Source organism: Phocoena sinus, chromosome 3 (assembly GCF_008692025.1).
Source record: "Phocoena sinus isolate mPhoSin1 chromosome 3, mPhoSin1.pri, whole genome shotgun sequence".
In the NCBI taxonomy this organism is placed as follows: domain Eukaryota; kingdom Metazoa; phylum Chordata; class Mammalia; order Artiodactyla; family Phocoenidae; genus Phocoena; species Phocoena sinus.
This window is the reverse complement of record NC_045765.1, coordinates 13630426-13686258: the sequence shown is the minus strand read 5'-3', so window position 1 is coordinate 13686258 and position 55833 is coordinate 13630426. Positions and strand designations below refer to the sequence as shown.

The 55833-nt window shown below is 49.2% G+C and overlaps 1 protein-coding gene and 1 pseudogene across 1 annotated transcript; both read left to right on the top strand.

Annotated features, from left to right (window-relative positions):
* Positions 1-1889: 1889 nt before the first annotated feature.
* Positions 1890-29150, top strand: LOC116751305 (cytochrome P450 4F22). Its single transcript, XM_032627032.1, has 13 exons — positions 1890-1934; positions 11489-11711; positions 14917-15061; positions 19768-19821; positions 19924-20051; positions 20259-20380; positions 22995-23262; positions 24245-24311; positions 24423-24552; positions 26294-26427; positions 27369-27433; positions 28098-28180; positions 28586-29150. Exons 2-13 carry the CDS (start codon positions 11490-11492, stop codon positions 28779-28781), a joined length of 1614 nt encoding a protein of 537 aa, XP_032482923.1. The 5' UTR covers positions 1890-1934; position 11489; the 3' UTR covers positions 28782-29150.
* A 10379-nt stretch (positions 29151-39529) lies between these two features.
* LOC116751168 lies at positions 39530-49368 on the top strand (annotated as a pseudogene).
* Positions 49369-55833: the final 6465 nt, after the last annotated feature.

Genomic DNA, 55833 nt, shown 5'->3' with positions numbered 1-55833 from the left:
CTGATCCTGGGAGGGGGCACTCTCAGGGAGACTGGCTGTGTTGGGTCTTCGTTGTTGCGCACGGGGTCTCTCTAGTTGCAGCGAGCAGGGGCTACTCTTTGGTGTGGTTCGTGGGCTTCTCACTGCGGTGGCTTCTTCTGTTGTGGAGAACAGGTTTCAGTAGCTGTGGTGCACGGGCTCAGTAGCTGCGGCTTGTGGGCTTAGTTGCTCTGCAGCATGTGGGATCCTCCTGGACCAGGGATCGAACCCGTGTCCCCTGCATTGGCAGGCGGATTCTTAACCACTGTGCCACCAGGGAAGTCCCTCTTGAACTTCTTTATGGTTTACGGCAGTGCTAACTCTGGAACTCATTGAGAGGGGAGTATTATCTTCTCAGAGCTTCAGGCTTCTCTAATTGACCTGGCCCTTGCCTGAACCTGGACAGTCATACCTCTCCTCAAGCCTGCATCCCGTGCCTCGGTTGTCCTAGATGGACCTGCACTAAAAACTTGGGCCTCTGCTCTCCAGTGTTTTTCCTCCACTTTGATGGATATTTTTGGGCATCTGGTATGTGCAAGGTCGTTTGCTTGGTCCTGGGGAGACGGTGGGGAGCTGGGGGCCAGCTGTGAGCCCTCCCAACCTGTCTGCTCACTTGCCCAGATCAGCCACCCACTCACCAACCAGGGAATGGTATCTGCCTCACATTAGGGGGCAGGGCTGACTCTGGGCACATCTGGAGAAGATGGGCTGGCCAAGGAGAACCTCCTAGTTGGAGGGGTCAAGGTGGCTGGCAGGGGATGGGTGGGGTGGGAGGAGCAGAAAAAGTGTCTGTGGTGTATTTTTTTTTTTTTTTTTTTTTGCAGTACGCGGGCCTCTCACTGTTGTGGCCTCTTCCGTTGCGGAGCACAGGCTCCGGACGCACAGGCTCAGCGGCCATGGCTCACGGGCCCAGCCGCTCCGCGGCATGTGGGATCTTCCTGGACCGGGGCACGAACCCGTGTCTCCTGCATCGGCAGGCGGACTCTCAACCACTGCGCCAGCAGGGAAGCCCTGCTTTTTTTTTTTTTTTTTTTTAATATTTATTTATTTAGGCTGCACTGGGTCTTAGCTGTAGTACACAGGATATTAGTTGCTGCATGAGGGATCTTTAGTTGTGGCATGTGGACTTCTTAGTTGTGGCATGCATGCGGGGAGCTAGTTGCCCAACCAGGGATCGAACCCAGGCGCCCTGCATTGTGAGCACAGAGTCTTACCCACTGGACCACCAGGGAAGTCCCTGTGGTGCTTGTTGAAGCTGGAGGTCTTCCTGGAGGGAGAGGCTGGCTGCGGAGCTCCAGGCTGGTGCGTTGGACCCAAGATCCAGAGGGAGCAGAACGGCTGGCTCCCAAGGGCTGGTGGAGTCTGCAGATTTCTGGGGTCCCAGAGGAGGCTCTGGTGGCTCGTGGGGCACCAGGGATGCTGGCTTAGGGACTCCTGTCCCAGCTTGGGAGCAGGCCCTGAACTGGAGGTCCTGAGGGGTGCTGGTGTGGGAGGAGGGTACTAGAGAGTGGTCCAGAGGGGGATTTGGGCGCTAAAGGGAGTCAGGGTGGCAGGAACCCTGATGGTTGGGGCCTCTGGGTATCTTAAGTCTTTGTCTCTTTGCCTGTGTCTTTCTCTGTCTCTGTGTCTTTCTCTCCATCTCTCCACCTGTCACTCTCCAAATCATCCTCTGTTGTCTTTCCCTTTCTGTCCCTCTCCACACCTCCATGTCTCTTGTATCTCGTTTTCTCCATCTCTGGAGGCCGCACCTCAGTCCCCGCCCAGAGGCTGTTGAGATCGCGGGGCGTGACAGGGGCGGGCCTCTCCTTGTGGCCGGCTGGTCTGGGTTAAAGAGCTGGGTCGCCTGACGGCAAGTCAGAGCCGAGGTTTCGGTTCAGGCGGATCTGGTTCGAGGGAGGGAGGCCGAGACCCGCAGGGTGAGCGCGCGTGGGGGGGGGAGGAGCGGACTGTAACCTGAGGGCGGCCTCAGCCCTGCGCTGTAACCCGAGGTGCACCAGCTCCGGGGCTGGAAGCGCGGGTACGAGGGTCTGCGCGCGGCGGGGGGCGGGTGCACTGCCGGCCCCGGGAATCCCCAGGAACCAGGACGGGACTGCCTGTGAGGGACTCGTGTGTGTGTGTGTGTGTGTGTGTGTGTGTGTGTGTGTGTGTGTGTGTGTGTGCGTGTGTCCCCCCGACCGTCGCTGCATATGTGTGAGGTTTCTTCTATGTGCGCCTTGGAGTCCTGGGTGTATCCTTCTCTCTGGGTGTCCATGGTGGGAAGGGCCTCAAGAAGACACCTCTCGGAATCAGGGCATCTTAGACGGATTCAAGCCCAGCCCTGTGACGCCTCCTTAAGGCTGGTTGGGGTCACGGGGATTTCACCACTCCACATTGTCTTAAAGGGGAGGCGGTGCGTCCCACTGACGAACCTTAGGCTTCGTCAGTGCCGCCGCCTTCACAGTCTCACACACATCACAGGCGCAGAGCCTCCAACTGACCCTCTATGAAAAGAGGATGCCTGCCTGGGTCCCCACAGTTGGCTGTGAGGGTCGCGTGAGGTCCTGCAGTTGGTCCCAGCTGATGTTTGTTGGATGTTTGTTTGAAATAATGCTCCCTGGTGTCCCAGGGGCCTGGCCCTTCCCCCTTGGACCAGAGCGGGGCTAGCCAGCAGGGACCATGCAAAGCAACTGAGGCCCACCAGCTGGTAAGTCTCAGGCTGGAGGTGGGAGGGAGACAATGGGGGAGCTGGGATTTGAACAAACCAGCCCCGGCTGACCCCAAAATCCTGGGCACTTTCCGAAGGCTCTGGCCTCTCTGTATAGCCCAGCTTGGGTTTCTGAGCAGTAACATTAGCTCTGGGCTAGCGTGCAGCTGTGACCTTGGTTGGTATCCGCAGAGGGGTTTGGTTGACTCTGGAGACATTCAAGAGTCATCCAGACGGTATGGGACCCCATCTCTTCTCCCTGGAAAGACTTGGGCCTGATTCTCGAAATCCTGGGTGGCTGAGTTACAAGAATGAATGTGATGGTAGTACCAACAGCCGTGAGAGGTACCTTTGATCAAGGACTTACTGTCCTTGATGAAGCACTGAGCTGAGCACATGAAAAAACGCTTAGTTGTCATCTCAGCCCCATGAAGTTTGTAACGTGGTTCCTGTCTTATGGATGAGGAAGTTTAGGCTCCGAGAGGTGCAGACACTCACCTGAGGTCACACAGCTAAGATGCAGAGCTCCAAGGAGTCCTTTCTGAGGCGCACATCCAAGCATGGCCACATTTGATGGAGATGATGGGCAGAGACAGTTGCAGCCCTGGAATGATCTAGATTACTGGTAGTTTTTTGTTTGTTTGTTTTTTGCGGTACGCGGCCCTCTCACTCTTGTGGCCTCTCCCGTTGCGGAGCATAGGCTCCGGACGCGCAGGCCCAGCGGCCATGGCTCATGGGCCCAGCCGCTCCACGGCATGTGGGATCTTCCCGGACCGAGGCACGAACAGCATCCCTTGCATCGGCAGGCGGACTCTCAACCACTGCGCCACCAGGGAAGCCCTTACTGGTAATTTTTAAGCATCTTTTTCTGCCAGGATCTCCTTTGGGCCAAAGAAGCTGCAGGCAAATGCCTAAAATATGCCCAAAGCTGTGGTGAGACTCACCCCTCCACATCCTGTCCTGCCAACCTGGCCCTGCCGTCATAACCGCCCCTGAAACTCTCAGAACCCCAGATACTTGGGTAGGTCCCCTCCTGGCTCATAACGTCTGGGGTCTGGCACTTTGGAAAAATGTGAGTCGACAGCCCTTTGGCATAGAGGCGTTCGAAAAGGTACCATGAGCCAGCTTAGCGGGCAGGCTGTCTGACTACAGGCTGCTAGAGGGAACGGAGAGCAGGGCTGGGATGTAGGGCAGTGGGGCCAGTGTTGGGTGCTTGGCTGTCAGGCCACCATGTGGGGAGTGGAGGTAGTATGTACACTGCCTGTGGCTCAAGAAGAGGCAGATATATTTCTGGTGGGCCAGGTTCCACGTTACTGCATTCGTTCTCAGGAGTCCACACACCTTGTATGACGAGTCCCCGTTTGGTGGCTGGGCTAACTTGACAAACCAGCCCTCCATGGGTGTGGGCCGGCCTCAGAGCCAGTCACTGGCACCTCCATCTTCAGATAATGCCCACCCCAGTAGGGTGGGCGGGGCTACCTCTGCCAGGGCGGGGCTGCTGGGGCCCTTGCCTGGCTTCTGGGATGAGATTGGGGGCTGGTGCTGAGAGGAACAGGCATGCCAGCCTCCCACAGCATCCTGAGAGTGTCAGCTTTGAATTTGTCTCACTTTTATAAATATTGTAATAGAAATAGGAATAATGGCTGAAATTTTTCATGTTATGTGCCAAACCTCATCTCACTGAAGTGTCCCAGACAAACTTAGGAAGTAGGTCCCTTTATTATTAACCCATTTCACAGATTGGAAATGGGGATGCTGCGCCACCAGGGAAGCCCCAGACTTTACTTTTTAGAGCAGTTTTAGGTTTACAGAAAAATTACCCAGAAAGTATGGGGTTCCAACACACCCCCTCAACTCGACTGTTATTAACATCTCTCATTAGTGTGGTGCGTTTGTTACACTTGATGAACCAATATAGAACATTATTTTTATTTTTAACATGCTAGGTTTTCCCCCTATCTTTCACTTATTTATTTATTTATTGGTTGCGTTGGGTCTTCGTTGCTGCACGTGGGCTTTTCTCTAGTTGTGGCGAGCGGGGGCTACTCTTCCTTGCGGTGCGCAGGCTTCTCGTTGCGTTGGCTTCTCTTGTTGCGGAGCGCGGGCTCTAGGGCGCGCTGGGCTTCAGTAGTTCTGGCTCACGGGCTTAGCTGCTCCGTGGCATGTGGGATCTTCCTGGACCAGGGATCAAACCTGTGTCCCCTGCATTGGCAGGCGGATTCTTAACCACTGCATCACCAGAGAAGTCCCTAGAACGTTGTTATTAACTAAAGTCCATAGTTTACATTAGAGTTCATTCTTTGGCTTGTACAATTCACTAATTAATTTTAATAGTTAAAACACTTTTGAATAGTCAATATGTGCTCAGGGTATAGAAAATCAAAAAGTCCCCAAAGATAGAGACAGAAAGATAAGCCTCCCTTCCAATCCTGCCCCCAGTTTTTGCAGGCTCCTTTCAGAGGCAGCCACCGTGATAAATTTCTCATGGGTCCTCAAAACCATTTTTTCTGCATTAAAAAAATTGGGGCAAAATTCATCTAACATAAAATAACTATTTTAAAGTGAACAATTCTGTGGCATTTAGTACATTCACAATGTTGTGCAATCACCACATGTATCTGTTTTCAAAACATTTCCATCACCCTGAAAGGAGACCTCCTCACTCCCCAACTCCTGTTCCCCCCAGCCCCTGGCAACCACGAATCTGCTTTCTGTCTCCCACCTATCCTGGATATTTTATATAAACTGGATTATACAATACATGGCCTTTTGTGTCTGGCTTCTTTCACTCAGCTTCATGTTTTTGAGGTTCATCCGTGTTGTAGCCTGTGTCAGTGCTGCATTCCTTTTCATGGCTGTATAATATTCCATGGTATAGATACACCATATGATATCTATCCATCACCAGTTGATGGACATTTGGGCTGCTTTCACCCTTTGGTGATTGTGAATAGTGTCGCTATGAATATTTGTACACAAGTATCGGTTTGAGTCCCTGTTTTCCATTCTTTTGGGTATACACCTAGGAGTGGAATTCTGGGTCATGGAATGATTCTATATTTAACTTTTTGCGGGACCATCAAATTGTTTCCCACAGCGGCCGCACCTCCTCAAAACTTTTTGTAGCACTTTCTTTGGGGATTTGGACAGAACTGCTCTGTTTGAGGGGAGGAGGAACCCAGCTGTGGAAAGTAGAGGACTTCCTCAATGCACCCATTTGTTGAGCTCCTCCCATGAACATCAGATGGACCTCTTTCTTTTATTCCCATTTTGGGGATGAGAAGACTGTGGCTCCCAGGGGGAGAGCCAGTTGGGGACCCACAGCATGTGTTTTTTCTGCTAGGAGTAGAGCTGGTGTCTGTCCCAGGAAAGACTGCAGCCTGCACCTGTCCTGAGGGATGGTGAGGTGGGCACAGGGTTTCTCTGGCCCTCCCATGCACCCACCCACCTGGAGCAGGGACCCCTTTTTCAGGGCTCACACTTTATCTTGTTCCAATTCCTTCCCATTTCAATCCTTCAGGAAGACATCTCTGTGGTCAGAATATCAGCTGCGATTTTCCTGGGTGGAGGTGGGGGCTTTTGCTGTGACTCCAAGTCCCCCAACTTCCTCTGAGGGTTACTGGAAAGATGAAACGCATGCATGACTGTGAAAGTCACTGCGTACAGCAGGTGCTCAGTAATTCTTTTGAGAGCAAAGGAAGGGAGGTAGATGATTGCTGTGCAAAATGGGCTGTCAGAGCAGAGCTGGGCCTGGAGGACGAGGGGAAGCTGGTGTGGGCAGAGTTGGGGGAGGGGCATGCAAGGTGGAGGGAACAGCATGTGCAGAGGCTCTGAGGTAGGAATGAACTTAGCCTGTGGCTGGAGTGGCCGGAGTTGAGTGAGTGAGGGGGAGAGCGGTGGGAGACAGAGTTGGAGGCGTCAGCAGGGGCAGGCCACACAGGGCAATGGGGTCCATGGAAAGGAGTCTGAATTGCTTTCAGAGTGTAATGGGGGGGCCATAGGAGGAGGGGGAAGGTCATGTCTGATTTAATTTTAGGAAGAGCCCTCTGACTTCTGTGTGGGGAATGGACTGCTGGGGGCCAAGGATGGAACTCGGGACCGATGGGAGGAGGCTACCACAGTGGTGAATTGACATCGATTGGGATGATGGATGGAGAGAAATGAATGGATGTGAAAGAATGTTTAGGCTGGATAACCAGCACCAGCTGGCAACAGATCGAATGGAAGAAGAAGGAGGGAGGTGGGGGTGAGGTGAATCTGATACCCGTGGGGGAATATCCAGGAGGTGGCTGGACCTATCAAGGGGGCCACTGAGACATGGGAGGCACCTCAGAGACGAGTCACGGAGGCCATGGGAGGGCATGAGATCCTCAGGAGGTGTGCACAGAGGGAGAGGAGACCACCCAGGACCAAGCTCTAAGGAATACCAACATTTACAAATTGGGTGAAGAAAGGGAGGGTCCAAAACGGACTGAGAAAGGGGAGCTTTGTGGCTGAGGTGGAAGATGGACAGGGTTCACCTCCCAAAGGGCTTTGGATACCAGGCTGGGGGGAGTGCGGAGCCATGGAGGGAGTTAGAACAGAGGAATGACAGGCCTTTAGAAAGGTGTCTGTAGTGGATGGGGTGGAAGCTAGACTACAGCCAGCTTGCCCAGGGGTTAGATGTGACCCATGTGACCTGTTGGCTGAATATGTTGACTCCAGCCCACCCCAAGAAGTCTTGGGCCTGCCAGGATGGTGACCCCCACCCCATCCCTCCAACTCCAGACCATACACAGGAAAGGTCATACCATGGTGGACTCAGAGATCATCTCTTACAGCTACCCCCAGTTCCATATGGGGAACTGGGGGTGACAGTAAAAGCAGTCAGTGGAGGAGTTAGGATTAGAACCCAGCTGCTTATGGTGTGTGTGTGTGTGTGTGTGTGTGTGTGTGTACATATTTTAGTAAGAAAGCCCCCTTCATATAGGTTCCTCACTTCACTCAGGCCTCTGCTCAGATATCCCTCTCCAGAGAGGCCTCCCTGGACCACTTCATCTAAAAGAATTGCTCCCCATCCTCTTACTCTGAGTATTAGTGCCCTGTAGCTGCTGTAACAGATTTCCGTGAACTGGATGGCTTAAAATGACACAATTTATTAGCTCTTGGATTTGCAGGCCAGAAGTCTGCAATCCAGGTGTCGGCAGGGCCACACTCCTTCTGAAAGCTCTAGGGGAGGATCCTTCCTTGTCTCTTCCAGGTTCTGGGGGCTCCAGGTGTTCTTTGGCTTGTGGGCGCATCACCCCAATCCCTGCCTTTGTCTTCACATGGCCTTCTCTTCTGTGTGCCAGATCTCCCTCTGCCTCTCTCTCACACTCTTTCTTTGGCTGCGCTACATGGCTTACGGAATCTTAGTTCCCTGACCAGGGATTGAACCCAGGTCCTTGGCTCCCTCTGCCTCTCTCTTAGAGGGACACTTGTGATTCCAGTTAGGACCTACCTGGATAATCCAGAATCATCTCCCCATCTCTAGATCCTTACCTTAATCCCACCTGCAAAGATTTTTCCATATAAGGTCACAGGTTCTAGGGATTAGAATGGGATATCAATGGGGGGGGGCAATACTCAGCCACTCCCCCATCCCCACTTTACCTTCTTCAGAACATGTAGCCTTTCTGTGGTGTCCTAGCATGTCTGTTGGTGGTCACCACCCCTAAGGGACAGGGCCATGTCTGTCCTGCCATCATTACATCCCCATGCCTAGAACAGAGTCAGACACATAGCAGGGGCTCAGAAATGATTTGCCAACTGAATGCTGAAGAGAAACATGTAGAACCCTTAGTGGAAGTCCTGGCCTGTGGAAGCCAGAGGAAGGTCACAATTCTTCGTAGTAACCCACTAGCTGGCTTCCCCGATATTGCTGGCGAAAATCATCATCCATCGCTAAATTGGTAAAGAAATAAATACCCATGGCTACTTCCTGTGGCGTGTGTCACCTAGAGCTGCCCATGGGAGAGGCAGCCCAATTGCACATCAGTGGTCTTAGTTCAGAGCATATGCCTGGGACTCGTGACTTGGAGCTCTCTGTGTGTCATTTTGGAAGGTTGCTTACTCCCTCCCCCTCCCCCTCCCCTTCCAGCCCTCCAGAGGGCATATTGCCTACACCAGACTTTCTGTATTTTAAAAAAGATTTTAACTGTGGTAAAATACACATAACATTTACCATTTTAACCACTTAAGTGTATAGTTCAGTGGTATTAAGAGCATTCACATTGCTGTGCAACCACCACTACCATCCATCTCCAGAACTTTTCCATCTTCCCCAGCTAAAACCCTGTATCTGTTAACATTAACTCACCATTTCCCCCTCCCCCAGACACTGGCAACCACCATCCTCCTTTCTGTGTCTATGAATGTGACCAGTCCAGGGACCTCATATAAGTGGAATCATACAGTATTTGTCCTTTTGTGTCTGGCTTATTTCATCTAGCATAATGTCATCAAGGTTCATCGGTGTTGTAGCAGGTGTTACAATTTCCTTCCTTTTTAGGGCTGCATAATATTCCGCTGTATGAATGGACCACATTTTGTTTATCCATTTTTTCGCTGATGGATGCTTGGGTTGCTTTCACTTTTTGGCTATTGCGAATAGTTCCACCATGAACACGAGTGTACAAATATCTATTTGAGTCCCTGCTTTCATTTCTTTTGGGGATCTACCCAGAAGTGGGATTGCTAGAACATATGGTAATTCTACGTTTACTTTTTTGAGGAACCACCATACTGTTCTCTGGAGCATGGCTGCACCATTTTACATTCACTCCTGCAATGCATAGGTTTCCAATTTCTCCACATCCTTGCCAACACTTGTTATTTTCTTACTTTCTTTCTTTAATAGTAGCCATCCTAATGAGTCGTCACGTCATCTGCCTTGTAAGTCAGACCATTCCAATGGGGTCCTCCACATTTGGTAATGACCCATCCACCTGCTTTCCCAGGACACAGCCACCAATAGAAACTTCACCTCTGCCTGGATGATGTGGTTGGACTTTGGCTGATGGAAGAGCCAGTGGGTTGGAGGCCCTGGGAGGGGGCACCCCTGGCAGGGGTGGGTGGGTGTTGAGGACACAGGCGAGGACCTGCAGTGCAGGGTTTCTTTAGCTCTGTTGTCCAAGGAGGTGGGAGCACAGAGGGAACCCTTGGCTCATAGGACTGAGTGGAAAAGATTGATGAGAGCAGGACCTGAGCATTTTCAGCAGTCTCCTTGGTGTTGTCTGAGATCCATGGGCCCTCAAATTGATTGAGGTTGGCCTTGGTGGGGGTTCAGGGGACCCCTGCCAGCTCCCAACTCCCGTGAGTTGGAGGCACTGAGCTTGAATTGTCTTGAAAATGGAGAGAATGACGGGACCTGCCTTCAAGGATTGCCTTAAGATTCCATGAAATGAGGCACCACCCTAATGGTGGTGCATGGCAGGTAGTAAGTGCTCTACACCTGGTCACTGTGTTATTAGTATTATTTGTACACACCCACTCTGTTTTGGTTCCTTCAGGAGCTGACTCTAGGGCAAGGATTTGAGTGCAAGTAGTTTATGTGGGAAGTGATCACAGAAAAGACCAATAAGGGAGAAGGCAGTGAACCTAAAAGAATTGAAAACAGGGACTCAAACAAATACATATACATGCCTGGTCATAGCAGCACATTTCATAGTAGTCAAAAGGTGGAAACAACCCAAATGTCCTATAGATGAATGGATAAACAAAATGTGATAAGTTCTTACAATGGACTATTACTCAGCATTTATAAGAAACGAAGCACTGATACACGCTACAAAGTGGATGAACCTTGAAAACATCATTCTGAGTGAAGAAAGCCACAAAAGACACGAAAAGTCGCTGTGTATGATTCCCTTTATATGAAATGCCCAGAATAGGCAAATCCGTAGAGACAGAAAAAAGATTAGCGGTTTCCAGGGGTGGGGGGGAGGGGGAGTGGACTGCTAAATGGAGACGGGTTCTCCCTTTGGGGTGATGGAAATGTTTTGGAACTGGATAGAAGTGGTGGTTGCACAGCATCGTGAATGTATTAATGCCACTGAACTGCTCACTTTTAAATGCTTCATTTTATATCATGTGAGTTTTAACTCAATTAAAAAAAGAAGGAAGAGGAGAAGAAGAAGAAGGAGGAGGAGGAGGAGGGGGAGGATGAGGGGGAGGAGGGGAGGAGGAGGGGAGGAGGAGGAGGAGGAGGGGGAGGAGGGGAGGAGGAGGGGGAGGAGGGGGAGGAGGGGGAGGAGGAGGAGGAGGTGAAGAAGAAGAAGAAGGAGGTAAGACAGGGGAAAGGAGGCAGCTAACAGAGAAGGTTTCTCTTGTGGGCAGCTGAAGTTTAATCCTGCTGGGGAACCCTAGCAGTGCATACAGAACCCACACCTCAGAGTCATTGCACTGGAAAGGAGCTGGATTATTTATCCAGCAATGCTCATCAGTCATTGATCGAGAGCTACTTTTGGCAAGAAGGAGGAGAGGGAGTTTGTTTCAATTTTCTAATACTCTGGCCACCTGTGCACGGGCAGAGAAGTTGGGAGGGATGCCCTGAGAAGTCAAGGCTGAGGGCATATGGGTGGGGCCAGCTGGCTGGAGGTCACTGCTCTGGGAAGAAGCATCCTTGGTGTCTGGGACTTACATGTATTGAGTGCCTACTGTGTGCCAGGCACATCACGCTTGGCTTCACAGGTCATCATGTGTATGGCACACATGTGGCCAGAGGGTGGTTCCCACCTGCACTAACCCCCACCCTATGTGTCCCCCCAGGATGCTGCCCATCACAGAGCACCTGCTGCACCTCCTGGGATTGGAGAAGACAGCGTTCCGTTTGTATGCCCTGTCCGGGCTCCTTCTCTCCCTGCTCTTCTTCCTCTTCCGTCTGCTGCTGCAGTTCCTGAGGCTCTGCTGGCACTTCTATATCACCTGCTGCCGACTGCGCTGCTTCCCCCAGCCGCCCCGGCGCAGCTGGCTGCTGGGCCACCTGGGCATGGTGTGTGTGGCTGGGCAGGTGGGCTGGGCAGGGCAGGGAAGGTACAGATGTTCAGTAAGGATGATGGACCTGCTGGCTTCCCTCATCCCCCCAAGAATCTAGTTGGAGCCATGAACAGACCCATTTTACAGGATCTGAGTGAGACTGCGGTTCAGAGAGGGCAAGCAGGAACCCAGGATCACACAGCTTGGATGAGGCAGAGCTGACTCTAAAGTTCTCTCTACAATTCCAGGCTATTGCTGTAGCAACAGGTACCAGTGCTTGTGAAATCCCAGAGTGGGAGGCAGGGCACCCCTGTAGATTTTGTTGCTTCACCTACCCCACAATGTGGTTTCACACACTCTCTCTTTCTCTTTAATGCTGTGGTCCCAGGTGAGGATTCCAACCCTTTTCTTTCATTTCATTTCTTATTTCACATATATATTCCAGGTATTATTTCAGGCACTTTATAACTATTAGCTCATTTGGTCCTCTTGACAATCTTAGAAGGTAGGTCCTGTGACTATCTCCATTTTTTCTCCAGAGAATACTATGGCACAGAGAGGTTAAGTAGCTGGCCTTAGGTCACAGAGCTTGTAAGTGGCAGCGTCTGGGTTTAAACCCAGGCTGTCTGGTTCCAGCGTCCCTGATCTTAACTGTCTACCCTTGCCCCTCTAGCTTCTGGATGAGAAAGGCTGGACTTTTCTAAAAGGGCTTCAGAGGTCAGAAGAGAGAAAGTCAGACTCCTAAGGGTGCTGAGGCTTTTGGGGCCAGAGTCCAGCCCCTATTTCCCTGCTGGACTCAGCTGATCCCCCTTCCAGGCCCAGATGAAACCGAGGGACAGTTGTGGAGACCTTCCTCATGCTGAACTTGGAGGAAGACTTTGGAGAGGCACTTTGGGGCAATGGTCACCAGTGTGGACTTGCCAGTTTCTGCCATGAGCTGCCTGTGTGACCCTGACAAGCTCTTTCACCTCCCTGTGCCTCAGATAACTCATCTGCAACGTGGAACTATAATCATTCCTAATAATCTCGTGGGATTGTTTCAACGATTCCTGAAGTCGTGTCTGTGGTATGCTGGGCACTGAGCCTGCTACACCGCGGTGCATGTATGAGCTCAATTCTCGGGTCCTGCGGAGACTGGAAGTAACAAGTGATTATAGACACATTTTAGATACTGCTTGGAGTGAGTGTCTCAGAAGAAGGAAGCAGGAGACATTTCCACTCAATAGTGCAAGAAACATTCATTTTATTATCCTCCTGCAGCCAGCACTCACCAAGTTTTGGCTGTACCTGAATCTCCTCCCTCTTTCCCATTCTCCAACCACTGCTCAGGCCTCCTCCTCTCCGGCTGTTCCATGGTCCAGGCTCCTCCCTGGGCTCCTGCCTTTAGTTTTACCCCTCCAGTCCATCCCTCATCCTGGTCCCAGAAGGATTCCTGAATCCAGCCATGTCCCTCCCCTGCTTATACACCCTCCATGGCTCCCCATTGCTGTCCTGAGAAAGTCCCAGCTTCTCAGCTGGAGTTCAAGTCCCTTTAGACTCCAACCCCCACCCTCCTCACCTGTTCTACCATCTCCCTCTAGTCCCATAGAATGACTTTCTGCTCCTGGAACAAGCCTCTGACTTTCCACCTCCATGGCCTTTGCCGAAACTGTGCCCTCTGCCCAGAATATCCTTCTCTGTTAGATGAACTTCTACTCATTTTTCATGCCCCATATCCAATGCCCTTGCTCCAGGAAGCCCTCTGGCATGGATGGTGGTCCTGGAAATAGTGGCCAGCTTCTGGTGCCATGGGCGGTTGGCCAGCACCAGTTCTGAAGTCCAGCCTTGACCCCGTGGGCCCATCCTGCCTCCCAGGCCATGAGACCTGGATGATGCCATGATCTCCCTTGGGTGTGGACAGGCTCAGGGCTGAACCTGATCAAGAAGGAGACACAGAAACCAGAGAGGAGTCATTTGTTCATTCATTCATTCATTCTACAATTGCTGGACCCTACCATTGGCCAGGAACTGGGTTAGGCTCCTTTATATCTGAGCTCTCCCAATTCTCATAACCTATGAAATAGGGATGGACCTGCCCTATATTATGGATTCGATATTTGGGGCTCAGAGAGGTTAGGTGACTTGCCCAAGATCACACAGCCGCTGAGGGTGGATTTGAGCTCAGATCCATCTGACATTGAGCCTGAAGTGCTCTGCCTCATAGAACATGTTGGTTAAGAGCAGGCGTTTTGGAGTTTGGGGGCCTGTGTTCAAATCCTGGCTTTACCACTATGGCAGGTGATGCCAGTGTCTGCACACATCCTCTCGGCCCATGTCTGGCTGCAGTGGGCTGACTTCTAGTTGCTAGCACCTGTGTTCTAGGGCTTTCTCTAGCAGCTGAAGCCCACTCTGTGCGGGTGGACTGTGAACTTCAACCTCAGCCGGTGATTATGGGACTAGGGGAGTTGGTATAAAAACACCCCAGCCCCCTCACCTTCAGGTGGGTTGACTCTGAGATGGATGTCCCCCAGAGATCCCCAATGGGACTGAGCCCCAGTTGCCCATGGGAGTAATTCCCTTGACAACTCTTTGCTGGCTGCCTTTCCTCTCTATCTCACTTCTCCTCTCCCCACCCATGTTTCTGGGGATCACCCCCCAAATAAACTGCTTGCCCTAGAACCCTTGTCTCAGGTCCTGCTTCTAGGGGAGCCCAAACCAGGACAGTCACTTTACTCACCTGTAACTTAAGACAAATCATTTGACCCTTCAGAGTAAAATAAAATGGGGAAAATAGTAGCAACTACGTCATAGGGTTCTTGTGTGGGTTGAAAAAATGCCCACAGCAGCACCCAACTGCAAGCACGTGTATGTGTTAAAGAGAATAATACTAGTAATATTTTGTTATGAACGTAGAGGTACTAGATTAAGTGCCAACTGTTATCATTATTGCGTTTACTCTTACTGCTTTTATTTCTTGAACACCAGCCGTGTGTCAGGTCCTGTGCTGGGGCTCTTCCACTTTGCTATTCCATGAATCCTCTCAGCTACCCTCAGAAGGGGAGTTGACTTTTCTCCCAGTTTTCAGATGAGGGAATGGAGGCTCAGTGAGGTGCATCCAACTGCCCACAATCATACAGCTCTTCCCGGCTTGTTTTGAGGACAGGGGAAGTGGTGGGAGGGAAGGGGTGGGGGAAGCCAGGGCTGGACACCTTCTCACTACCCTCCTCTACCACCCTCTTCAGTATCTCCCGAATGAGACAGGCCTCCAAGATGAGAAGAGGGTGCTGGACAGCATGCACCATGTGATCCTGGTGTGGATAGGACCTGTCCTGCCACTGTTGGTTCTGGTGCACCCTGACTACATCAAGCCCCTGGTGGGCGCCTCAGGTAGGTGGGCTGGGCCTCTGAGTGATGAGTAAACCCTCAACTCCCAGAGCCTACCTGGGTTTCTAGGCAGGTGGGCAATCCAGAAGAAGGGCCATTTGAAGGATGAATAGGAGTTTACCAAAGCCACGATGGCAATACAGATAATGGGAACAGCATGGGAAAAGACGTGACAATAACATTCCCAGGAACTTTTAGAGAATGTTCACCTCTCAGAGTCAGAGCAGACATGTTCGGATAGGCAGTTGTTTGCCCAAGCTTTTGTTAAATGGTTGTTGCTCAATTTTAAGCCATGGCACTCCTATCATTTGGGTTCTGACACTCCCACTGTGGCTATCGCAGCCTTCAGGCTGGCCCTGACTGGCAGAGAGGGAGAGGTAGAAGGATTGCTTCTCCCTTCTGCCATCCACACCTATTTCAAGGTGCAGGATTCCCAAGTGTGCTTGGCAAGCTCTTGCTCAGGCTTCAACATGCAGCTCTAATGACCTCCTCCTCCAGGAAGCCTTCTTTGATTCCCCCAGACAGACCATAGGTCTCTCCTCTAGACTCTCCCATTCTCACTCCTAACCATTTAGCGCTGAATGTGTCTGTGTCTAGCACTATCTTCCTCATAAGAGGGGCTCTGGGCCCTCAGGGTGGCCTCACATGTACCTGGGCATCTCCAGAGGCATAAGGGGACATTTGAGAGAGGAAGGATGGGAAATAAAGGGCTCCAGGAATTTTAGGACCTCTGGCCTCAGCTTTGGTCTCTGCAAACACACGTATGGAGACCACCTTCAAGGCTGCCCCCTGAGCCATGGAGGAGGAAGGGGCTGCCATCCTTCCCTTTCCCAGCTCTGCCCTCCTCATGCCTCAGTGTCCCCCATTATTGCATTTGTAAGGGAATGACCATCCCCACTGAACAAAGAGGGAAACCTGGACCCTGGGAAGGGTGACTCTTCCAAGGGATGGGCACCAAGTTGTGGAAAGAGTCCTGGGCCAGGACTTGGGTGGGCTGGGTTTGAATCCAGCCTGGAGCATGTACTTGCTGTGTGACCCAGCAATTCGTCTAGCTTCTCAGGGCTTCAGTTTCTGATCTGTAAAATAGGGTGGTTGTGAAGAGTCAGTAATATAGTGTGGGTTGGTTTTCTCTCTTCTGCCTTTTTAATATCTTTTTTCTTTCTTTCTTTCCCCCTCCCTCCCCTCTCCACCAGCTCAGAGCATCTGTTTTCTAAGTGTCACCCTGCATGGTTATGAGACTCCAAGTAGACCAGGCAGTAGAGCCCCCATCATAAACTTGACAATTTAGTAAATGCTCAGGCCTCTTCTTCTCCTCTCCCCTGCCCTCTCTCAGGACAGGCAGGATATCTAGTGCCTCCCCCACTGGAGGAGCTGGATGGTAGACTCCAGCTTGGAGAGGGTGGGGCTGTGTGAGTCAGGAGAGGCAACTTGGCATCAGGCCTCCTGGCCCCAAGGTGTCCGGGCCCCTCCATGCCTGTCTGCCTGAGATTGGACAGACCTGGTCCTAAGTCGTTAATTCCATCCCCTACTGGGGCCTCCTTGGGACCGCATCTCGGGGGTTTGCTCCTCTAGGCTTAAACCCACGTAGCTGATGGGCCCTGAGAAAGTCATGGCTCATCTTAGAACCTCTGTTTCTTCATCTTTTAAGGGGCATTTGGGATATACAGAGAAAGTAGGTGAGAATGCTTTATAGAAGACAAGGCAGGATATACAGGCATTTAATTGTAGCTTGCTTTCATATATTCGTTTTAAAAATTGAGCGGAAATCACATACCATATAATTACTTATTTTAAAGTGTAAGGTGTTTAGTGTGGTCACAATGCTGTGCAACCGTCACGTCTCCCGAGTTTCAAAACCTTTTCATCACCCCATAAAACACTCCATAGCCATTAAGTTATCACTTACCATTCCCCCTTCTCTTCATCCAGTGGTAAACACTTTCTGTCCCCATGGATTTTCCTTTTCTGGGTATATCATAGGAAAGGAATTATACAAAATGTGGTCCTTTGCAGCTGACTTTCACTCAGAATAGTTTTTGAGGTTCATCCTCATTGTAGCAATGATCAGGACTTCATCCTTTTTTAAGGCTGAGCAATATTTCATTGTATGGATGTATGGATATACCATATTTACTTATCCATTCATCCGCTGACATACATTTGTGTTGTTTCTACCTTTTGGCTGTTATGAATAATGGTGCTATGAACATGTGTGTACAAGTTTTGGACATATATTTTCATTTCTCTTGGGTAGGTACCTAGTTGTAGAATTGTGGGGTCACGTGGGAACTCTATGTCTAACTTTTCAAGGAACCACCAAACTGTTTTCCATGGTGTCTGCGCATTCATTTTTCCCTATTAGGGTCCTGCTGTGAGCTGGGGACCCAGCTATTCATCTCACAAGTTCTTGACACAACTGAGCAATAATTATAGTCACAGTAGTAAAAATAGCCAACAGTTGGTTAGTTATTCATTTATGTGCATGAATATTTAATGAGCACCTACTGTGTGCCAGGAGCACATTAGTTCATTGAGTTTTTTGTAGGGTTGCCATGAGGTAGGCAGGATTGTTCGATTTTCTTGCCCAAGTTTACACAACCAGTTAGGGCTGGGATTTGAACCCAGACCGGGCCGGCCCAGAGGCCAAGCTCTCAATCACAGTAATATGAAGCTTCCTGCTGGGCACTTGTATGGGCTTTTCTTATAGACCTTCTTCAGGGTAGATGTTACCACCTCCTTGTTACTGGAGGGGAAAGTGATGGGAGAGGCAGCCTGGACACAGGCTCTCCTGGCATTGAGTGCTGAGGGTTGGATTAGAGGAGGGACCTGAGGATGACAGAGCAAGGGTTTGGCTGGAGAGAAGGTTTGGAGAAGGTTTCCTGGAGGAGGCATCAGTGAAACTGGGCTTTGAAGGATGCATAGGAGTTTGCCTGATGAGAGGTCCCAGGTAGAGGGTCCTAAGTGCAAAAGTGCAGTTGTGTGAAAATGCCAGGGGAATTCAGGTGACTTGGGGTGTCTGGAGTGAAGATGACGTGGGGAGAAGTAGGAAATGAGACAGGAGCTGGACTCAGAGCACCTATGTACAAAGTGAAGGAGCTTGTGTTTTATCTTGGGGGTGTTAGGGAGCCATGGGAGGTGTTTGAGCAGGATAGCCATTGGACAAGTTTGTGTGTCAGAAAGACCCCTGAAGGTCCTAGCGTGGAGTCCAGAGCCCAGAGAGGAGAGGAGTGACTAGACTCCCACCTCCTCCTTCAAAGCTGCCTCTTCCAGGAAGTCTGCCTTGACTTCTAGTAACCCTTTCTCTGTGCCTCCCTCTGCTCCTGGCACACATTCTACCTTCTTGCTAATTACATGGCATGTCTCTGCTTCCCTTTCCCACTACACCCAGAGCTCCTCCAGGCAGGGTGTGGAGCTGAGCCATCTCTGGGGCCCCAGCATGGGTTGGGCACAGAAAGGTGGCAGCACAAGTGTGTAGAATGGGAGAACGAGTGGACAGACGATTGTGCATACAATCGGCCAATGCCTGGGGAGTGTAGGTGGCTGAATCATATCTCAGGTAAAAGTGACATTACTTGAGTTTCAGGTACTTCCTTCCTGGGCCCTGCCCATTCTGTCCCAGATCTATTCAGCACATAGAAAGGGAATGCATTCACTCATCCATCCAACCACCCACCCACCCATCATCCATCCATCTATCCATTCATCCATCCATCCATCCAACCATCCAACCATCCATCCAACTACCCACGGATAGTTCTCATTCATTCATCCTTTGATTGGTTAATTCATTCATACAATAAAAATTTATTTAGCACCAATATGTTAGTGATCAACAAGGTCCCTCCCTTCAAAGCGCTTGTAACTGGATGGATACAATCCAGAGTGATTGGTGGGAGAGGGAATGGCATCCAAGCAGAGACTGGAAGAATGAGGAAAGAGTGTTGGAGGCAGAGAGGATGCCTGATGGAAAGACTCAGAACAGAGAGGGAACACAGCTTTTCAAGGACCTGAGAAAAGTTCTATGACGTTAGCAAGTTGGGTGTGTGCGGGAAGGGGTGGCTGTGGTGGAGGAGAGAGGTGTTCTGAGAATGGTCTGGACTGGGATACGTCATTCAAGGCTTTGTAAATGGGCTGAGCAGCTGTGCTTGAGGCTGATGGGGGTGTGGGCAGAAAAGGACATGGTCAGATCTAGAGTCAAGTAAGATCCCCCTGGGTCTAGGGTACAGGACAGACTGGAAAGGGCGAGGCTGGAGGCTGGGAGCACAGGAGGTGTAATTCAGATGGCCTGAGTTGGCAGAAAAGAGGGGGTGGATTAGGAGAAGAATCAGGTGAAGAAAGCCAAACTGGAGAGAAAGCACGGTCTGGGCAAAGGTTTGGAAGTGAGGGACAACGTGTGGGGTTATTTGGTGTATGCTGAAGGATGAGATGGGAGAGGCATACAGCAGCAAGGTAGGGCAGGGCCCTCAGTGCTAGCCTGAGCTTGAGCTTTTTTACAAAGGTTTTAGGGAGCCATGCGAGGTGTTTGAGCAGGGAAGGCTCACGTTCAGATCAACATGTTATAAGGCTCTCTTTGGGGCAGGTGTGGAGGATGGAATTGGAGGGGTGACGTGGGAGGTGAGAGCCCAAAGTGGAGGCCCAAGGAGGTCATAAGCAGAGGTCAAGGGTCAGAACTCTGTTTTGAGACATCGTCACCTCTTCTCTCTCCACAGCTGCCGTTGCCCCCAAGGATGACCTTTTCTATGGCTTTCTGAAACCTTGGCTGGGTGAGCTCGACACTGGGTAGCCTGGAGCTGGGGCTTCAGGAAAGAGGGGGCAGGGTGTGGGGTTTGTTGGTGAGGTCCTTAACCTTGGTCTTCTGGGTCCAGGAGATGGGCTGTTGCTCAGCAAAGGTGACAAGTGGAGCCGGCACCGCCGCCTGTTGACACCTGCCTTCCACTTTGACATACTGAAGCCCTACATGAAGATCTTCAACCAGTGCACCGATATCATGCATGTGAGTCCCAAGGTTTCTTGGGAAGAGGGTATCCTGGAAGTGAGGCTGGTCCAGGCTCCAGCTCATGGGCGAACCATGTGATGCCAGGAAGCCTCACTTCCTTTATCTATAAAGTGGTCTTGTAGTGAACTTGCAGCTGGGTCATTGTCAGCCCGGCTGAAGGTCTGTGGTCTCCGTACCCATTTGCCACGTGTCTTTCTCTTCCAGGCTAAATGGCAGCGCTTGGCAGAAGGCTCAGAAGTTTCCCTTGACATGTTTGAGCATGTCAGCCTCATGACCCTGGACAGTCTTCAGAAATGCGTCTTCAGCTACAACAGCAACTGCCAGGAGTGAGTGTGGCCTCCCTGGGGAACATAGGGTCAGCTGCTCCAGGGGCGAGGTGACGAGAGGAAAAAGGAAACTCTTAGCTGTTAGGCACTCCTGCGCGGCTGGTGCTCTGTGACTGACAGGCTGTGTGGTTCCGGGAAACTGACATCACCTCTCTGAGCCTGTTTCCTCATCCCCCAAATGCACATCTCCATCCCATCCCCACAGTCATCGTATGAGAATTATAGGGGATAATGTGAGTCGATAGCTTGGCATACAGTAGGTGCTCGGTAGACGCTAGTTTCACTCATTCCTCCGCAGAAGGTACGTGGTCTTTGGAAAGACCCTCCCCACACTTTCTGAGCCTCAGTTTCTTTGTGAAATAGGGATGACAATCCCTGACCTTCTGAGAGATGTTTAAAGCATAAAATGATATAGCACTGCCCTGGCACATGAGGGATGTCGAGTGAATATTTGTTGAATGAGTGAAATAACCATAGCTCTGGTTCATTCATTCATTCGTCAAATATTTGTGTGTACCTACTATGTGCCTGGCACTATGCTAGCCACTGGGGATATGGTGGTAAGCACTAAGCCCAACTCCTTGGAGCTTACAGTCTAAGTGGGGATATAAGGAATAAGGGACATAATGACTGTCAAGTTTGTAGCACATAGTAGGTCCTCAACGACAAGCTGCTGACTTTGTTACTCAGGGCCTTCTAGCGGTATTGTTTCCGTTGGGTAAGGTGGAGATGGCCTTAGTAATTAATTCGTTAATTGATCCAAGAAATATTTATCGAGTGCCTACTGTGTGCCAGCTCTAGAGTAGAATACAGTGGTCAACAAAACAGATAAGGTCTTGCTCATCTGGAACTTACATTTTAGTGGGAAGACAGGCAGTAACCATGAACAAATAAACAAGAAAATGCCAGTTGGTGATTAGTGCATGAAAACAACAAGCATGCTTCAGAACTAAGGACAGCTCTTTGCAATCCTGCCCCCTGCAATTTAGTTTTTCTTTCTTTCTTTTTTTTAATGAGAACTTTACTGAGATGTAATTGACATACCATACAGTCCACCCATTTAAAGTATACAACCAATAGTTTCTAGTATATTCACAGGGTTGTGCAACCATCACCATAATCAATTTTAGAATATTTTCACCCAAAAGAAACCCTGTACATTTTAGCACTCATCTCCCACTTCCCACTTCCCTTCCAGATCTAGGCAATAACTAATCTTCCTTCTGTCTCTATAGATTTGTCTTTTATGGAAATTTCATATAGATGGAATTACACAGACTTCTGTTTCTGGTTTCTTTCAGTCAACATATTGTTTTCAGATTCAACCATGCTGTAGTTGAATTATCAATAATTCGTTTTAAAAATTGCTGAATAATATTCCATTTACCACATAATACCACGTTTTGCTTATCCAGTCACCTGTTTATAGACATTAAGGTTGTTTCCATTTTTTGGCTATTATGAGCAATGCTGCTATAAACATTTGTGTACAAGGTTTTGTGTGAATGTTTTAAATTCTCTTGAGTATATACCTAAGAGTAAAATTACTGGGCTATATGATAATTCTATGTTTAACTTTCTTGGAACTGCCAGACTTTTTCCATAAGTTGGTTGCACCATTTTACATTCCTACCAGCAGTATGGGAGAGCTCCAGTTTCTCCACACCCTCATCAACACTTGCTATTATCTGTCTTTTTGATTATAGCTAGCCATCCAGTTGGGGTAAAGTGGTATCTCATTGTAGTTTTTTTTTTGCATTTCCCTAATGGCCAATGCTGTTAAGCGTCTTTTCATACGCTTGTCGCCCAGTTGTATGTCTTCTTTGGAGAAATGTCTATTATATTTTTTCCCCATTTTAAAATCGGGTTATTTGTCTTTTTTATTATTGAGTTTTAAGAGTGCTTTATATATTTTAGATACAAGCTTCTCATCAGGTATATGATTGGCAAATATTTTCTCCCACTCTGTGGATTGTAGCCATTTAAGTTTAGTGATGCTACATCTATTTAGAAGTCCTCATCCCTCTTTGGCCTGTTTTAAAATGTACCTAGAAACAGATCAAGAAAAATTGCCATTGAAAAGACAGTTTGTTACTTACTGCTCCCAAGATGAGGGGGCATGCCACACCACACAGGGCCACATGGGGAAGGAAGCCCCAGAAGAAAGCATGGCCAAAACATTTTTGGGGGTGTTCTACGGGAAGCAATGGGAAAGGCAGGGTATGTAGGCTTAAGATTGGCTAGTTTGAATAATTTCAGCAGGCTCTGGGGCACAGGGGTGCCCCCAAGTTATCCAGTGCCTGGCCCTGGGGTGATTAAGGCAGGGGGATAGTGGCTCAACCCAATAATGTTTGGAGTATGGACTCTGGATTGGCTGGTTTGCAAAAGAAAGGCATGCTCCTGGGTGAGTCATTTGCTATCTCTAAGAAATGGCTAGTCCTGGGAGGGTTGGTATCTCTCCAGTCAGTGAGGCCCCAGATGGCAGAGCATCAGGTATACAAGGAAATAAGAAAATAGAGTTAATTCAGGGCCTCTCTTTGTAACCTGCCCTTTGGGAGAGGAAGCTTGTCTTAGGGTACGGGGCTTTGCTCATGGCCTTTCTTCTCCCTGGCAGGAAGATGAGTGATTACATCTCGGCCATCATTGAGCTGAGCGCACTGGTGGTTCGGCGTCAGTATCGCCTGCATCACCACATTGACTTCATCTATTACTGTACAGCAGACGGACGGCGTTTCCGGCAGGCCTGTGACACCGTGCATCACTTCACCACGGAGGTCATCCAGGAGCGGCGGCGGGCGCTACACCAGCTGGGGGCTGAGGCCTGGCTTAAGGCCAGGCAGGGCAAGACCTTGGACTTCATAGATGTGCTGCTCCTGGCCAGGGTGAGGCTGGACCCTGGAGGGTGGAGCTCTGCCCAGGACAGCCTCCTCATGAGTTGCAGCAATAGTGCAAAATGATAAACATCCAGACTTACATGGATTTAGAATGCAGGCAGATGCAAAACACGTAAGACTGTATTCGTTCGTCAGCGTTGCCGTAAAAAAGCGCCACACACTGGGTGGCTTAAATGACAGAAATAAATTTTCTCAGTGTTGGTTTCTTCTGAGACCTCTCTCCTTGGCTTGTAGCTGGCTGTCTTCACCTGTGTTTTCACATTGTCTTCCCTCTGTGCATGTCTGTGTCTTCATCTCCTCTTCTTATAAGGACACCAGTCATATTGGATTAGAGCCCACCCTAATGACCTCATTGTAACTTAATCACGTCTGCAAAAGGCTTATCTCCAAATTAGGTCACATTCTGAGGTACTGGGGGTTAGGATTTCAACTTAAGGGTTCTGGGGTGGGGCTGGGGAGGGACAGAATTCAGTCCACAATACAAAGATGCAATACAAGACCTTGAAGAAATGTGACACTTGCAGACATAGGTGGTCACTTATTTGTGGTGCTTCTGTGGAGTTTCTGGGCAGCACCTGGGTTCTGGATTCAGACAGTCCTGGATTCCGGTTCGATAATAGCTCTGCTGCTTCATGGATGTTTGACCTTAGTCATCTAAGTCTTCCCTCTGAGCCTCAGTTTCCTCTTTTACAGCGTGATGATCGTAAGACCTGATCACAAGATGGCTGTCAGGCATCTGGCAGGATGCTTGGCGCTAGGAGCTGCTGGAGAAATACAAAGTCCCTTCTTCCTCGCATCTTTGGCTCTCTTTCCATCTTTCTTAGACAAGTTGCATACATCTATCTGCCTGGAATCCTTTCCCCTGCAGCTTGGCTTAAGATAAAGAAGGGGGTGTCTTGACTTTGGAAGAACTCCTAGGATGTGGCGGGTGGGATGAAGTGAGCTGAGCAGAGTCTGCTGCCCATTCCAGGATGAAGATGGGAAGGAACTGTCAGATGAGGACATCCGAGCTGAGGCAGACACCTTCATGTTTGAAGGTGAGGACATGGGGTGTGGCTGGGGAAGGATGGGAAGGGGCCCCATTGTCTGAATACAGCATCTCCTCTATCTTTGGGCAGCATCCATTTAAGCTCCTTATCTGCCTGCAGGTCATGATACAACATCCAGTGGGCTCTCGTGGGTGCTGTTCAACTTGGCCAAGTACCCAGAGTACCAGGAGAAGTGCCGGGAAGAGATCCAGGAAGTCATGAAAGGTCGGGAGCTGGAGGAACTGGAGTGGTTAGTCTGGGGTCATGGGGGTGGTGGGGGCAGGTTGAGTTCAAAGCCTTGAGTATAAATCTCTGTGCTCTACCACTTACTGACTGTCTAACCTCAGACAAGTCACTTAAGCTTCTTGAATTTCAACTTCTTCAACTGTAAATCGGGGATGACAAGTCACGCGTATGCCTACCTCATAATGCAGGAGTTAAGAGTGTCTTAGTCAGCAACGGTTGCAATAATGCTGCCTAACAAACAGCCCCCTAAGTTCAGTGGTTTGCAGCAAGCATTTATTTATTGCTCTTGTCTGCACATATTTCTTGCTCTTGTCTGCATATTACTCTTGTTACTCGGGGCTGCACTGAGTTGAGTGGAGATGCTTCCTAGCTTAGGTTTGGGTTCAGGTTTTTTCCACGTCTCCTCATTTTTCATGGACGAGCAGCCACGCTGGGCATGTTATCCTCAAGACAGACTCCAGAAGCACAAAGAACCACACAACTTAAAACCTCTGCTTGCACTGTAACATTCCATTAGCTAAAGCAAGTCATCTAGGGCTTCCCTGGTGGCACAGTGGTTGAGAGTCCGCCTGCCGATGCAGGGGACACGGGTTCGTGCCCTGGTCCGGGAGGATCCCACATGCTGTGGAGCGGCTGGGCCCGTGAGCCATGGCCGCTGAGCCTGCGCGTCCGGAGCCTGTGCTCCACAACGGGAGAGGCCACAACCGTGAGAGGACCGCGTACCGCAAAAAAAAAAAAAAAAAAAAGCAAGTCATCTGGCCAATCCCACCATGAATGGGGTGGGACATATGCTCCAGCCATCCAAGCAGAAGATACTCAGAATCACATGGCAAAGGGCATAGTGTAAAATTCCAATGTGGGGGGAAGTGTAAGAATCGGGAATAATAATCCGATTTACTTCAGATGTGTGCTGTGTGGAGCTGATTTTGGGCGATGCAAAGAAAACACAGCATTGAACAGCGAGAAAGTTCCTTTTGGTTCATTGTCAGCCATTTGGATTATGACCTCAGGGAGACACTTTCAGTTAGTGCCATTGTGTCTTTAACACCTTGCTAATCCTTGCTAATCTGCCTTTTTAACAAAGGGAGAAGATACCTCAGGTTCTGAGAATTGGGCAGGAGGTGGTATCTAGCCAGAATTTAACAACTGTCTTCTGTTTTCCCAGTGGTGTTTATATTTATGGATACCTTTATGCCAGGCATGCCATTTGCCCTTTATGGTAGCAACAGAGAGTTTCTATGAAAGATAACCAGTTAGTGTAAAGAAAACAATCTAGATCATTAACCAAGGGTTATAATTAATCCAGCTTTTTTTGCCCTGAAGTCCAAAGGAAAAAAAGCTAATGTACTGTAAGAAGAGGATGTATGGGTTTATAAATACTGAAATTGATCTATACAGGCTGGTAAATTGCTGCTACCCCAGGTCCCCCTGGCTGTCCTGGCACCTCCCCAGGGATGCCCCCTGACCTCCACATAATTCATCAGTTAAAGGCTTAATGCTGGGCTCACAGACGTCCGGCTAGTGCTGCTCTGATTGGTCAGGGGTCAGATATTTTACTTGCTGAGGGTTAGAGGTGTGTGCAGGGCACAACTGCAAATGCCTGAAGTTGGGGCAAGTCTGAGATCCTGGACTGGTTTCCTGCAGCTGCTCCTAATTGCCTGTGCACAGGTGTGTGTATATATGTCTGGGGAAGGGAGTGGCACCATGGCCTGGACCCTAGTTACCCACTGTTCCACATTCCCCAGGGATGACCTAACCCAGCTGTCCTTCACCACTCTGTGCATCAAGGAGAGCCTCCGCCAGTTCCCACCTGTGACCCTGATCTCCCGCCGCTGCACGGAGGACATTAAGCTCCCAGATGGGCGCATCATCCCCAAAGGTGCCTTCTATGTGCTCCCTGCTGCCTGCCTGCTCTATTGCCCATGGGGTCCTGGCCATGCCTGCCCCAGGTGCACCGTCCCTGTAGGCAGTTTATAGCCTGTTGTTTCTGGGGTGATGGGGGAGACTCAGTTGTGTGTGTGTGCTGGGGAGATAGAGGTTGGTGAGTTCAAGCAGAAAGGAAGGAGTGTGTGTGGCAGGGTGGGTCCTGTGAGGGTGCAGGTAGGGAAGGGTTGATTTCATTCCATTGCCAGATATTCCCTGGAGACCAGGTCCTGTCCTGGGTGATGCTGGGCATCTAGAGAAGCCTCATCCCCAGGCCCAAGCTTTGAGTACCACCCAGACTGGGGAAGATACATCAGGGCACAGACATTCCCAGACACATGGGGTGAGGAATGGGCTAAAGGGAGGGACAGAGGCTGGAGCAGCCCCAAATAAGGAGCGATGGCTGTATCTGGGGGTGGAATGCAGGGAGATGGGTGTATCTGGGATGGAATGCAGGGAGGGCTGCCTGGAAGAGGTAACGTGAGAGGTGAGGCTTGCGGGTTGGAAATGAGAGCATGTTTATGGAGCAGAGCCTCAGGGTGCAGACAGTGAAAGGCCTTGAATGCCAGGTTGAGGCACTTGAACTTGATCCTCAGGGCAGTAGGGAGCCATGGGAGGTATTTGAGCTGAGGAGGAGTAATGTCAGATATATGAGTGAGAAAGATCCCTGTGTGGCCAGGATGGCAGCTAGAAAGATGGTGATGGGAACCTCTTATGGAGAAGCAGGGGGAGTGGATGGGGCAGCAGAATTTTTTAGGAAAGGATGGGCAGGAAATGGTGGCAGATGGCTTGTGGGAATAGCATGGCTTCAGGGAGAGCCAGGGAGGCGTAGGTCTCCAGAGGAGGTCCTGGTTTCCCTCGGTTCCACTGACCCAATGACCCCACCCCTCCCCACAGGAATCATCTGCTTAGTCAGCATCTATGGGACCCACCATAACCCTACAGTGTGGCCTGACTCCAAGGTGAGCTCCTGCCCCAACCCTCTCTTCTCTCAGCTTCTTTCTTCTCAGAAGGGGCAGTCCTTGGTCAGCAAGGCCTCCCCTCCCCTCCCCTCCTCCCCAGGGAGCCAGATGGCAGGGCTGGGTGTAGGGCTTGAGTCCTCCTCCCATTTATTCACCCATTCACTCTTAATTCATTACATCAGCAAATCTTTATTGAGCATCTACCATGTGTCAGACCCAGTGCTGGGCACTGAGGACAGAGGAAGATACTGTCTTTGCTCTCACGGAGCTCACAGTGAAGTGCAGAGGAATAAAATAAGCTGATAAACAAGATCATTTTGGATGTTGATAAATGCGCAAAGGAAACAAAACTGGAGTGGGTCGGGGGGTGGGGGAGAGAACTTTAGCTCACACGGTGAGGAGAGGCCTTACCAAAGAAGAGATGTTTGAGCTGAAACTGAAAACATTTACACTGAAGAGTGAGGAGCAGGGAAAAGTGTGTTCCACATGAAGGAAACAGCAAGTGCAAAGGCCCTGTGGTGGGAATGGGAAGGAGGCAGGTGTGGCTGGATTGTAATGAGGTTCTCTCTGTCCTGCTGGTCCGGTACCCAGAGGCTGAGGGCGGGAACCAGGTTGGGATGGCTGAACCAGCCCTCAGGCTCACCCCCAGTCTGCTCTTGCCTAGGTGTACAACCCCTATCGCTTTGACCCGGACAACCCACAGCAGCGCTCCCCGCTGGCTTACATGCCCTTCTCTGCAGGACCCAGGTAACTTCTATTTTCCCCAGTCCAGGTGAAGCGTAGGAGGAACATCGAGGTCAGTGGAAGATCAGGGATGCACCCATCAGGAGCAGAAACCACGTCCACTCGGGTGTCCCCGCCAATCCGGTACCCTTTTCGTGCCCTCAATACACCAGGAAGCCCCCAAATCAGATTCTGCTATATCATCCATGGGTACCAACTATCTACAGTGTGGCCTGACTCCAAGGTGACTCCATGGCATACAACTATCTACTGTATGCCAGGCCCTGAGTTCTGGGCTCACATGCTCCTAATGGCTCTATGATGCCTTTGTCTGGAAGTTGAGGTTCAGAGGGGAAGGTCATTTACCACATCCCAGGGACCCCGCACACACAGAGGCTGGGCCTGAGCTCCCTGTTCCCCGTCCTCCAGGAACTGCATCGGACAGAGCTTCGCCATGGCTGAGATGCGCGTGGCCGTGGCGCTGACGCTGCTGCGCTTCCGCCTGAGCGTGGACCGAACGCGCAAGGTGCGGCGGAAGCCCGAGCTCATTCTGCGCACGGAGGATGGCATCTGGCTCAAGGTGGAGCCGCTGCCTCCGCGGGCCTGCGGGTCGGCGCGCCCCTGAGGATCCCCGGGGGCCCAAGCCCCGCCCAGAGAGGCCCAGGTTCCGCCCCCGAGGGCCCAGGCCCCGCCCTCAAGATCCTGAGGGCATAGACCACGCCCGTCGAAGTCCAGGCTCATTAAGCAGCCTTGTGGCACAGGTCACACCCACTTAAGGCAAGGCTCCGCCCCTGGAGGGTCTGATCCCGCCCCCTGAGGTCCAGGTCCCGACCCCGGAATGCCAGTTTCTGCCCTCTTGTTTGAAGGACCAGGATTGGCCACTCCCCTCGGGCTTAGGCCCCGCCCCAGCATCCTTCGGATTCAGTTCTTCAGGCTCCGCCCATTGAGACTTCCAAGGACCTAAGACCTGACACCTAAGGCCTCCGGGATACAAGCCCAGTCTACTTCAGATCCCGGCTGGCTTTTAAACTGAGGATTTGAGAACTGGAGCCTGAGATCAGAACCTTGAACGGAACATCACCTTCTTGAGGCCCCCAGCTCATGTGGATGAACTCCTTAGGAATTAGGTTGCATCCCAGGGCCCACGCTGTTTGTTGTTGATTTGTAAACCCAGACTCTCCCTTTCAAGCTCCTTCCTTCCTCCCTTGCTCAAAGGCCCTTTGCTGAGTGTCCTGATTTTTGCAGAATAAAAGCAAGGGATGCAGACATCCCCCATCATCCATCCCCTAGCCAGGTCAGATCCTTACACCTGGATTCCAGCAAGGAAATGAGGGGTCCTGGACAGTTGGGAAGCTGTGGGCTAGGAGACTGGGAAGCCATTTGTCTTCGGACATAAACTCAGACTTTTGGGGACAGTTTGTGCATTCATTTATTTCAACATACTGCATAGTAAGTGTCTGCTGGCACTGGGCCAGGAGCACAACACCAGGCAAATTCCTGCCCTCAGGAGGATGGGGGGGGGCATATGTTGGACAAATAATTCCATGGGTAAAATTATTTGCGACCTGTGACAAGAGAGGCCTTGGTGCTGCACAAGCATAATGGGTGGAGGGTGGCTCAAGGAAAACTACTCTGATGCTGAAGTTGGAGTAAAAGTTGAGTGGTGACAAGAGAGAAAAGAGCATTCCAGGCAGCAGGAACAGCATCTGCAGATGTCCTGAGGTGGGAGAGAGTGTGGTATGCTTGTGGAACTCACAAGGGGCCAGGGTGGCTGGATCTGGGGAGTGGGGGCAGAGTGCAGGAATGGTGCGCAGGGCCCAACAGCACAAGAACTGTGGGCCGCATCACAGTTCAGGCTTTATGCAAATGGTAATAGGGAGCTATAGTGTGTGTGAGCAGGGGCAAGAGAGGTTATGGTCAGATCTGGGCTGTCAGGGAGGTGGCTGGGAAAGGGTGTACAGGGGGCTGGAAACTCAGGGAAGAGAGAGGCTGAGTTTGGGGGGAGAGGATGGGTGACTATCTAGCTGTGAGGGCTGAGGGGAGGGAGGAGGTAAGGGTGATTGCCAAGTCTTTGGCTGGAGGAGTAGTGCCTGATATGGTGCTATAGAAGGTGGGCCAATGACAATACTCATATAATAATCATATTAATTCATCAAATATTTTTTGAGCATCTGCTGTGAGCCAGGCAGTGTTTGAATCCTTGCATCATTGACATTCTAGAGGGGGAAACAGATGACAAATGATAAATAAGCAAATAAATAAGTTCACACAGCCTTGGAGGTCATTGAAAGGATTTTGAGTTTTATTTTGACAGAAGTGGGGAGCCATGGAGGGTTCTGAGCAAAGGAGGGACAAGATTTGTCTTACAGTCTTGGGTTGCTACATTGAATAGAGACTGTGGCAAGGATGGGATGAGGGAGATCAGATTGGTGGGGGGGTGATGTGACATGATGGTGGCTCTACCCAAGCTGGGAGCTGTAGAGGTGCAAAGGGGTGGTTGGATTATGATGAGAAATGATTGTTTCATGAAGGTAGTGCTGGCAGGTCTGCAGACGGTTGGAATGTGGGGTTTGGGAGGATGGGAGGACCCCATGTTTGGGTCTGAGCACCTGGAAAGATGGAAACACTATCAATTGAGATGGAGAATCCCAAATGGAGTAAGTGGTGTTTTTTTTTTTTGGTGGGTGGGGGGAGTGAGATGGGGGTGAGATCAGCCTGTTAGTTTGAGCCAGGAGGAGCTGGAGATGTCAGGCTGGCGGTTGGATAGATGGGTCCTGACCTTGGGAGAGAGTTCAGGGCTGGTGATGTACATCTGGGGAGGCTCAGTGTTTACATGTTGTTTTAAAAGCCTCAAGACTGGGTGAGATCATCTGGTGTGTGTGTGTGTGTGTGTGTGTGTGTGTGTGTGTGTGTGTGTGTGTGTATACAGAGGAGGGGTTTAAGGACCAAGCCCCAGGGGTCTCCAGAGTTAATAATGAGATATGAATCGATTGAATGCTTCCTGTGTGCCCTTCCCAGATATTCTCATTTAATTCTCAAGGGAATTCTTATCATGAAATGGGTACTGTCACTATCTCATTTAACAGAGGGGGAAACTGAGTTCCCCACAGTGAAATGACTCACCTAAGGTCCTACAGCGATATCCTTGGGACCTCAGAGGGGGCCCTGAGTTCTTTCCTACCCCATCTCTCGGGCTCCTCGTCCTGGCTGGGTCCCTAGCCCCTCTTTGCCCAGAAGAGGGTGTCCGCAGGGATGGGGTAGGGTTGGGGGGGCGTGGAGGAGATAAGGCAAACCTAGGATGCTGATCCTGGGGCGCCCCCAGGTGGCGCGTGGTGGGATCGTCGGCCGGAATCTCCTGTCCGAAGCTGCTCGCGGACCGAGTGGGAAACGTGCGATCCCTGGCCTTACAGGAGTCACCCGGCTCTTGCCGATGCTGCCCCTTCCACATCTTCGTCCGGACTCAGGGTCTCCAAGCGCGCATCATTCCCTAAACATTGTACCGGCCTCTCCCCACCCCACCTTCCCTTGCAACTCCGTCAGACACCAGCAAAAATAACTCTGCCTTGGGAGGCGACACATGTGGGTTCAAACCCCGGCTCTGCACCTTATTAGCCGTGGGCTCGGCACGTGACTGCTCCTCTCTGCACCTCCGTTCTCCCCTGTCATGTGGATTTTACAGGATCATCATGCTTGTAATGTAGATTGACTTTCCGCTAAAGGCTGTAATGGTGAATGAAAGAGACAGGGAGGAGGGGAGGAGGGCCCGGGAACAACAGGCTCTAAGGCATCCGGTCTCCACTAGTTCGGCGTGTGTGTGTGAGCGTGTGTGCACGCTCAGTCTTGTGTGACTTGGTATGTTGGGGTGCATTTGGGTGAATATGTGAGCATGCATGTGTGTGCAAGTATGTGAGTATATGTGTGTAAGAGTCAAAATGTGTGTGATTGTGTGAGTATATGTGTGCTGTGTGTGAGATTGTGTGTGCATGCATCGGTGTGTGCATGTGTGTGTGGCTGTGTGTGGATGGGTGTGTTGGGAAGAGAGGAGAGGAGAATCTCACTCACCAAATGACTGTCACTGTCCACATCAGGCTGTGTTCATCGCAGGAGCTGCTGTCCAAACCTCCCTCCCTTCTGCTTGCAGCAGGCAGGACATTCTGGAGAAATAATGCCCTTGGAAGCAGCCCTGTTGGAGGACTAGTGGGTGCATGTTCTCTGCTATCTCCCAGAGGGACTGAGCCCCAGGTGCCCACAGTGGGAACTTCCTTGATAAAACACCCTTTACCTGCTGCCTTCCCTTTTCTGTCTCATTTCCCCAGTATCTTACTAGCATTTCCTGGAATCACCTCCCAAGGAAACAATTTACAATTAATTTCTTTTCTCAGGGACACCTCCAAATAAAGTATTATCACTCGAATCTTTGCATCAGAGTTTACTTCCAGGAAACCCAAACTAAGACACATACATGGGTTCACTTCTCTAATTCCTATAGGCCTAGGCTTATGCCCTTTTTACCAAGAAGGAGATGAAGCTCAGAGAGGGCTAGTTGCTTGCCCAAGGTCACACAGCTGGAGAGTGGGCAAAGTTGGGCTTTGACTGGGCTTTCTGACCCCAAACCCAGTGCTTTCTCCCCTCCTGGGAGCCTTCTCCTTGCTAAGTGCTGTGGGAATGAACGGGGTGGGGCTTGTAAACAGCCAGTAAGGTCCCTGATGTGTGTACCAGAGGGACCCAAAGCTCATGCCTGGTGCCTATGTCCTCATTCTGTCATAAAATAAGAGAAATAATGGCAAACACCAGGCTTGGTGCTGACCTTGTGTCAGAGAATGTTGTTGTAAGCACTTTATTATTTATCTCCTCTCTCTCTCTCTCTCTCTCTCTCTCTCCAAATATTACCTGGGAAAAATTTCCACTCAGCTTCTGCTCCCCAACCCCCAGCCCAGCAGTTTGGTGTGATGTTTTTTTAGTTTTAAAAAATTGTGTATTTGAGCATTTTCAATGTATGTACAAACATTATGCACACATAACTATTTTTTGAGGACTCCAAATATATTGGGAAATATATCTGTTTGTGAACTTTTATTGTATAATGAACTCCCAGAAAGTTTAGTAGCCTAAAATGACAAACTTTAGTTTGCTTACAAACTTATAATTTGGATAGGGCTCCACTGGAGCAGCTGAAGATCCACTTCCAAGATGGCAATTTGGTAATGGCTATTGGCTGGGGGCCTCAGTTCCTCTCAGCGTAGGGCCTCTCCAGTGGGGTGGCTTGGGTTTCCTCTTAACATGGTAGCTGGGTCCAAGAGGGTGTATTCCAAGAGGACTTGAAGGAAGCTGCAAGGCTTCTTATGATCTAGACTCCCAAGTCCCCAAAGTCACTGAGGACAGCTCAGGTTCAAGGAGAGGGGAATTAGACTTTACCTCTGTATCAGTCTGGCTTCTTCAGAGAAACAGAATGAACAGTATCTATCTATCTATCTATCTATCTATCTATCTATCTATCTATCTATCTATCTATGTCTATTTACATCTATCTATCCTGTTTATACATATATATTTATCTTAAGATTTCTATATGATATAAATCTTATCTGTAAATTTATCTTGAGATTTATATATTTGTCTTAAGATATATAATACAGATATTTATTTTAAGGATTGGCTCATGCAATTCTGGGAGGGCTGTCAAGTCTGCAATCTGTAGGACAGCTTGAAACTCAGGCAGGAGTTCATGCTGCAGTCTTGAGGCAGAATTTCTTCTCTGGGAGACCTCAATTTTTGCTCTTAAGGCCTTCAAACTGATTGCATTAGGCCAATTTACATTTAAGTAAAGGAGTATAATTTACTCTTTTACTTAAAATCAACTGACTGTAGATGTTAACTATACCTACAAAACACTTTCTCAGCAACACCTAGGTAAGTGTTTAACTAAATAACTGGGTACTATAGTCTAGCCTAGTTGACACACAAAAAAAATAATCATCACAATCTCTTAAGGTGAGGGACAGCAAACAGTTTGCTGCTATCTTTAATCTACCACTTGGGGAGGAGAGGGGGACAAATGGTCTTTTTTCTCACTGTTGTGGCCTCTCCCGTTGCGGAACACAGGCTCCGGACGCGCAGGCTCAGCGGCCATGGCTCACGGGCCCAGCCGCTCTGCGGCATGTGGGATCTTCCCGGACCGGGGCACGAACCCGTGTTCCCTGCATTGGCAGGCAGACTCTCAACCACTGCGCCACCAGGGATGCCCTAAATGGGCTTTTTTTTATAGCAATATACTTCCCAATGGTCCGTTCTCCAAGCCTCCCTACTGTGGCTTGGGGTGGTCCTTGGTGGTCAGGCTAGTTTTTGTGAACAATCATCACCCAATAAACAGAGGGGGGCAGAGGAGTATGAAGATGAGGAGGAGGAAGGGGAGGAAGGAGACTATTAATGACTACATTGCCTACAATAATACACCCTAGTGGTTTTTCCTAGCTGTGTGTGTCCTCTGTACTTTTCCTAAGTTTTCCTCCAGGCTTTCTGGCTCCCAAACCAGTTTGTTTGATCTTCTGCCACCTGGGCCAGGAATCTGGCAACTCTGCCAGCTGTTCCTGCCTTCAGTGTGGCCTCAGGGGCCTGTCTGTTGTTGATCTCAAACCTGCTTTGGGGCTGAGAGTTGGGTCAGATTTCATCAGCCACTATGGGTCTCCAGTATGGCTGGTTCCTGCTGCCCCCACCAGCCCTGATTATCTCAGCACATTTAAGGACAGAAGTAAGAATGAACATGTTTAAGAACGAACGGGTGTGCCCCACCCTATGCTGGGTCTTTACAGTCCTGGCATGGCTTCAGGGGACGGTCTTTATTGATGACCCACTTTTCCATGTCATTCAGGTTTCTGCTCAAAGGTAACCTCCTCAGGGAGGGCCTCCCAGATTGCCCCGTCCAGAGCAGTCCCCTTGGTCACTTTCTAGCATGTCTCACTCTGTTAATTTCCTTCATTACTACCACCATCTGACTTGGTCTTATTTCCTTTTGACTTCCCTCATCAGACGTGAGCACAACAATCCAGAGACCTTGTCTATCTTGTTTATCCCATGTCCTGAGTTCTAGCAGTGTGCCTGGTACAGAGTAGTTGGTCAAGTACAGTTTTGTTGTTGAGGAATGAACTACCTGAGAGGTATAAATCCACTTCTCCATTTACAGAGGAGGACATGAGGCTTAGAGAGGGCAATTGACTTGCCCAAGGTCACATAGCTAGTGAGTGGCAGCACTTGGATTTGAACTCAGTTCTGCTGAATCCAGAACTTGTTCCTTCCCAACAGCCGAGGAAGGAAAGGTGAAACTCCAGCCATCAGGCAGCCTGCCTGCTTCTTCCAGAGAGACTCCATGCTGATTCCTGGGAGGTGTGTCTTTATGGTGACACCAAATAAGAACTGCTCATCTGTTTTGTGTGCCAGCTATGTGCCCATCACTGTGCCAAATCCTTATTTCTTTTTAAAATTGTGCTTTAGTGATAGAAGTTATAGCAGCTCAGTGTGGATGAAAAATGCATTAGAGACTCCAATTCTACTTCCTCCAATTCCACTGTGTTGTGTGGATTCTACTGGATTTTTTCAATGCATACACAAACGTGCACACATACACGTTTACAAGTTTTGTTTGTAATTGAACTCACATACCATTTTGAAAGGTACTTTCCCCTACTCTCTCTGCCTGTGTCTGGTAAGACTCTTGCAACTCTCTGTGAGGTTATTTATTTATTTATTCTTTTGGCCACGCTGCATGGCATGCAGGATCTTAGTTCCCCAACCAGGGATTGAACCTGTGTCCCCTGCAGTGGGAGTATGGACTCTTAATCACTGGACCGCCAGGGAAGCCCCGATGTGAGGTTTTATCAGCCCATTTTGCGGATGTGAAGAGTGAGGTTCAGAGGGGTGGTGGGCTGTGCCCAAGTCTGGTGACTCACAGCAACCGCCCCCGCCAGTCTGGCACAGCTTTGCCCACTGCCTGGCTGTGGATGGGGGTAGAACAACCCCTGGAGAAGGGGCAGGGGGTGAGTGGCTCCCCTCCTTCCAACACTGGCTGGGGGACATTCCATAAGCCAGGCTTGTGTGATTTGGCATCTGAGATGTTCCTTGTTTGATGAGAAACCATTGGGGACAGTCCAGCCTGCTCAGGCACAGAACAGAGTGTCCCCACCTGAGGCTTCCCACCCCCCATGCTGTCTCCCTTTACCCTTCTACCATCTGATCCAGAAAGCTGGGAGACCTGGGTGATGGATCCTGCCCTCCAGTGGCCCCAGAGGCCTGCTGGGTTTTGAGTTCTTGGCCATGATGAAGGAATCTTCAACACCTGCTTCTGGATTGAATGTTGGACCAAATTTTGTCACCTTAGCTGTTTCTCCCAAGGACTCAGTAACTGCAGACACAGTGTGGGTGTTGAAAGAACAAGGACAGGCTTGCTTGTGCCTACTTCTGGGCACTTCACCCTGTGACCATGGGGCCCTTTCAACCACACAGTCCACTCCCCCTCTTCAGTTGGGTCCCTCTCAAAGGTCACCTCCTCCTGGAAGCCCTCATGTCCCTATCACTGTCTGGTACGTTCTTGATCATTTATTTGACCATCGCCCTTCTCCCCCTTAGAGGAGCCCCTTGACAGAAGAGACGATGTCTGCTGTGCTTACTGCTGTGCCTAGCATCTAGAATTATGCCTGGAACATAGTAGATGCTCGATAAACACATAGCCACACAGACCTGGCAAGTACAGATTTTTTTCCTCATTTTACAAATGAAAAAACTGAGGGAACAGACAGGGTAAGTTTTCCTAAGATATCTTGCAGAGCCTGACTCAGGTCTCTTAAAGCAGTGACTCTCAAACTTTAACAAGCACAAGAATCTCTGGGATCTGGTTAAAACATAAATTCTGATTCGGTAGGTATAATCCTGCAGCAATGATCTGTCACTTTGTAATGAACAGCTCCCAAAACGTAGTGACTTAGAACAGTGACTATTTTCTCTTATGATTCTACATGTCGACTGAGCTCAGATGGATGGTTCTTTTGTACCATGTGATGTCACCCAGGGCTGTGGTCATCTGGAGGCTCAGCTGTGCTGGACCATCCAGATGGCTCCCTCACGTGGGTGGAAATTGACACTAACTGTTGGCTGAGAGATCAGCTGGGGCTGTTGATCAGAGCTTTTCCATGGGGCTTGGGCTTCCTTATCGCATGGCAACTGGGTTCCAAGGGGAAGTGTTTGAAGAGCAAATGTAAACTTAAGCTACCAGTCCTCCTCGAGGCCCATAACTAGCATGGCACCGCCTGACCACACAATGTTAGTTAAGCAGTAACAGGCCAGTCGAGATTCAAGGAGAAGAGAAAGAAACTCCTCCTCTTATTGGGGACAACGACAGAAAATTGCAGCCATCACCTTTGCGGGTTGGAGCCCCAAGTTCTGCATCTCCTAGATGCTGCCGGTAAAACCAATGCTGCTGGTCTGAGGACCACATTTTGAGGAGCCAGTTCTTAGCGTTCATGGCTATAAAGGTCTCTTTCTTCCCTAAACACTTAATGAGCGCCCATCATATGCCAGGATTCACTTTCACTAGTGCTGTCTTGTTGAATTACTTCTCCGTGTGGCTGGAGGGAGTTATTGCACCTCTCTGGACCTCTGTTTATTCTTTTTTCCCTCTGCTTCTCCCGACCTCTATCTGGCTAGCCCTGCTGCCTCTCACCTACCTAGCCCTGCCCCTGGCTCTTCTCTGGATGGACCTGTCAGCAGGTGGATCCAACTCAGCAGAGGAGGGAAAGAATCTAGGGCAGCGCACCCAAACTTGCTGAGGGTTCCAGGATTAGCCAGCTGAAGCCAGATTGGGTAGGCCTGGAGGGAATGTGGTGTGGTGGTGGTGGTGGTGGTGACATTTGGGCATTTTCCCCAACATTGTGTTTGTTGCAGGAAGACTGTCTGTCCAAATCCTCTCATTCAGCAGCTCCATCCTTCAAACTCACCCTCATCTTGGAGGCTGACCATGAGGAGACCTCATGGGGGCTGAGACCACTTTGCAGGGAAATTTGGGAGCACGATCTGGATGTGATGTGTTCCCTTTTGTCCTTGTTCCCATTTCCCAGGTGGGAAGGCTGAGCCTGGAGAGGGTCGGCACAGCCCACAGTCACAGTGAGGATGCCCACTCAGGATCTCCCAGCTCTGCCCTCCCCTGTATGGACCCTGTTCTCTCTCTTGGCCCCTTGCAGCCTTACCCCTCGTGCCTCCAGGTGCCCTCTTCCGATTGGACCCTTTATCCCCTGAATCTGATGCAGGTAATCCCCAGCCAGGCTGGTTTCTCTGTTCCTGCTTCAGCAGTCATGTCTCGACCTAGGCCCTGGGCTGCTTGGAGGAAGGACTTGAACACCTTCCAGGCTGTGTGCCCTGGAAGGCAGAGGCTTCACGCCTCTGAACTTCCCAATTCTGTGCTGAGAGATGGTGCATGACGTCTTCCCGGCCCATGCATGGAGAGGAGCCCTGGAGATGTTGGGGACAAGACTGGGCAAGGCCCTGCTCACCTGACACCTGAACATTCATGATTTTACTTGTCGCACCCTGGCCTTGGAAGGGCAGGGCTGCTGTAAACTTGGGGGCTCAGGGTCACCTTTGCCCATTCCCCAACAAACCCATGTGGGAGGTACTGAGTCCTGAGAGTGCAGTGTCTGCGCCATGTGACCCTGAGCTGGTTCCTCTCTGGCCTGCAGCCTCCCGTTTTAAGTCTTGGGCAGACGCCAGGCGAGGAGGAGGCAGCCAGGCATGCAGGGATTGGCTGACTCGGCCAAGCCCAGCCTCCCTCAGTTCAGAGGTCGGACCAGGGAAGAAGGCCTCCCAGGAGGAGGGCAGAAGAAGTTGTGATGGACAAGCTGCTCTGACAGAAAGTGCCAGGCTAGTGTTGGCGGGGCTGAGGATTCTGGCCTGGGGCAGGAAGTGCATGCTGCTCTAGACAGCGTGGCTCCCGGGAGAGAGCCGGCCCCAGGGATGATGGTTTCCTCGTAACTGGAGCCCCTGACAACCTTCCATTGATTCACCACTGATTCAGTTTGGGCATTTCTTCATTTGTCTCTTCCTTCCTTTCTTTCTTTCTTCCTTTTGTTCTTTCTTTCTTTCTCTTCTCTCCTTCTCCCCCTCCTCCTCCCCTTCCTCCCCCTCTGGGTCTCCCTCCCCTCTCCCAGACCTTGTCTGCCTTCTCTGAGCCCTTCTTGCTCTGTCCCTAGCACTCACCATCCCTGCCCCTCTCTCCCTTGTTCCTGTCCCTCTATTTGTCTCTGCCTCACAGCTCACCATCATCGCCGCCCCCCGCCGCCTCCCATCCCTTCATCCTCAGGAGCTCACCCTCCACCGCGTCTGCCCTACAGGATGTTGCAGCTGAGCCTGTCCTGGCTGGGACTCGGGCCGGTGACAGCCTCCCCATGGCTACTCCTGCTGCTGGTCGGGGCCTCCAGGCTCCTGGCCCGCATCCTGGCCTTGACCTACACCTGCTACAGCAATTCTCGCCGCCTCCAATGTTTCCCGCAGCCCCCAAAACGGAACTGGTTTTGGGGTCACCTGGGCCTGGTGAGTGTGGATAGCAGGACGGTCTGGGGGATCAGAGTGGATGGATTTCCTGAGGGTTCAGGAATGGGGCTCAGGGACCTGTGGGTCTGGGATTGGGCTGGGGTCTAGGGTGGTAGAGAAGTGAGGGAGACCTCTTGCCTCACTCCCCCACTGGGTCCAATCCTGTCCTCTCTGTTCACTCTGTGCGCCAATGTTCTTACCTTTCCTCACCCCAAGTCTGTTTTGGGTCATGTTCCCGCCTGTCTTCCCCACATTAGTGCACATCTGAGGGGATCCCTGCGTGGGCTGCAGAGAGCTGGGTCCCCTGGTGGCCTCACAGTCCCCGCTGCTCATCTTGAGGCCTCCTCAGGGCCACTGTCTGAGGCCTGTTCCCTGGCTGGCACATCTCTGCTGGCCTCAGGCCAGTGTCTGCTCCTCTGTGGGCTTCTGCTTCCCCACAAGAATTAACTAAGACCTCCACCCCATCTTCCCCGCATGGGGGCACAGCTGGGTTGGAGGAGATGTGTGGGCAGTCTCTCCTCCCCTTCCTCAGGCACCTTCCTTTTCCTATCTTGCCTTCCACGCCCAAGACATATCAGTGAGCCCCACTGCCCAGTTTGGATAAAGGTGAACCACTCCCCCTTTCAGAAGAAATCACTCCGCCCTAATGGCCAAAATTCCTGGGCGGAGGCTTCTGGCCCACTTTCTTTTTTTTTTTTTTTTTTTTAAACATCTTTATTGGGGTATAATTGCTTTACAATTGGCCCACTTTCTTAACCTCAGCCCCAGAGGCCCTTCCTCTGTGCTGCATCAGCCTCCTTTTTGCCACAATCACACTTAAGATTTTTTCATCACCCATAAAGGCGCCACCTCCAAAGCCATTGATCTGAGGGCTACGTTCTCTGACCACAACCCCTCTTCCTTCCATCTGCTTTTTTTTCCTCCTCTCCTGTCCTAGACCCTGCCAGGATGTCCAATCCCCTCTACACCCCAGTTTAATGGCTTCCTTTCCATCCTACTTCCTTGGATACATCTAGCTTAGTTTCTCTTCCTTTGCACATGGGCTGAAGTCTCTTGCCAACTGGGCCTTCCTTCGTGGCTCTTTGGAAAAGCTTTGCCTTGTGTGAGCTCAACCCTTCACGGCCTCTGATCTCTTATCCACGGTGATACTAGAGAAGGTCACAAAACAGGTCAGAGGGGTGACATGTACATCCCCACCTGCCTATTTCCAATGGACTTCATTCTGCACAAAACCCCTGGTCTGCTTGAGCTGCTGTCTCCTTGTGCACAGAGATGCTTTTACTCATTTCCTCCCTTTCTCTGCTTGCTCTACCTGCTCCAGTCTGGTCCACAGCTCCATCATGCTCCTGCATGATGGCTGTGACTTCTAGGTCTCCAAATCCCATGGACTCCGTTGGGCCCCATCTCATCCACCTCCCAGCAGCTCTCTGAGCTTGTGGACCACCCTTTCCTCCTGGAACCTCCTTTTCCTCTCGGCTGCTCCTTTGCTCCGCCTTTGCATGTGGGGAAAGCCCCAGCATCCTAACCCCTTCTCCTTCTTCTCTCTATCCTGAGGCCATCTCCTTACCCAGAGCTCCAACTCCTAAGTGGACGATCAGTTCCCTCCATAAGTGAATTCCGAGTTCACTTCTCTCCTGAGCCCAAGGTTATGCATCCAGCTCCTTCCTCCTCTCCTCATGTGGGGGGTCTTATAAACACTTCATTCCTTGGTCAGAATCTGAACTCATGTCTCCCTCCCCAACCCTGCCCCTGCCCTCAGTCCAGTCCATCCTTCCAGTTGCCCACATCCCATACTTTGTGGCCCCTGAGCCTGCCTGTTCCTCTCACCCATGCATCTGGTCCTAATGTGCTGCCCCCCAAATCTCTCCTCAATGTCACCTCTCTGCATCTTCTGTCACCCGTGGCCCCATCCACCATCATCTTTCTCCAGGAAGCCTCTCCCAGCCTACTCTCTGGTCTCTTCATTGCCACTGTTGTACCCTCTTATCCACTCTCTCTTTAGCCCTGGAGAGATTTTTCTGAAATTCAGTTTAGATCATGCCACTTTTTGGCTGAAAACTGTTCACTGACTCCCTATTGCTCGGGAGATAAAGACTAAATGTTTTCTGGATCATCCTGGCTGTCCTCCTCAGCCTTGTGCATGTCATGGTCACTCCGAGCTTCTACTTTATCTCCTCAATGAACCAAGCCCTTCCCGCTGCAGGGCTTTACTTGGTTTCTCTTTTGCCTGGAAGCACTTTCCTTCCTGCGGTTACCCAGTGGATTCCTCCTTATCCATTTTCGGCTCAAGTATAATTACCGTCTCTAAGCCTCCCTTGACCCCCACCGCCCCCAGACCCTGAGCTATGGCTTAGCCCTACTCATGCTTAAATAGTTAATTGTTCAATTATTTGTTTATTATCCATCTCTCCCACTAGATGGTAGTTCTGGGGACAGACACGATATCTACAGTGACCCAGCCCAGGGACTGACATACAGAAGGCATTTAACAAATGTTTGATAATGTTGTGGTGGAGCCCTGGGTAACTTGCCGTCACTTCCCTTTGTTATCCAAGGCCAAAGGCACGAGCGTCCAGCTCCTCTCCTCTCCTCCCCCAGACCAGCTCATCACAGAACCGTATGTCCCAAGCTCATCGTAAAGTTTGCCTGAGATTATGGGTCTTGGGATGTTCTCAGAGAGCCCTGGAGGCAGCGGGAATGTTACAAAGTTACCACAGTTCTGATTCTCCCTCCAAGGGCTTGACTGTAGAGGTTGGTCTCAATCGCTCTTCTCTCCTACAATCTCTCTTCCTGTGTGACCTTGGCTGAGTCCCTCTCTCTCTTTGGACTGATCTCATCAAGTGCCTCAGGGTCCTCAGGGAGGAGGGAGCAGGGTACATAGGTGAAAACGACTTACGTTCACCTACCTGGAACACCCGGGGGCTTGGATGGGGTGTCCTGAAGGACAGGAAAGGATGCCTCACCAGAAACCAACCCTCCCTTCTTCCCCTTTTGGGGGATATGGCCTCAGCTTCATTTGTAATTGACATGACTTATGGGAGTGTCCACGGGTTCAGGAGTGATAGATGGATGGCTCAGATGTAGTACTATGAGAAATGGATAGATAGACAGGATGTACTAGATAGATAGATGATAGATAGATAGATAGATAGGTAGACAGGATGCACTGTGCACAAAGCCTCACCAACAGAAGGAGCTCATAGGTGAGAGGGACTGTCCTGATTGATGGGCAGAGTTCACGTGTGTCCCTTGGGGTTTGCCAGGGCTGGAAGGTCCCAGGACTGTAGACCCTTTACCATGTAGAGAACCGAAGGCTATGCGGATGGGCCAGAACATGAAAGGATGTGGGACCAAAACCCAGGAACAAGTCCTGAGGCTACCTGGCTACCCACAAACCTTTTCCATGGGGATCTCCTCCTGTGGCCACCCCTGGGGCTGGAACCACTCCCAAGATGAGAAAACTCCATTTTCTCGAGCTAAAGTCATCCTCCCTGTGGGCAGAGAGCGTGTCTTCTCCCTGTGCCCTGGGATACATCATTGGGACTTGAAGAGGCTCCAGTACCCTCCCCCAGAGTGAAGGAGCGAGAACAAGCGGAGATTCCCTCCATCTGTGCAGAATCCCACACACTGTCCACTGCAGAGGGTCCTTCTGGAGAGTGATGGCCCTTGCCTTGCTTGCAGGTCCCCCCAGTGGAGTAGGGCTTGAGGGACTTAACTCAGCTGGTGGCCACCTGCCCCCAGGGACTTATGATCTGACTGGGCCCCATCACCTTCCTTATCGTTTTCTGCCACCCTGACATTGCCTGGTCTGTTACCAGCACCACAGATGCCCGCCTGGAACACATGGTACTGAGTGCTGTGGAAGCATCTGAGGGCTGTGAGCCCCTCCCTGCCAAGTTTCTGGGAAGCCCCTGCATGTCCCAGCACTCCCCCTGCTCTTGGGCACCCTTGGTCATCTTTTTCTTTCTTTCATTTATTTGCCAACCCCATTCTGGTGTTCTGGACATTGCTTGGGGATTCTTGGGGAGAATCAGCCCCAGGCTTTGCCGTGGAGGAACCTCCAACCGTGGGCCTACAAGATTAGAGATACCACTAATCCTGTGTGGTCAGGGTGGGTCTGAGGGAGAGACAGGGGCTGGGGGAGCCCAGAGGGGAAGCAAGGCATCTGCTGTTTGGGCACGCTGGAAAGTTTCTTGGAGGAAGAGTTGTTGGAAGTGGGTCTGGAATAATTAATAGGCATTTTTTAAGGGAAGAAGAGAAAGTGTATTCTCTGGACAGGACTAGCTCACTCAAATGCCTGGAGGTGAAAGAGTGAACACTTGGCTTTTGAGCAATGGGGAGGAGTTCAGTGCAGCTAGAGTGATGCAGGTGAGAGGCAGAGAAAAGGTGGAGAGGAGAGTAGGGAGAGCAGGACTTCAAGACCAGGTAGGGACAGGGGATTGATTCTGAGAGTGGTGGGGAGCCATGGAAGGTGTAGAGATGTTGAGAAACAGAGATGGGGAGTTGGAGAGATGGACAGAGAAATAGGGGCAGAGAAAGAGAGAGATACAGAGAAAGAGTGAGGGAGAGAGACAGAGAGACAGAGAGAAGGACACAGAGAGAGATACATAAATGGAGCAAAAGAAACATACATATACACAGATACAAGCACATCTATCTATCTATCTATCTATCATCTGTCTATCTATTTATCATCTATCTATACATTTTCCATCTATTCATCCATCCATCATCTATCTGTCCACCTATCATCTATCTACAACTATCTATCCATCCATCATCATTTATCCATCTATCATCTAGTCATCCATTCATCCATCCATCCATCCATCTTTCTATCCATCCATCTATCCACCCATCATCTAATCATTTCTCTATCGTCCATCCATTCATCTATTATCTATCATCTATCTATCTATTATCCATCCATCCATTATCTCTCCCCACCTCTTTCCCCCACCCTCTTTCTCTCTCTCCCCCATCCCTCCTCTCTCTCTTTCTGTCAAAACACAGGGATGAAGAGAGTAAGGGGACAGAGAGACGTACATAGAGAGACATGAAAAAAAAAAAAGAGAAGCCAACAGAGAGAAGCTGACTTAGTGAGATGGAGAGAAGTATAGATCAATAATCCAGGTAGAAGAGGAGAAGGGGGTGAGTGGGTGTGGTGGGTAGGGGGATGTAGTGAGAAGTTGTAGCTTCTGAGGCCCCCTGCCAGGCCTGGCCTTATTCCCATCCATTCCCAGGTGACAAGCAATGAGGAGGGGATGTGGCTGGTGGAAGATCTGGACCACTACTTCCGCGAGGTCCACCTTTGGTGGATGGGGCCTTTCTATCCCATCCTGTGGCTTGTCCACCCTAACTTCACTGCCCCCCTGCTCCAGACTACAGGTATCTCTCCCAGGAGCCCCCACCCCAGCTTCTCCCCTGCCCCTGCTCCCAACCCTTCCCACTCCTGGACAGACCAGGTTGAGCAGGGGAATGGGCAGTATCGACAGAGACCTGCTGGGTAACTCTAGGCAGGTCCCTGGCTCTCTCTGGTTGCCAAAGACTTTTTCAGTTTTGAATGGTGGAAACTCAACACTGTTGGTCTACCATGTTGGATGTTCCAGGAGAGGTCAGAGAGTGCTGGGGCAAGCGTGGTGTCCTTGGTCCCTGTAAAGGCATTTTGTAGAGCGCTGGGCTGTGCTTGGGTGTTTAGCACATGTTAGACATGTAGGAGCCATGTCAAGGCATGCTGGGACATGTTGTGTCATGTTGGGGTGTGTCTAAGCATATAGGGTTGTGTCTTTGGGGTCTGCCTTTGCTCTACTCTGTGCTACGGAGTAGACCTTGTCTGGTCCCCCCCACCTCCCCCTTCCTCCCTGTTCCTCTGTTCATTGTCCCATTCCAAGCTATACTGGGCTTGGAGGAGAAATGTAGGCCCCTCCCTGGGAGCCTCCAGACCCCACCAAAAGTCCTTCCCTCCCCCTCTCCATGTTCTCTCTCTCATGTCAGCCACCATCATACCCAAGGACATGTTTTTCTACATCTTCCTGAATCCCTGGCTGGGTGAGTAACTGTGAGTGAAGGGGGTGAGGACAACCTTGAGGGCCCAGGGGAAGGTGTCACCCTTGCTCACTCCTCATGGCTGCCTCTGGTAGGGGATGGGCTCCTGCTGAGTGCTGGTGAAAAGTGGAGCCACCATTGACGCCTGCTGACACCTGCCTTCCACTTCGAGATTTTGAAGCCGTATCTGAAGATTTTCACCAAGAGTACAGACATCACGCATGTGAGTTTCTTGAACTCCGGGTCCCAGCTGGAGCCTTAGGAAAAGGGGAGTGGGCTTACACACATATGGTCTGGAATCCTGGCTCTGCTGGATGGCTTTGGGGGTCACTGATTTTCCTCTCCAAGCCTCAGTTTCCTCATCTGTAAAATCGGGATAATAATCCCTTCTTAAAGAGTGATCAAGATGATGTAGTGCAATCGTGTTCCTGGCACATAGTAGGTGCTTAGAAGGCTTTAGTTTCTAGTCTGCTTCATGGAAGCTCTGTAAATTCAGGACAGAAATGATAAAGATTGCATAGTAGTTCTTTCTGCATTAGGTACCACCTTAAAACCCATGGACTCCAAAGAATTAGTGTTTATTGTTGTTCATGAGATGATGGGTCAGTTGAGTCATTCTTCTCGCCCTAGCTGGAATTATTCATGTGTTCGTGATCGTGGGTAGGTTCCGAAGACAGCTCTGCTGATCCAGGTTCAGCTTTGGCACATGTCTGGGGCTCGGCTAGCTGTCAGCTGGTTTAGGATGGCCTTGGTGGGACAATGGACTCCTGTATTTGTCTCTCATCTTCCAGTAGGCTAGGCTGGGCTTGACTGCATGGTGGAGGCTGGGCTCCAAGAGAATGAGCCTGGTCTCAGAACTAGCACATGGTAGTTTCCACCTCCTGTTGACCAAAGCAAGTCCCAGCTCAGCTCAGATTCAAGAGAAACAGGTTCCACCTCCTAATGGAAGAGCTGAAAAATCTCACTGCAAAGAGTGAGGGTAAAGGGAGGGATAAAGAAATGGGGACATTTTTGCAATTGTCCACCACTATGATAATGATGAAGATGATGATGGTAGTTAACAATTATTTAACACTTACTGTATATCAGAGATAGTGGGCCAAGTCCATGGCATGTGTTGTCTAATTTCTTTTCACAATCCTATGAGGTAGAGATGATTGTCATTGCCATATTAAAGATGATGAAATGGAAGGTCAGAGAGGTTAGGGAAATTGCCCAAGATCGCTCATTAGTAAGTGAGTTGTGCGTGGTGGGGCAGAAATTCTAACTTGGTTTGTCCAACACCAAAGCAGGTCATCTTAACTGCTACTAAAATTTGACAGTGGAAAAGCCAAATGGAAAACAATGAGTTGACCAAGGGCACAGAGAACATAAGAGGCAGAGCTGGACCTTGCAACCAGGTCTCCTGACTACCAGCTGTGGGGGTCTTCATGTCTTGATAGTAACAGCTTCCACTCCCACTCAAGCCTTGTCTTCCCTGGAGATAGGTGCTTGGGGCAGAGGACCAAGAGGCCAGGTCTGGGGGAGTCCATCCAGGTGGTTGAGATTGGGGAGGGGCTCAGGAGGGGGAAGTCTCAGCCCCAGCTCTGCCCTCTTCTCTGTCCAGGCCAAGTGGCAGTGCCTGGCTTCAGAGGGCAGCACTCTTATGGACATGTTTGAACACATCAGCCTCGTGACCCTGGACAGTCTGCAGAAATGTGTCTTCAGTTTTGACAGCAATTGCCAGGAGTAAGTCTCAGCCCAGGGCCTGGGAACATGAGCCATAGACCCAAGGGAGTAGAAGGGGGAGGGAGGACTGACCAGGGAAATCAGAAGGGCCTTCCTGGAGGAGGTGGGTCAGAGCTGGACATTGAAGGACAGGGAAAGGGAAAGCAAAGGAGCTATCCTTTCAGGTAGGTAGAACTATTTGATAAAGGCCAGGAGGCTAGGATGAACAGAACATGTGTAACAGTGAGGAGACGCCTTGGGTATGAGGTTGGAGGAGTGGGCAGAGTTATATCTTAAGGACATTCTGAAGTCAGACAAAGAGGATATGGACTTTACCCTGATGTTTCCAGGAAGCCACAGAAGGTCTTTGACCAGGTGAGAGTTGTGGTCAAAGCTGAGCTTGAACATCTGACTTGAGAGAAGACTGATTGTTGTGTAGGCACAGGATGTGAGACCACAGAGGGGAGGAAACTTGAGCTTGGTGGAGAAAATGTGGCAGATTTGGGGGAAACTGAGAAAGAATGGCAGGTCTAGATGTTGTGTGGGAGAGTGGAGAGATGAGCACGATTCCCGAGCTCTGCTCTGGGATCTAGGACATGAGGCAGTTCACAGAGATGGGAGGCAGAGAGAGAAACATGATTGAAGGGCGCTCTTTTCTGGATGGGATGTGGTCCTGGGTTACTGACTGGAAGTGCTCCTGCAGTATGAGATCATGAAGGGAGGCAACAGCTTAAAATATGTGAAGCCTAGAAACCAGGAGCTTCCTCCTATCAGGGTTCCCAAGACTTCCTATCAGGAAACAGTCTCTAACGACAGATGGCCCACAGATATACAATGCTGCTTCTTAAGGCTCTCTCTGGTCTGACCCTGTAGGAAACCCAGCGCATATATTGCTGCCGTCTTGGAGCTCAGTGCCCTTGTGATGAAATGGACTGAGTAGATCTTCCTGCACGTGGACCTCCTGTACTACCTCACCCGCGATGTGCAGCATTTCCATAGGGCTTGCAACCTGGCGCACGACTTCACAGAGGCTGTCATCAGGGAGCGGCATTGCACCCTCATTAGTCAGGGTTCCCAAGACTTCCTCAAGGCCAAGGCTAAGGCCGAGACTTTGGACTTCATTGATGTGCTCCTGCTGGCCAGGGTACGCTTCTCTGGGATCTAAATTCAAGAGATAGACTGGACCTTGTTTTCAAATGTCAGGTCAAAGAACTTGGACTTGATTCAGAGAGTGCTAGGGAGTTATAGAGGGTGCTTGAGGAAGGGAGGGACAGGTCAGAGAGAAGTTTTAGATGTGACTGTGTAGAAGGCTGTCTGGAAGGAGTAAACAGGAGGCAGGAGACTAGGGAGGAGTCCTGTGGGGTGGGCTCTGGAGATGAAGAGGGAAGAATCCTGCTTGGATGCTGGAGCTTCAGGGACTATCTCAGGTTAGGCTCAGGTGTCCCCAGAACTGGTGTGATTTGGAGGATCTTGCTTTCTCTCCAGGGTGAAGATGGGAAAGAACTGTCAGATGAGGACACCTGAGCTGAGGCTGACACCTTCATGTTTGAAGGTGAGGGTCCCAGTGTGGGACTACAGAATAGGCAGGGGTCTCTTCATCCCAGGGACTTGGCAGCTGGGCCCTGGATCACCCCATCTTGCCCATCCTTCCCATCGTCTTTGTGGGGGGGCGGTGGCGGGGGGCTTAACATGGTGCTGTCCACCCTCTGGTGCTGAAGTAGCCCAGAGACCCAAGCCTGTCTGGCTGACCCTCAGGCCATGACACCACAGCCAGTGGCCTCTCTTGGGTCCTGTACAACCTTGCAAAGTACCCAGAATACCAGGAACACTGCCAGCAGGAGGTGTGAGAGCTCCTGAGGGACCGTGAGCCTAAAGAAATTGAATGGTGAGTACAGGTCCTCATGGTCTGTTCCTGAACCCTTCTCATTGTCTCTGCTCCCCAGCTGGGATAGTGGAAAGATCTTTTTGTTGATTCTGTCATTATTGCTTAGTGGGAATAGGAGCAGAGCCCAGAGGCAGGGTCTGATACCCAGTCTGAATAGCGGGTGAAAGTTTGTAGTCTTTTGGGACACAGAGATCTGAGTGTTCACATTAATGCCCCACTAACTTGCTATGTGACTTTAATAAAACCAATTCCCTTATCTGAATATCATTTTTCTCCTCTATAAATTGGGGGTGGAGTGGGGAATCTCTCCCCTACAGTGCTACTTGGAGTATTGTGACAATATGTGTAGAACAGATGCCACCCAATACATGTTCAGTATATGAAATTCTTTTCCCCTCTCTTGCTTTTCTGCCTTTGATCTTCCCCCAAAGACCTTCATTTCCCTTAATTTTTGCTCTTTTCTCTAATTCCCACTTAATAGTCTATTCCAGGGATTCCAAAGAGATCTTTGGGGGTAAAAAAGTCATCCATCTTTTTGTTCAGTAAACATGTCTACACTGCCTGCCCCTACCCAACTCAGTGTCTAGTCCCATTGGAGTCCTACATGGGCAAGGCTGGGGCACAGAGGAAAGGAGATGAGGCTTGCTAGTAAAAAAGTGAATATGAATTCACCACTCTGGGTGTGTGTAGTGGACAGTGCCAAAGCCAAGGGGATGGCTTGTGCAAAGACTGGGATGGAAGCATGCAGAAGTGAGCCTGGAATGTTTGGGTGGAAGTAAAGTTGGCTGGATCCTTGCGAAATATACAGTGTGAGGAACCCTCAATAAGGCTGGAGCTAGTAATGGAAGCCCTTCTTGGAATGCTTTGGACACCATGTTAAGAGTTTTCAAAGGTGTCAGTTCAAGTACTTTGGTGAGCCAATATTGGATAAAAGATAAAAATGGGCAGGGATGCTGCCATTAGGGGAGTGTCACATTGGGCAGAAAAGGTCAGGCAGCAGTGGCCCACCGTGCTCAGTCACTGGCTGTGGGCTGCCCAGGAAAGTGTGGACTTGGCTTGAATGCTACAGCAGAGCCCAGAGACCCTATAGCTGGAGGCTATCAGCTAATAGCTCTCCTTGCAGCTGTACAGCAAGTTCTTTCTTGAAGGGAGATCCATGACTGAAGTAGGAGGGCAATGGGGAGCCATGGGAGATGTTTGAGCAGGGGATGGTCAGGTCAGATATGAGTATTAGAAATAACTCTTTGCAGCTACAGGGGCAAACTGGAGGGGATGAGCTGCAGTCTGGGGGTCCAGGGGTAGATTCTGGGCCAAGGACTGAAGGATGATGAGGAAGTACTGGGCTGGACAAACATTTTGGAAGTTGTGTCCTCAACTGCAAGGCTTTGCTCAGCACAGCAGTCCTGTGTGGTGGAAAAATGTTTTTGTGCTTTTTAACCAAATTATGCACTTGGTTAAAATCCAAACAGCACGGAGGGGTTTACAATGAATATAAACCTCCCATCAACTCCCCCCACCAGCTTAACTGAGATATAATTGATGTATAGCATTATGTAAGTTTAAGGTGTACAACATGATGGTTTGATATACGTATATATTGCAAAATGATTTCAATAAGGGTAGTTAACACATCCATCACCTCACATAAGCCTCTGTCATATGCCAGCGTCCCAATCCCATCCCTGCCTTCAATGGTTTCCTGTGTCCTTCCAGACGTTGTTCAGTCTATCCCTACATTTATCTGTTCACAGTCTCTCTCACCTTACTCATTCATTCTGTCTTGTCTCTCTACAACCGAGAGTATATACAGAGCATTCAGGCATGCACATTGACAATATAACTTCAAGATCCTTTCTTTTCTTTTTAAGTTTTGGAAAATTAAATTTGAATTGCAAAGTCAATAATGAGAATAGGTTTGTTTTTTTTTGCACAAAATGAAACATCCTGCATAAGATTAAGTTATTACAGTTTAACATAAATACACATACACACACATTTGGTCACTTGTTCTTTTCACTCAGTAATGTGCCTTAGACTCCTTCTCTCTGAGTGCTGCTTACCATTGCTTAAGCCAGGCTGCTTCTGCTGGGGACATTTATGTAAACATTTTCAATTAGAACAAATATTGCCAAATTGCCTTTTGGTGTCTCTGTACTGATTTACCCTGCACGGTGTGATAGGACCAGTTGATCCCTATATTCACCTTCTCCATAGCTGTATAGTATTCCACCACATGAATGTACCATAATTTATTTAAACATTCCCTCATCAATGGACATGTGTATAGTTTTCTAGCCTTTTGCTATAATAAACATGACGAAGTGAACATCCATTTTGCTTATATGTGTGGACATGTCTCTAGGACAGATTCCTAGAAGTGGTGTTGCTGGATCAAAGACCATTTGAGTTTTGCAATTTAATAGCTCTTGGCAAATTCACTCCTACAGATTTTGAGAGTGCCAATTTCCTTGTATCTTCACTGATAGTGTGCATCATAAAACTTAAAAATTTGCTTTCTGTTAGGTGAAATATAATACTTTGTTATTTTTATTTTTTTGCGGTACGTGGGCCTCTCACCGTTGTGGCCTCTCCCGTTGCGGAGCACAGGCTCCAGACGCGCAGGCTCAGCAGCCATGGCTCACGGGCCCAGCTGCTCCGTGGCATGTGGGATCTTCCCGGACCGGGGCGCGAACCCGTGTCCCCTGCATCGGCAGGCGGACTCTCAACCACTGCGCCACCAGGGAAGCCCTGTTTGCAGATTTTTTGATGATGGCCATTCTGACCGGTGTGAGATGATATCTCATTGTAGTTTTGATTTGCATTTCTCTAATGATTAGTGATGTTGAGCATTCTTTCATGTGTTTGTTGGCAGTCTGTATATCTTTTTTGGAGAAATGTCTATTTACGTCTTCTGCCCATGTTTGGAATTGGTTGTTTGTTTTTTTTGATATTGAGCTGCATGACCTGCTTGTATATTTTGGAGATTAATCCTTTGTCAGTTGTTTCCTTTGCAAGGATCTTCTCCCATTCTGAGAGCTGTCTTTTTTCATCTTGTTTAAGTTTTCCTTTGCTGTGCAAAAGCTTTTAAGTTTCATTAGGTACCATTTGTTTATTTTAGTTTTTATTTCCATTTCTTTAGGAGGTGGGTCAAAAAGGATTTTGCTGTGATTTATGTCATGGAGTGTTCCACCTATGTTTTCGTCTAAGAGTTTTATAGTGTCTGGCCTTACATTTAGGTCTTTAACCCATTTTGAGTTTATTTTTGTGTATGGTGTTAGGGAATGTTCTAATTTCATTCTTATACATGTAGCTGTCCAGTCTTCTCAGCACCAGTTATTGAAGAGGCTGTCTTTTTTCCACTGTATCTTCTTGCCTCCTTTATCAAAAATAAGGTGACCATATGTGCGTGGGTTTATCTCTGGGCTTTCTATCCTGTTCCATTGATCTATATTTCTGTTTTTGTGCCAGTACCATACTGTCTTGATTACTGTAACTTTGTAGCATAGTCTGAAGTCAGGGAGACTGATTCCTCCAACTCCGTTTTTCCTTCTCAAGATTTCCTTGGCTATTCGGGGTCTTTTGTGTTTCATAAAAATTGTGAAATTTATTGTTCTACTTCTGTGAAAAATGCCATTGGTAGTTTGATAGAGATTGCATTGAATCTGTAGATTGCTCTGGGTAGTAGAGTCATTTTCACAATGTTGATTCTTCCAATCCAAGAACATGGTATATCTCTCCATCTGTAACATCTTTAATTTCGTTCATCAGTGTCTTATAGTTTTCTGCATACAGCTCTTTTGTCTCCTTAGGTAGGTTTATTCCTAGATATTTTATTCTTTTTGTTGCAATGGTAAATGGGAGTGTTTCCTTAATTTCTCTGTCAGATTTTTAAACATTAGTGTATAGGAATGCAAGAGATTTCTGTGCATTAATTTTGTATCCTGCTACTTTACCAAATTCATTGATTAGCTCTAGTAGTTTTCTGGTAGCATCTTTAGGATTCTCTATGTATAGTATGTCATCTGCCAACAGTGACAGTTTTACTTCTTCTTTTCCAATTTGGATTCCTTTTGTTTCTTCTTCCTCTCTGATTGCTGTGGCTAAAACGTCCAAAACTATGTTGAACAACTGTGGTGAGAGTGGACAACCTTGTCTTGTTTCTGATCTTAGTGGAAATGGTTTCAGTTTTTCACCATTAAGAACGATGTTGGCTGTGGGTTTGTCATATATGGTCCTTATTATGTTGAGGTACGTTCCCTCTGTGCCTACTTTCTGGAGAGCTTTTATCATAAATGGGTGTTGAAATTTGTCGAAAGCTTTTTCTGCATCTATTGAGATGATCATATGGTTTTTCCCCTTCAACTTGTTGATATGGTTTATCACAGTGATTGATTTGCGTATAGTGAAGAATCCTTGCATCCCTGGGGTAAACCCCACTCGATCATGGTGTATGATCCTCTTAAAGTGCTGAAACTCCACTCGATCATGGTGTATGATCCTCTTAAAGTGCTGAAACCCCACTCGTTCATGGTGTATGATCCTCTTAAAGTGCTGTTGGATTCTGTTTGCTAGTATTTTGCGGAGGATTTTTGCCTCTATGTTCATCAGTGATATTGGCCTGTAGTTTTCTTTTTTTGTGACATCTTTGTCTGGTTTTGGTATCAGGGTGATGGTGACTTTGTAGAATGAGTTTGAAAGTGTTCCTCCCTCTGCTATAGTTTGGAAGAATTTGAGAAGGATAGGTGTTAGCTCTTCTCTAAATATTTGATAGAATTCGCCTGTGAAGCCATCTGGTCCTGGGCTTTTGTTTGTTGGAAGTTTTTAAATCACAGTTTCAATTTCAGTGCTTGTGATTGGTCTGTATATATTTTCTCTTTCTTCTTGGTTCAGTCCTGGAAGGTTGTGCTTTTCTAAGAATTTGGCCATTTCTTCCAGGTTGTCCATTTGATTGGCATATAGTTGCTTGTAGTAATCTCTCGTGATCCTTTGTATTTCTTCATGTCAGTTGTTACTTCTCCTTTTTCATTTCTAATTCTATTGATTTGAGTCTCTCTTTTTTTCTTGATGAGTCTGGCTAATGGCTTATCAACTTTGTTTATCTTCTCAAAGAACAAGCTTTTAGTTTTATTGATCTTTGCTATCATTTCCTTCACTTCTTTTTCATTTATTTCTGATCTTTATGATTTCTTTCCTTCTAACTTTGGTATTTTTGTTTGTTTGTTTTTCTGTTCTTCTTTCTCTAATTGCTTTAGGTCTAAGGTTAGGTTGTCTATTTGAGATGTTTCTCTTTCTTGAGGTAGGATTGCATTGCTATAAACTTCCCTCTTAGAACTGCTTTTGCTGCATCCCATAGGTTTTGGGTCGTCGTGTTTTCTTTGTCATTTATTTCTAGGTATCTTTTGATTTCCTCTTTGATTTTTTCAGTGATCTCTTGGTTATTTAGTAGCATATTGTTTAGCCTCCATGGGTTTGTCTCTTTTACAGATTTTTTCCTGTAATTGATATCTAGTGTTATAGCATTGTGGTTGGAAAAGATACTTGATATGATTTCAGTTTTCTTAAATTTACCATGGCTTGATTTGTGACCCAGATATGATCTATCTTGGAGAATGTTCCATGAGCACTTGAGAAGAAAGTGTATTCTGTTGTTTTTGGATGGAATGTGCTATACATATCAATTAAGTCTATCTGGTTTAAAGTGTCTTTTAAAGCTTGTGTTTCCTTATTTATTTTCATTTTGGATGATCTGTCCATTGGTGAAAGTGGGGTGTTAAAGTTTTCTATTATTATTGTGTTACTGTCAATTTCCCTTTTTATGGCTGTTAGCATTTGCTTTATGTATTGAGGTGCTCCTACGTTGGGTGCATAAATATTTACAATTCTTATATTTTCTTCTTGGATTAATCTCTTGATCATTATGTAGTGTCCTTCTTTGTGCCTTGTAATAGTCTTTATTTTAATCTATTTTTCTGATTTGAGTATTGCTACTCCAGCTTTATTTTGATTTCCATTTACATGGAATATCTATTTCCATCCCCTCACTTTCAGTCTGTATGTGTCCCTAGGTCTGAAGTGGGTCTCTTGTAGACAGCATATATACAGGTCTTGTCTTTTTATCCATTCAGCCAGTCTATGTCTTTTTGTTGGAGCATTAAATCCATTTACATTTAAGGTAATTATTGATATGTATGTTTCTATTACCATTTTCTTGATTGTTTTGGGTTTGTTTTTGTAGATCTTTTCCTACTCTTGTGTTTCCTGCCTAGAGAAGTTTCTTTATCCTTTGCTGTAAAGCTGATTTTGTGGTGCTGTATTCTCTTAACTTTTGTTTTTCTGTAAAGGTTTTAATTTCTCCATTGAATCTGAATAAGATCCTTGCTGGGTAGAGTAATCTTGATTGTAGGTTTTTCCCTTTCATCACTGTAAATATGTCCTGCCACTTCCTTCTGGCTTGCAGAGCTTCTGCTGA

Excerpts from the sequence above, each read along its gene's own strand:
- LOC116751305 (XM_032627032.1), top strand. The coding sequence starts at position 11,490 with ATGCTGCCCATCACAGAGCACCTGCTGCACCTCCTGGGATTGGAGAAG. Across the intron at positions 24,312-24,422 it reads AGACACCTTCATGTTTGAAG|GTCATGATACAACATCCAGT; the intron begins GTGAGGACATGG and ends ATCTGCCTGCAG. Across the intron at positions 28,181-28,585 it reads CCCTTCTCTGCAGGACCCAG|GAACTGCATCGGACAGAGCT; the intron begins GTAACTTCTATT and ends CCCGTCCTCCAG.